The 71637-nt window shown below is 39.2% G+C and overlaps 6 protein-coding genes across 11 annotated transcripts; 2 read left to right on the top strand and 4 right to left on the bottom strand.

The window, feature by feature from the left end:
- Window positions 1-11271: 11271 nt before the first annotated feature.
- Window positions 11272-14920, bottom strand: LOC147864838 (uncharacterized). The gene is made up of 2 exons (XM_087319007.1): window positions 14791-14920; window positions 11272-13445 (listed from the first exon to the last, which is right to left on the bottom strand). Exon 2 carries the CDS (start codon window positions 13441-13443, stop codon window positions 11440-11442), a length of 2004 nt encoding a protein of 667 aa, XP_087175133.1. The 5' UTR covers window positions 13444-13445; window positions 14791-14920; the 3' UTR covers window positions 11272-11439.
- A 3249-nt stretch (window positions 14921-18169) lies between these two features.
- Window positions 18170-20984, bottom strand: LOC147864839 (NADH dehydrogenase [ubiquinone] 1 alpha subcomplex subunit 8-A-like). The gene is made up of 2 exons (XM_087319008.1): window positions 20745-20984; window positions 18170-18596 (listed from the first exon to the last, which is right to left on the bottom strand). Exons 1-2 carry the CDS (start codon window positions 20933-20935, stop codon window positions 18461-18463), a joined length of 327 nt encoding a protein of 108 aa, XP_087175134.1. The 5' UTR covers window positions 20936-20984; the 3' UTR covers window positions 18170-18460.
- Window positions 20985-22112: 1128 nt separating this feature from the next.
- Window positions 22113-28268, bottom strand: LOC147864840 (NAD(P)-binding Rossmann-fold superfamily protein). Of its 2 annotated transcripts, XM_087319009.1 has the most exons (14): window positions 28132-28268; window positions 26682-26753; window positions 26493-26606; window positions 26295-26423; window positions 25766-25834; window positions 25437-25592; window positions 24776-24812; window positions 24556-24638; window positions 24265-24339; window positions 23777-23851; window positions 23562-23648; window positions 23279-23400; window positions 22893-22954; window positions 22113-22593 (listed from the first exon to the last, which is right to left on the bottom strand). In XM_087319009.1, exons 1-14 carry the CDS (start codon window positions 28222-28224, stop codon window positions 22460-22462), a joined length of 1308 nt encoding a protein of 435 aa, XP_087175135.1. In that variant the 5' UTR covers window positions 28225-28268; the 3' UTR covers window positions 22113-22459. The 2 variants fall into 2 exon arrangements, 1 of the variants encoding a protein (XP_087175135.1); XR_015529731.1 differs by lacking the exon at window positions 22113-22593 and having other exon boundaries at window positions 22919-22954; window positions 23279-23446.
- A 1787-nt stretch (window positions 28269-30055) lies between these two features.
- LOC147864841 (uncharacterized) lies at window positions 30056-33997 on the bottom strand. Of its 3 annotated transcripts, none has more exons than XM_087319012.1 (4): window positions 32624-33997; window positions 32337-32497; window positions 31592-31815; window positions 30056-31043 (listed from the first exon to the last, which is right to left on the bottom strand). In XM_087319012.1, exons 1-4 carry the CDS (start codon window positions 33903-33905, stop codon window positions 30332-30334), a joined length of 2379 nt encoding a protein of 792 aa, XP_087175138.1. In that variant the 5' UTR covers window positions 33906-33997; the 3' UTR covers window positions 30056-30331. The 3 variants fall into 3 exon arrangements, with proteins under 3 accessions (XP_087175138.1, XP_087175137.1, XP_087175139.1); XM_087319011.1 differs by having other exon boundaries at window positions 32618-33997; XM_087319013.1 differs by having other exon boundaries at window positions 30932-31048; window positions 32618-33997.
- A 5820-nt stretch (window positions 33998-39817) lies between these two features.
- On the top strand, window positions 39818-43886 carry LOC147864842 (uncharacterized). 3 transcript variants are annotated; one of them, XM_087319017.1, is made up of 14 exons: window positions 39820-39996; window positions 41075-41165; window positions 41280-41364; window positions 41447-41531; window positions 41610-41679; window positions 41797-41866; window positions 41970-42015; window positions 42131-42374; window positions 42497-42708; window positions 42789-42863; window positions 43005-43074; window positions 43184-43264; window positions 43462-43541; window positions 43640-43886. In XM_087319017.1, exons 1-14 carry the CDS (start codon window positions 39863-39865, stop codon window positions 43716-43718), a joined length of 1422 nt encoding a protein of 473 aa, XP_087175143.1. In that variant the 5' UTR covers window positions 39820-39862; the 3' UTR covers window positions 43719-43886. The 3 variants fall into 3 exon arrangements, with proteins under 3 accessions (XP_087175141.1, XP_087175140.1, XP_087175143.1); XM_087319015.1 differs by having other exon boundaries at window positions 39818-39996; window positions 41075-41364; window positions 43184-43272; XM_087319014.1 differs by having other exon boundaries at window positions 39819-39996; window positions 41075-41364.
- Window positions 43887-53640: 9754 nt separating this feature from the next.
- Window positions 53641-56252, top strand: LOC147864843 (uncharacterized). The gene has a single exon (XM_087319018.1). The coding sequence runs from the start codon at window positions 53670-53672 to the stop codon at window positions 55917-55919; it is 2250 nt and encodes a 749-aa protein (XP_087175144.1). The 5' UTR covers window positions 53641-53669; the 3' UTR covers window positions 55920-56252.
- Window positions 56253-71637: the final 15385 nt, after the last annotated feature.

Consider the following 71637-nt stretch of genomic DNA (forward strand, 5'->3'; position numbering starts at 1 on the left):
GATAGGATATCCCGTCGAGCCTTTGAGGGGCCTTTGAGGCATCACGATCCCTACATGCATCTGGAGACACTAGCTCTTGGTATAGCATTGTGGTGAGTTGGTTACTTGCAAACGGCATAGACATTAATAACCTACCTCCCCTTAAGTACAACCATGGGATTGATCAAACTCTAATCTCTCATGAAGACCGTAATAAAGTGATACACCAAGAAATATTGCAAATTTACACTCGATATAAATGGATCACCCCACGAGAGCCAATCCCATCTAAAATGTTGTACTATAAGGAACACTTCTTGCACTTCTCTAAGTTAGGTTTTATTACACGACCAAGATATCTAGATACATTCTTATCAAATGCACTAAGGGTGGCCTTTGGACAACTTGAGATTGAGAATGGTCAGGCTAATAGAGTCCCTAGAGAGGAAAGGCTGTGTAGGTTATGCCACATAGAGATAGAGGATGAGTATCATTTCACATGCAAGTGCCCAACTTATGCCAAGATACAAGAGGAATACCAAGACATATTAGGACTCTCTCCCACCCTCTCCAAACTATTAGATACCCCGATGTCGTGAAGATTTTCGGCAACGGTGTGAAAATCGTGTGGAATCAAGAAGGTGTAATGTGCACACGAATGAAAGGGGTTAGACTCATACGTTAGCATGTTGTAAATATAAATGTATTGAGAAGACCTAAAGCCTATTTGCATTTTCAAGCATACAAATGGGTGCAAGTATTGAACCTTGCACCTCCAAGATAGAAGAGAACTTATGTTTTTTACATATGAATGCTCATACATGAGAGCTTGGATGAGGTACACGGGCATCATGCATCGCATGCATTTCATGCATTGTATGCATGTCTTACACCCTCACATGCACATATGCATGGGGGCATCTATATAAGTGGGAATCGATCGATGAATCAAGGGAACTATGTATCAAGCAAGCTATGGATTAAATCAAGATATTTTAATAAGAAAACCTAGTTATCTTATTGGTGATGTGTCTTGTTTCTCTAAAGAAAAATCAAGGGTGCAAACCTAGAATTGGAATTTCAATCCGTCTATCTATCTATCTTAAACACTTCCTCAATTTTCGTTTCTCTCTCACACACACTCTCAACCACATTAGTGCGTTACTTCAGCTACCTACATGTCAATCCACCCCACCGTTGAGTCGGGTTCGGGCGCGTCTTCGACAACAAAGGACGACTCGGCGATAAACCTAAACGGCCAATTCCTTACAGGCACAACTCACCTGATTCGTTCTCCCCGGTCAAAGACCTTGGTGGTCCCGTTCGATCGACCCGTAGGCGCGGAAATCCCATCGTCAATCCTCCATAACCACTAGCGGATAGAGGCACGGTGCTTGTCTGCGCTTGTGACACGCACATCCCGACGTGCCACGCGACACCGGATGTAAAGAGACTAGGTAGGTATATCTTAGAGCTAAAACAACATAGGGAGAATAAATTACAAAGTGTTAACCATAACCGTTTTACTATTCATCAACATGTAACTAGTGTAATTTTGCAGGAACAAGGGGAGACGATGAATGTGGATACACTTATGCCACTCAGCCTCTCTCTTGAGGAAGCAGAAATGCAAAGAACAACCAAACACCCTCGGATGTTGGGCTTCAAAACAAGTCGACACAGAGTAGAAAAGATTAACAAGATAAGGTAACGTGAGTTACGTCGACTAGAAGCTATGGTTGGGGTACCTTTTACATTGGGACCCCGGGCCACATCCACATCGAAACCCTTTGACATCCCGCTTCTCTTCGAGAGACTTGGATGGAAATGAAATTGCCCTAGTATAACATTATTTTCATTGTAGAACATGTTTTTTATATAGAACATGTTTGTTATTTTACTAGAACTATTTAGCTTAAAACTCAATTTTTATCTTATTTTTATTTTTATATTTTACTTTCGATGAATGGGTAAATATTCCATTTTTTGTTGTAAATCATTTGTCTCATGGGCCAATTTTGGTCTTAGAAGACGTTAATATATCTTTCTTTCTTTCTTTTCTCTCTCTTTGACTCCTAAGTCCAAAATCCCCACAGTCCCGTCCGATCTGACATGTACACGCGGTGTCGTGGAGGATTCCGGCAAAGGGGAGAGAGGCCACCGAATGCGTGTGAACAAGGGTGTGTAAGTATGCACATGATACGGTCTTTGTATAAAAACAAGGTAAATAGGTATAGTATTTAAAAGTTCAAGGTAGAAGTAGTTAGGTACTTTAATGTCCCACAAAAGGAGAGGGATAAAGCATCTAATTGGGAGGAAAACGAGGGGAGAATCACTAACAAAATATGTTGTCTTAAACGTTGATGTAACACCAACCCTCCTCTCCTTGGATCTATAAAATGGGAGGAGGAAGACTGTTGAGAGGGGATCAGTGGTTTTGAGAGAGGGAAGGTGTTGTCGAACTGTAGAGTGGATTAGATCAATTTGTTGTGTTCTACTACCTTGGTGGTGATGTGAGGCCTATGTTCGTGCAAGAAGCCCATGTGTTCCCGATCATAGGCTCACCCGTGTTTATGTGGATGGGTGAAGAGCACGAAGCTCCACTACCAGCCGAGTCGGGTTGTATTCCTTTCTGTTATTGATTAATCGACTAGCTTTGTTGTATCCATTGATTCTCTCTACGCCTCCTTGTGTTGTTCTCTCTGTTTTGGCATGCATTCCCATCTCCGCTTCCATCCAATTTGTGTGCTTATCTGGGTCTCCGAGCGCGTGTGCTCAACTTCCGGAATCCAACAACAAGTCCAGATTGGATTGTGTTTGTGTTTGTGGGCCCGTGCCCTTGTAAAGACATCTGGTAATCGAACCGGATAATCTCTCTCTCTCTCTCTCTCTCTCTCTCTCTCTCTCTCTCTCTCTCTAGCTCCTTGGTTCAAGGCCCCGGTGGTCCCATCCTAATGAACCACGTACCCTCGGAATATCGCGACATCTTTGGTGAACCCGACGTGAAAAGGGTGGCACAGGAGTCAAAATGAGGGGAGGTGAACTTGCAGAGGCAATGGCGGCCGTTGTGGACCGCTTCGTCAATGCCTAAGAGAGCTCGGCAAGCCTCGATAGGGTCGTAGAAACGATAGTCAGGACGACAGGCCGATTCAACAGAAGGGACGTAACAAACTATCTGGAGGCCTTCAAGGCCGAAATGTTGATGAGGGACATTCCGAAGGACAAACGGTTGTCTGCATTTCCACGGATAGTTACACCGAGCATCCACGCCGATGTGCTTGAGATGTAGGCCAATTGTCGTAGTTGGCCGGAGTTCGAGGAGCGACTCCTCGAGAGATACAGCTTCGACAACTCACTCCGGTTGACGAAGAGGGAGCTAATGGAGTGGGTCGAGCTTCCCAACAAAGGATAGAACACATCGGTGCTTCTCAAGGAATTCGAGAAGCGATTTACATGGTTGTCAGCGCTAGACCAGACTGGACCTTTATCAAATCGGTAGATCCGGTTGATCAGGAGAAGGTTGGTCTCCTCTTGGAGACGGACGAAGGGCTCACGACCGACTAGGCCGTCGTGAAGAGAGTCTGCAACCGTTTCGACAAATGGCATGAGTGGAACGATGAAGGGTCATCGTTGACCAGCTTGGCCACGTAAAGGATAGCAGAAGAGATTTTGACTCGGTCGAATGAGGCAAGAAGAAGGCTCGAGTCGGGCCCAACTACGGCCAACGTGGTTGACAATTTCATCGAGAGGAGAAACACTAGAGGAACTGACCAAGATGGTGCGCGACCTCTAGATCGCACAGGCGCGAAGGGAAGGCGGGGGTCAATTGCGTGATCGATGTTGGGTTCTCGGTCCCTCCGGATGGGATGTCCGGAGATGAATGACGGCAAGCCCGGTTGCGGTTACGGATCCGGATGACGAAGACCCCGGCTACGGAGCCGGATGCTGAAGACCCTAGCTACGGAGCCGGATGACGAATGTACCCGGAGAGAGATCCGGATGCGGGGACATATTTGTGAATATGTTTGCCAAGGGCCCTTGAGGCTATATTTGTAAATAGCCCGAAAGTCATATGTGTATAAATATGACTTAGGGCAAACAGTTTTATGTTGTTGCTCATTTTATGTTTTCAGCCGAGGGAGCGAAGTGAGAGCAGCCGAGAGAGAAAGAGAGAGAAAGGAAGAGGTCGACGCCTCTGTGTATTGCCGCCACCTGTGGCGAAGACAGTGAGCTCAAGGTTGTTGCCTTGTAGCTTCACCATTGTACATCTCTGTTTATAGTGATAGTTGGAGTTTGAGGACTCCCGTGGTTTTTTTTTATTTAGGGTTTTTCCACGTAAAACATCCTGTGTACCTTTCTCTCTGTTGTCTTCGTGTATTTTGTATTTCCTGTTTTCTGTGAGTTGATCCTATTCCTCGGTTGTGGCCGAGCACTGTTTGCAACAAAGTGGTATCAGAGCGACGGTAACACAGAAAATGGAAGGCGGTGGTAGTGGGCCTCCGGGCATGATGGTGTTGAACTCACAGAACTACGCCGACTGGAAGATAAAGATGGAAGACCTTCTCATCGTCCGAGATCTGTACGAACCGATCGACAATGCCGAGATACCCAAGGGAGTAATAGAGTCGGAGTGGAAGCTCCTGAACCGGAAAGCCGTAGCGACGATCCGGCAATATGTCGATGTAAGTGTCCTGCAACATGTGGCGAACGATACGAACGCCTATGAGATGTGGCAGAAGCTATCCGGACTGTATGAGAGGAAGAATGCTCTGACCCGGACCTCCCTGATGAGGAAGATAGTGAATCTTAAGTACCGGGACGGCGAGAATATGGTGGAACACGTGAGCACGTTCATGGGATTCGTGAACCAGCTTGCGGCGATCAAGTTCCCGTTGGAGGATGCAATGCAAGCCATCATTCTGATGTGTACATTGCCGGAAAGCTGGGAGAACTTGGTGGTGACTCTCAGCACCTCCTGCACCGAAGATAACTTGTCTCTACAAACGGTAAAGACAAGCATTTTGAACGAAGAAGCGCGTCGGAGAGATAAAGAACCGGTTTCCGATCCGAAGATGCTGCTTACCGAATCGGATCGGGGAAGACAATGGAACCGGAGTCCGCAAAGACGGGAGAAGTCGGGGACCCGGTCGCAGTCAAGAGGAAGACCCACATGCTTCCACTGTGGGAAGCCGGGGCACTTCCGGAAGAATTTTCGGCATTACCGAAAGGACAACGGAGCCGACGACACCGATTCGAAGAAGTCACCGGAGAGAAACGGTGCATACCGGGGAGCCACGGACCGGAGAGGTCCGGATCGGCGAGGGCAGGACCGGAAAGGAACGACGGCACTCGCGGCAAGTGAGGAAGAAATCATGCTCATCACCGAAGAAGGTGAACTAAACATTGCCGGCGATGAGACGACCTGGGTGGTCGATTCCGGAGCATCGTTCCACCTGACCCCGGAGAGAAGATACTTCTCATCCTACACAGCCGGTGAGCATGGCTGTGTTCGGATGGGAAATGAAGGTACGTGCCGGATTGCCGGCATAGGAGACGTGTGGTTGACAACCCCAACCGGATGCAAAATGCTGCTGAAGGATGTTCGACACGTTCCGGAGGTTCGATTGAACCTGATTTCGGCCGGGAGGCTAGACGATGAAGGCTACACAGGTAGCATCCGGAACGGTGTCATGAAGTTCAGCAAGGGGAGCCTGATAGTGGCTCGGGCCCGGAAGGTCAACACACTGTACCTGATGAATTCCCGGCTATGTCCGGAGGAGCTGAACGTGGCAGCCAACACTGCCGGTGAGCTGTGGCACAAGAGACTGTGCCACATGAGTGAGAAGGGGATGAAGAGGCTTGCAGAAGACAACCTTATTCCAGTGAAGCATGTGCACCTGGAGAAGTGCACCGACTGCCTGGCCGGTAAGCAAAACCGGACCTCCTTCCACTCAAGGCCACCGACGAGACGTAGCGCACCATTGGAGTTGGTGCACACTGATGTGTGTCAGGTAGAAACGAAGTCACATGGCGGAGCCCAATACTTCGTAACATTCATTGATGATCACAGCCGGAAGCTGTGGACGGCACCGTTAAAGACAAAGGACCAAGTGTTGTGCGTCTTCAAAGAACTCCACGCAAGAGTGGAAAGGGAATCCGGTAAGAAGCTGAAAGCGATACGAGCGGATAACGGAGGGGAATACCGGGGGCAGTTCCAGGAGTACTGTCGCACGAAGGGAATCCGGCTCGAGTTTACTGTGCCGAAGACGCCGGAACTGAACGGGCTGGCCGAGAGGATGAACCGGACCATAATGGAGAGGGTCCGGAGTATGCTGGCGCATGCTGAATTACCCAAGGGGTTTTGGGCTGAGGCGATGTCGACGGCGACATACGTGATAAACAGATCACCCTCAGTACCTTTGGACAGAGACACGCCGCAGAGAGTGTGGACCGGTAGGGAAGTATCCTACCGGCATCTGAAGGTGTTCGGGTGTCTCGCATACGTGCATGTGGCAAAGGACCGGAGAGGAAAGTTAGATCCAAAGACCCGGCCATGCATATTCCTCGGTTACGGCGACGACGAGTTCGGCTACCGAGTATGGGACCCGGTCGACAAGAAGATATTCAGGAGTCGAGATATCGTCTTCATGGAGGACAAGACACTCGCCGACTGGGAGTCGGAGAAGAAGATGAAGAGCTCCAAGTCGACCGGTGAGGATCAACTCTACGAGGAGCAGTCCCGACCGGCAAGGGACCGGTTAGCACTCGAAGATCCGGCCGAAGACGGTGAAGAAACAGAACCGGCCGAAGAAGATGAAAATGATACCGGAACCGGCCCCGATCCCGAAATGGATTCGGATGAAGAAGAATCGGAAGAACCGGTTACCGAAGCTCCGGAACGGAGATATCCTCTAAGAGAGAGAAGGGCCCCCCGGAGATTTCCGGAACCAGAGCACGTGCTGCTAACCGACGAGGGGGAGCCGGAGAGTTTTGAAGAAGCAAAGCTTGACACCCATAGCCGCAGGTGGTTAAGTTCCATGCAGGAGGAGATGGATTCCCTGCATGAGAACCACACATATGAACTTGTGGAGTTGCCGAAAGGAAAGCGGGCACTGCGAAACAAGTGGGTGTTCAAGCTGAAACCGGGAGATGCCGGAAACCCCCCGAGATACAAAGCCAGGATCGTGGTGAAGGGGTTCCAGCAGAAGAAGGGCGTCGACTTCGATGAGATATTTGCCCCGGTAGTGAAGATGACCTCCATCCGGACGGTGCTGAGCATAGCGGCAAGCATGGACCTTGAGGTAGAACAGATGGACGTGAAGACGGCATTCCTTCACGCTGACCTCGAAGAAGAGATCTACATGCAGCAACCGGAAGGATTCGAGAAGAAAGGGAAGGAGCACCTGGTATGCCGGTTGAAGAAGAGCCTTTACGGACTGAAGCAGGCTCCCCGGCAATGGTACCGGAAGTTCGACTCCTTCATGACCGACGAAGGGTACCACAAAACGCAGTCCGATCACTGCGTGTTTGTGAAGAAGTTCGAAGGAGGAGACTTTCTAATACTCCTCCTGTACGTGGACGACATGTTGATCGTCAGACGGGACCAGGTCAAGATACGGATGCTGAAGAAAGCACTTCACCGAACCTTCTCAATGAAGGACCTGGGTCCGGCGAGGCAAATACTAGGGATGCACATCATCCGGGACCGGAGCAAGAAGCAGTTGTGGCTGTCACAGGAGAAGTACGTGACAAAGGTGCTTAAACGGTTCAACATGTCGGAAGCAAGGCCGGTCGGATCGACCCTCCCGGCAAACTGCAAGCTGTCCAGCAAGCAAAGCCCCAAGACAAAGGCTGAAAAGGAGGATATGATGAAAGTGCCGTATGCCTCAGCCGTCGGGAGCTTGATGTACGCCATGGTGTGTACGAGACCGGACATAGGATATGCAGTCGGAGTGGTGAGCCGGTACATGAGCAATCCCGGCAAAGAGCATTGGAACGCGGCTAAGTGGATACTCCGATACCTGAAGGGCACGGCAAACGTGTGCCTCCGATTCGGCTCCAGTAAGCCCGAACTCGACGGTTTCACCGATTCGGATATGTCGGCTGATGCAGATACCAGCCGGTCCACATCAGGGTATGTGATGACGTATGCAGGGGGAGCTGTTTCATGGCAGTCGAGGCTGTAGAAGACGGTTGCGTTGTCAACCACGGAGGCGGAGTACATGGCGGCTGTTGAAGCCGGCAAGGAAATAATATGGATGAAGGACTTCATTAGAGAGCTCGGTATCCGGCAGGAGGAGTACCGGCTCTACTGCGATAGTCAGAGTGCCATCCACCTTGCGAAGAACGCGGCCTACCATTCCCGGACGAAACACATCCAGCGTAGATACCACTGGATCCGGGAAAGGATAGAAGACAAGGAGTTCGCACTGACGAAGATCCACACGGACGAGAACGGGTCGGATATGCTGACCAAAGTGCTCACACCCGACAAGCTGGAAGTATGCCGGAAGAGGATCGGATTGGAGAGACATCCCATGCCGAAGTGAAGGGGGAGTTTGTTGGGTTCTCGGTCCCTCCGGATGGGATGTCCGGAGATGAATGACGGCAAGCCCGGTTGCGGTTACGGATCCGGATGACGAAGACCCCGGCTACGGAGCCGGATGCTGAAGACCCCGGCTACGGAGCCGGATGCTGAAGACCCTGGCTACGGAGCCGGATGACGAATGTACCCGGAGAGAGATCCGGATGCGGGGACATATTTGTGAATATGTTTGCCAAGGGCCCTTGAGGCTATATTTGTAAATAGCCCGAAAGTCATATGTGTATAAATATGACTTAGGGCAAACAGTTTTATGTTGTTGCTCATTTTATGTTTTCAGCCGAGGGAGCGAAGTGAGAGCAGCCGAGAGAGAAAGAGAGAGAAAGGAAGAGGTCGACGCCTCTGTGTATTGCCGCCACCTGTGGCGAAGACAGTGAGCTCAAGGTTGTTGCCTTGTAGCTTCACCATTGTACATCTCTGTTTATAGTGATAGTTGGAGTTTGAGGACTCCCGTGGTTTTTTTTTATTTAGGGTTTTTCCACGTAAAACATCCTGTGTACCTTTCTCTCTGTTGTCTTCGTGTATTTTGTATTTCCTGTTTTCTGTGAGTTGATCCTATTCCTCGGTTGTGGATCAGTACGACACCCGAGGAGGGCCATGAAATCGGTTCGGCTGACCGATAGGAGAAAGAAAAGGGGAAGTTCTCAAGCTTCCGATTGAGCTCAAAAATAGAAAAGTCGGCGGACCTACGGAGGGTCACAGATGAACGAATCCTCGACAGTCATGTGAAACTCTCATTACGGGAGGTGTTGGGCATGGCGAAGAAAGAATTACACGATTCCATCATCGACCTCGTAAAAAGGAAGCGGTTCTTGACTGAACCTGAAAGAGGGGACCAGTCGAAGAAAAGGCGGCCCACATCAACAAGGTAGCGATGGAAGAAGAGCTTTCGGATAGCCATTATATGAAGCCACATTGGGCAAGGGCTACGATGGAGACCCCGGTCAGAATCGGGGATGTAAAGGAGTCGGCGGTGGAGTTGATCGACCATGGATCGAAGATTAATTTAATGTCCATGGACTTTACAAGAAAGGGAAGTGGCCAATCAACACGAAGCATGGGTGGAAGGTACATTGTTGTGAAGATTTCCGGCAACAATGAGAAAATCAAGTACAAGGGATATGCAAATGACTTGCACATGCACATGACAAAAGGTGTATAGAAATAAGAAAGAGGGCAAAATAAATTGTAAGGGAACCTCTACCCTTGGGCTATAAAAGGGGAGAGGTGCTCACACTAAAAGGGGTCGCCCATTTTGAGTTAGGAGGGTGTACCGTTAGATTTAGGGTTTGGTAGTTTTCTCTTATTCTTCTTTTTTACCTTAGGGTTTCCACTTTGGTCTTCTTCACCCTATTTTCGTTTTAGGGTTTCATTTAGGTCTTCTTCGTCGTCGTCTTGTGGGGTTTGGTTTCATTTAGAGACTAAGTCGTGGCCCCTCCAATATTTGGGCCATTATAGATTCAAGGGAGGATAGGCCTAAATATAAGAAAGTTCATCTTATAATTACGAATTAATAATAATAAGCCATATATGTAATTTGAGGGAATGAGTGGCTAAAATTGAACATGGCCATTATAATTAAGATACTAGAAACTTCTAGAGAAGCCTAAAAGCATCTCAACCATCCTAATGAGGGTGGTGAGTAGCCTATAAAAACCACTCAGTGTGGGAGGGGACAAATCAACAAATGGTGATGGGAATCAAGGAGTGAAGCGAAGAAGCGTAATGAATAGGTATATAATGTATCTGAGCGTGTGTGCATATCTAGTGTCTTCCCATGCTCTTATCTTGTACCCGAGTCTACTTTTCTAGCTCATGCAATAATTGTTATTGGAGTGTTTTCATTTGATATCACCACGTTAATATGCTTGAAAAGTTGGGAATTCTTGATTCCTTTCTTGAAAATGGAGACGATAATTTCTAACATTGAACCTCCTCGCAAAAAAGTTTTATTCTTTCATCAGAGGACATCTTGTAGCACCCACCATGAGAACCTACCATGAGAACGTACCTTGAGAAAAGGGTAGATAGCCAACTCCCAAGTTCCCAACCTTATGTTATTTCTCTAGAAGGATTCTTGATCCAACTTGCGAAAAGTAGAAATACACCATAGGCTCTACTGATCCTTATATTATGACATTAAGCCTCTTCGCTCAAATGCTTTTGTGATTGTCCCTAAGAGTTCAAGTTGAATATTGAGATGGTTGAATGAAAGCTTTTAAATTTTCCATGTCATCATTAGCATTGGCTCTGATCCAGAGGTGAAGACAATATAATAGGGGTGTATACAAAACTGTATTGATTACCATCAAGTTTCATGCATGACAATTACATTCCATTCTGTACTCAATATAAACTCGTGACTTACTATGAAACATTGTAGTAAAAACACCTTTCTATGAATGAACTTGGTTGTGACAACCATCCCAGGATGTTGTGCTCTATGATACAAAACACAGGCACACAATGCAAATCAAGGACCCAGAGAAAGATTTACGATTGTATCTAGAATATCACAACCTGCCAACAGCTATTAGATTAAATGTCCTAAGCACTGAGTCTACTCATTCAAATTAAAACCATCAATCCATGGTGATCCCGACTCCCCAGATCATTGTGCTCACATTACAACATCACACGGAACCACAAGCTTAAAATATTAAAGATAGTACACATTTTAAGGAGAAGCCAAAGAGAACACCCCTTTTATAAACATGTTATTAGAACAAGAGACAAGTTCATAAAGCAAAATGTTTATTTTATATAGCCCATCAGATGTGCAAGCATGGGAGGTGTACAATGCAGACTAATCCCACCATGGCAGCAAAAGTAGATAGATAGGTCGAAACAGCACATTGTCATAACAATGGTGATGGAATTGCCTGAGGGAGATTAAACAGATCCTTACCCGCAAATGGTGATGTCCACTCATGACCTGTATTTCCTGAGTTGTTGGATGCATTTTCTTGCAAAGAAGTTGGACCTACTTGCCGAACACCAGTCCGATCAGATGACTCTGACCAGAAGTTTCCCTCTCTCTGAATTCCTCTCTCTTCACTATTGTTCCAGAAATAACCTTCTCTCTCCTGTAATGTAAACAAATTCATTGAGCTTGAGAGATGTCTGATAGGACTGGTGGATGATGCATTCATACTCCAATCGATGCTTCTGTAATCCAAATTAGGCTTTGGCCCAGTACTCCAATCAACAGAAGAATGAGCACCCCAACCAGTGAAGAGTCCATAGGTTGTAGCTGATAAACTCCATGATTGTCTAGCAGCATTTTCATTTAAGGGACCATTCCCAATCCAATTTCCCCACTGAAAAGCTGAGGGATCTGGCTGTCTTAATCTGACTGAATTGTAATGGCTTTTTGTATCTGCCATTCCAGACCCAAGACTGTCCGTAGCCTTCTTCTCTATGTTCGTCATTGCCTGTGAGCTTACATCACCATGAGTAGCATTAACGTAAAGCACACTTGGTGGCGACCCCACATCTGCCAAGTTGTGAGCCCAGGTGGATGGAGAAAACGGGGGTGAAGAAGTGGCATCATAATTATTCGAGGACAATGTCATTGTCTGCACATGCGGCCGAGTTTGAACTGAGTCCTTTGTTACTGTGCCCATGACAGACTCTCTATCAGGAAGAATAGTCAGCTTTGGATCCCCAAATATAAGGCCAGTATCTGTTTTCGGAATAGGTGGAAAATGGGATGCATATGGTGGCGAAACCTTTGTAGGAAGTGATGAAAACCTTGCACCATCGCGATCGTATGTCTTCCTTTCTAAAGGTAACGAACCCTGACAATCAATTAAGGGGTTGGAGAGTTTTTGCATCGGAGAAGACTTTTTCGGCAATCCTTCCAGCAATGTATAACTGATTACAGAATTAGGTTGTGCTGTTCCTTTAGTCGATTGTGAGGAAACCCTCTCATCCCTTCTGATTTGATAAGTTGGCTGCAATAGTACATTGTTTTTTGGTTGATTCACTCCTTGTACATGCAATGCAGCTGGTGCTGGTGTATGTTGTTCCAGTGGTTTTATGATCACAGGTGAGTCTTTTGTACTACTTTTATGAGGGTTTCCTTTATCGCAAGTTGGAGAACTACTTCGACTATGCCTCGGCAAACTTTTCAATGCTTTTTCTAAATCCCCTTCACAAGAAACAATGACCCTTTCAATGTCAGCCCTCGGTAATTTGTACTTCTTTTCTATTTCAAGGATACGCCCAAGTTCCTCGGATATATCTATCTTTGGATTGCTACCTGCATTCCAGTCTTCTTGCACTTGGTTTTCACCTCCCTCTAAAAGCCAAGCTACAGACTGCTCAACATGACCATCATTAAAAATGAGGGCCATTGTAGCACGCTCTTGAGAAAATCCCATTGCCACTAGCTGTTGTGAAAGAGCTTCAAGTTTCCGAGACATCAAATAACCAGTACATTTATCTCTCAGCTCTTGTGCTCTCTTCTCCTTTTGTCGCTGATGTTTGCGCTCATTCTTCCCCCGTATCTTTTCTCCTTTATCACCTGGCATTCCACCTTGATTCCCTGATTTTCCTGTTGTATGCTTCTCCTTCAGATCTTCAGATTCTCCCGAACAGCTACCATTGTTTGACATGCATTCCAACTCAGTTGTGCCACCGTTAGAGCTGGTGTTATCATCATCGTCTATTGTTTTGAACCTTCCATTGAGATATCCAGCTCCAGCATCTGTGGGGACAGACTCAAGAGTATGAAATGTTCCAGACAAAGGATTATAAGCACTTGCGCCAGTGCCATTACTACTCGTTGTCTGTCGACCTGAAGCTTTCTGATCCCATGCAGCTTGCCTGTCCTTTGACTTTTGCTTTGCTGGAGACATTGCTGCAGATCAAACCTCAAGTTTAAGATTTTAATGGACAATAATGATTTGTCCTAGAAACAGTTGAAACAAATATCAAAATAGATAAAAACGTATCACACCAGAAGCATTTGTTCTTGAAATAATAAAGAAAAATCAAAGACACCTATAAGAAGAAAAGGTACGAAGCCCTTCTCATAAACGCATAAAACCAGTAAACAAATGTATAGTAGCCCGATGATACAATATTGCATCATCTACAAAACAGAATTCAAATGCACCGGTCGAAGAGAAAGGCAACAAAATTCATCTCAAATATGGTTCCATAACACAATATAAGGAGTAAACAAAATGCTCCTGCAAAATAATCATTAGACCATGAAATTATTCATGATATGCAGACAAAAATCAAATACTCAAACAAAGAAAGGCAATAAATCATTATCAAACACAAAACAATGATGGCAATCCGTACCACAACATAAAATGCTAACAGTAAACATAAGATTTCCTCAAACACACATAAGTTTATACTTATCATAATGTTTACACAAACGGATATAATCAGCAAATCAAGCAAAAAATAAAGAATTTGGACTAAGCATAAACTCGTGTTAACTCATGTAATCTGCAAACCAAACCGATTTCTAAAACACCTATACCAAACATAATGCTCCTGCAACCAAGCATAATGTTCCCAATACATATAAAATTAGCAGAATATACCGAAATTACATCCTTTAGAGGAAACATAAACCCCGAAAATGATATACTAAGCAGATCATACAAAAATTAAAACGTATAGTCTAAACCTAACTGTCCCACAAATAAACAAACTCATCAGATCGTACTAAAAATATAACTCTCCAGAAAAAATGCATATCAGCATGAATGCTTGACATAAAGCATACAGCTGCAGATCCTACCAAAATACAATTTTACGACTAAACAATATACATATTCAGAAGAACACAATATGCAGCATGATTCCGAATCTGAATTCCAACGGGACCCAAAAATACCCTTCCGCGGAATTATTCGAGTATGCCAGAACCAGTAGCACGAAAGAAGTAGATCGATAGACTCGGACAAGGTTGATAAAAAGAAGGTTCATATCATAGATCCAGGTAAAAACAAAAAAACGAAGTAAGGAGAAGGGTTCTGAAATATGGATCAGAGATCCGGGTGAAAGGTGTAAACGAAGAAAATCGTACATGAATGCCAGAAAGAAAACGTAGAAGAAGAAGAAGAAGAAGAAGAAGAAACAGGAAGAGCGCCAAAACGAGAAGTATACAGTCAAAACAGACGGGGAAGGAGTGAAGAAGAGAGAGAGAGAGAGAGAGAGAGAGAGAGAGAGAGAATCGATACCTGGTGAGATTCCACAGGTCGGCAGGCGATGGAGGAAGAGGAACAGAAAAAAAGGTCCTGCGCAGACGGTGGCGATGGAGATAAGCAGAAGCAGAAGCACCGGATGGGGGGGGATTAGGGCAAAGGGATCTTCTTCTTCTCCTTCTCCTTCTCCTTCTTCTTCTTCGTCGTCGTCCGTCTCTCTCTCTCTCTCTCTCTCTCTCTTTTCTCTCTCTCTCTCTTCTCTCTCTCTTCCAGCAGCTAAAAACACACACACTTACAGCCTGTGTGTGTGTGTGTGTGTGTGTGTGTGTGTGTGTGTGGGCTTGGCTTGGTTTGGCTTGGCTTGGCTTGGCTTGGCTTAACACTACCCTTAGTAGTATTATAGTATACTTCTAGTAGTAGTAGAAGTGTACTATCAATAACACAGACAGAGACAAAGAGATCTTTTTAATGCCAATGACAGATAGATAGATATATGTACCTATGAGGCCAAAAATATTGCACTTCACGTAATACATGTGAAAGTGAATAGCGAGTCTCGATGTTCAAGAACTTTACCGACAAATGTTTGCGATCGAGAGGTCACATTGTGATTGCGAGAGAAATTCGTGCGAGGATTGGGTTTGGTGTTCGAAGATGCGCGGAACGCATCTAGTCAGATGTATATGATCAAAGGCAGCGCATTGTATCAAAGTGTGATACTCAAACTCCTGAGCTTGTTTCGGGCAAGGTGTACATAGTTGACCACATCTCATCACTTGTGCCCCCCAATGCCCTAGCTCACATCGTAATGTGTATGGAACTAAGTCACATGGAAGCAATGGTTCGAATGGTAGACAATAGGATGGGCTCTAACACGTATTGATGTATACAGTTTTCCTAAGTGTCCATAGTCAACCACTCTCACACTTGTGCCCCAATGCCCCGTCTCACATCACAATGTGTATGGAGCTAAGTCACATGGAAGCAATGGTTCGGATGGTAGACAACAGGATGGGCTCTAACATGTATTGATGTATACGGTTTTCTTGGTCGGAGAATAATATGGTATTGTAGTTAAGTGCAACATGTGTAATATATCCCTCCACATTTTTCCCATGTCATGATGCATTGGCATTGCAAAAAGGCCTCATTTACAAAGGTATCTAGTGATGTGAAGCAATTGTGTTGCGTCCCATCTACCAAACCATTTTTCCATATCTTGCATTCAATCGAAACACAAAAAATTTCTTTTATGCATCTTTTGGATCTTTTTGCTTAGTTCCCCTGTGATTCTAAAATCAACGTGGAGGACTTTTTTGAACCTTAAGCATGTATTCAACAACCCTTTTCATGCCCATGAACTCTGAACTCAATGGAAAGCAATCTTGTCTCATGTAGGAGGGTGCATGGATTTTGTTTCTTAACTTGTAAAAACTTCGTAAGAAAGTGCTTTGAACATTTTCAAACTCTTTCCAAGTAGAATTAGGGATGCTATCACCCCATACTTCCAACTCATAGAGAAGCACTGATGTCACCAAATTGTCGAAAAGGTATTTTTTGAGGACCCAATTACATTCATTCCATCTATGATTTGAAGAAACTTCAATGCCAAGATATTTAAAGCTTTCCATGCATTCAAGTGACTCATCATTGTACATAATCCATGGTTTATCTTTTTTTGGCTCTTCACAAGCATAATCTTTGTTTTAGAGTTGTTGGCACTTAATCTAGTATGCAAGCAAAAAAAAGTTGTGTGCATACTACATTGTCTAATGGAGACCAAGATGTCTTGCATTCAATCCTTACATTCTACAATGGCTCCTAGAAAAACTAGGAAAAAAGAAGAGGCATGATAATCCAAGCCTTGAACCCAAGGCCTTAAAGTTGGTAATCTAAGAGCTTGGCACTAGGATATATTACAAAAGAAAAAAGAAACTTGACCTAGAATGATTGGGTATCAATGTTTCTCTCATACAAAGAAATTACAATGTATATAAACATTCCCTAGAATTACTTTAATGTTGGGGCATGCTTTGTATAGACCTTTAGTTGCTTTTGTTGCCACCCGAATGTTCATCCATGGTTTATCTTGATAGGCCACTTCCCACGATTGTAGAAGTCGAGCAACACGATATTAATTTCAGAACCATGGGTGCTACATGATTCCACCTCTTCCCCAATATTGATTAGGCCTCTAATATGTCCCAAGCCCAATGAGCACAAGTGTAGTACCTTTTATCTTCATCTTGATTGAAATCATTATTTGCACCCCTTACTCCAACCATTGATATCTTCTTCATCCACATCTTCCTAGATTTTAACTGCATTATCCATCACTTGCCTCTTTCTTTAGATCGTGTCCTTTATAACCTCATGAAATTCTTCCTTATCAATTCCATTCAAGTGGAGATAGTGGTTAGGGGAGTGAGGGAGGTATTATACATAATAGATGCCAAAGAGAATGAAGTGAAAATTGAATTAATATGTCAAATTACACCAATGTGGTAACAACTTAATTGACTCGAGCATGTAATATAACTTAACTTACACCTCTCATATACATGTAGGGAGGGAGATTCAAACTCTTGATCATCACTTGATGGGTGAAAGCTCCTACGATAGGCTATATATTTTATAAAAACGTTTTAGTCCAAGATGTTTTCCATTCTGTAGTTGAAAAACAAGTTTAAGCTAATCCAAACAAAAACAATTATTGTAATATTCATTTTGCTTAAGTGGCTTTGAATCGTATCCATCCAATGCATATTCATTGACTTGAAGAGCCTAAACAAATACCTTTTCGAGCTTCACAAAAGTGCAATTAACCAGTTTATTCCTTGTCTCCCCTAAATTTGATTTCTCATCTTCTATAAATTTTAGTGTGGCCCTGTCCAATTAATGTTTTGTATAATCAAATTATTCCATGTAAAGAAGCCTTTCAAATCAATAAGGAGATCTCGTATCATCAAATTGAGATTTATTAAACCAAAACAAACATTTATGTTTCCACAACCAGGATAGTTATATAAATGACTGTTACAGGGTAACAATTGTTCAGAGACTATCCCAAGTTTGAGATTAAAAAAATATTTACCTAACAGCAATGCCACAACAATTATAATCATGTCAAAAGATGCATGTGGAAGTCAATCCCACAACCAGCATAATTACGAAAATGAATGTTACAGGGGAACAAATTTTCAAAGACAATCCCAAGTTTGCGATTAAAAAGATTTACCTAACAGCAATGCCACAACATTATAGTCATGCCAAAAGATGCATGTAAAAGAACAGGCTATTTGCTATCTTATCTTGTTTAATTCAACTCGCATTTATATGCAGTTCAGTTAGAGTACAGTTTTCACACACTCCCAATGCCTGAAAAGCTAATGATAAAATGGTAAGCAAACTAATAATCAAATTACATATTTTATTTGGAAAACCAACTTTATTCACCTATTTGTGTCCAGAGCTGTTGAGTAGACATGAGCACACAGTCTTGAAGTCAATAGATGATACTCAACTAGTAAAAGATTCAACATTAAAATAATCATGGCTTAACCACATAACTGTAAAACAAAATTGTTCGCCCAGCTTTGTTCCCAAAGTAGAGAGAAACAAATTTTGATGGAGTAAATCAGCATTATGCTTTTAACTTTAAACACCGAGATTATTAGCGCAATTCAAAGTGTACCAATGAGGTCAGTCAGACCTTCAATGGGCATGCACTCTCAAATTCCTGTTGTTGCTTCCTGCACAGCTTGAACTCGTTGCCATAATAATCCATGCATTTTGCAAAAGCATCCATCTCCTTTGGGCACTTATCATGAAGTTCTTTAAGTCTGCATATGAAGAAAATGTCATATCATATCCTTTCATTTACATATGCTATTCAAGACTCAAAACATTAAGCTACAGTCAATCACATGCCAAGAACACCAAACTAAGATACACAAATGACTCCCACAATTTACAGGCCTGAAAATTTCCCACTAAAGAACATCTCAAGACTTCCAACTGCCAATGTTAATGCATACATAGCCATCAATCAATATTATCCGAAGTTCGTGTTCGTTTTTATGCATCTCATCTTAACTGAAAAGCAATAATAGAAATCTATGTGATTCTCTTATACAAACACAGATGTTCTAATATCAAGAAAGAAACTTACATAGGAAAAAAGAGATGGCAGCAAAGGCATTAAGAAAGAGAAAAGTCGCAGATAAGAGGCTTCTTAAACACTTATTTGATTCCTACCAAGCCTTGCCTGTTGCAGCCCCTGCGGTCGACCTTGACACCAACCATAATGGCACATTTCCTTATTCCTAAACTGAGGAAACAGCATTTTGGCTCTTTCTTTTTCATGGATGTGCAGGTATCACAAGAAACATTTTCCATGGTTTTGTGGTTCCGTTTTGTTCAGATACATGTGAAACATGTCTTCATCTTTGATGAGGACACTTGGGATTGTTCCAGAGATGGAGATAGTGTTCTCCTTGACAAATTTAGTGCATGGCACACTGTATCATATTTAAGACTTAATGAAAGAGGAACCCGCCAAGTAGAAAACATGCATAACGCTGAGGACACAAGTGGATGCATGCTACCATTGACCAAGATAACTGCCCTCTTCCTCAGATGAGAGAAAATTAGGGAATTTCGCAACAGTGTCCATAAATTTGAATTAATAATAGAAAAAGAGGCTTGATAAAACATCGGTTCATTCTCTAGGGTTGCAGCGAATTCTGGCCTGACGCTGTCCTTGAGAACATGATGGTGACTTGGATGGTGCCTTTTTGTGGATTGCTCATGGTCAGTAGTCTTCATCTTGAGAAAATAATGACAGCTATTGACCATGAATAATCCACACAAGATGATTGTCGATAATTTTGGCATTGCCTTTTACTATTGATAAGAACGATTCATTGAACCCTAAGTACAAATCATCACTTCCACATGCGGTAACATGCACATAAAACAGAAAAATCCTATGGAGAGACCATTTCTCACATGTAGATCCAATACCTATGAAGAACAGATTTGTATAAACTTAAGAGCCTAATTGACATTCAAAAACTCACACTTGAAGAAACATCTAATGTGGCGTATTGATGGATGGCTAGAAACACTCACCTAGATACATCCCTGTGATTTCAATCTCCATTAAATCCATTCATATGATTTTCATCTTCTCTCAAAATCCATTCCACGAATTTCACATGAATTTTCTCTCTCGAACTCAAATTCAACGTTAAGTTCAAATGTTTTCTTACTGTCACTAAAAAATCATCCTTAATCTTTGACTTTGAAAAAACACATTGAGTGTCCCTTCATCTCGACTATATGATTGATATTCAGAAGTACATAATCCTATTTTAGGAGTTCCATATCTTAAGTTATGGCAAAAATAAACCAGTCAGAACCTAAAAATCTCCATAAAAATGAAAAATGGAAACGTCTCATCTTCTCTCAAATCCATTCCGGGAATTTCACTTGAATGTTCTCTCTCAAATTCAAATACAGCGTTAAGTTTCCATGTTTTCTTACTGTCACTCAAAATCCATCCTTATCTTTGACCTTGGAAAACCACATTGTATGTCCCTTCATCTTGACTATATGATTGATACTCAGGAGTACACCGTCCTATTTTAGGATTACCATATCGTAAATTATGGCAAAAATAAACCATCAGAACCTAAAAATCTCCATAAAAATGGAAAATGAGTGCATGAAAGCAAAAGGCATTCAAGAAAGGAACCTATCCTCCTCTTAAGGATGAGAACCAGCAGTAGGATTTCCATGGGTCATGGAAGCCACAGATATCCAAGAAAATTCTAGAGCTTATCCTGCTCTGAGGGGTCGAAACAGCAATATCAGGGTTTCTTTTTATGACGCATCAAGCAGAGCGGAGAAGGAGAAGGAGACGGAGGAACAAACTGAGCGGGAAGAAGGAAGAATCCTTAGCAAGAGAAAGGAGGAGGGTAGCTTACATGGATAGAGTGCAGCGAGTAACATCGAGACCTCTGTGGAGGCACTTCTCAGGGTTGGGATCAGAACGTTTGCAGTCAAAGAAAGCCTTGTTCTCTGCGCGGCAGCTTTCAGAGAGGTGCTTGGAGGCAGTGATGAGGACAGAGGAAGTGGTGATGGGGACATAAGCAGGCTGAGGGTCCTTGTTAGCCATAGCTCCTTCTCCGTCTCAGATCACAACTGTCGTTATAACGAGAGAAGAAGAAAAATTTCTTTTACTGTTGTTTCCTTCTGCAATATGTATATCTCCCCTGCAGGCTGCAACACAAACAACCCCACACACACTCTTTTAAAAGCCTTTTCTGTTTTATTTGCCCAGACAGACAGACAGACAGAGAGCTCTCTTCAGGAAAAGCTCTGTCCCCTGCCTCTGCCTGCCCTTCCATTTCTCACCATGTATTTGGCCCCACCATTATAGCCTCGGCTTCCTATCACACACCCACCCACCGACCCGCCTTTCCGAGCATCTATATGTAAGTAAGCATGTATATGTATGCTTACCTTTCAATCGCCCACCCATATCCCATTTTGGTCTGTCATCTTAAGTGCTATTCAAATATACCCCCATCAATCCATTGCATACTTCGTCCATAAGCACCTTTGTCTCTCTCTCTCTCTCTCTCTACCTTACTGAGTCACATACATCATTATTCCGACCTTTTGCTACTACACCTTTTGCTCGATCTTAACAATAACCACATTCAATCAAAGATGGGGCACCCATCCCAGCGATTTGATCACTTAACAAAATCGTGAAGTCCGATCCTCTCTGGGAATAAATATACCGACATCAATTCTCAACCAGATTAAAGGGTGTCGCTTAAAAACAAGTTATCCACAAAAAATAGACCTGCAATTCGATTCAATCCGTTCTCATGCAAGGTAGTGCCAAAGATGTACTTAAAAAGTGTATGTGCATTACATGGATGGTTGGAAGTTGAAACTGGATAGGACAGAGTGAGTCGTCGTCGAGAAAGTGGTTGAAAAGAGTGAATCATACATTAATCAAAACATCAAATGAGCTTTGGATCATGTGCATATGTGGTATTTCACCATGCACATTATTAGGCAATCCTTCTACTTTGATTATTCATCCAATCATAATATTAAAATTTGCGTACAGGTATAGCATTTGACTCTGAAGTCCACTAAGTGGTAGAGACTATGAAAAAACAGAAGACACAACAAGACATAACCTGCTAATTCTTGTCGTGCAAGCATTGCCTTTAAAATCACAGACGGGACTTATAATGTACCGACAAATGATAGCTTACAGATTCAAAGCTTATCTCATTAAAAGATTAAAGTATAAAGTCATGGTTTAAGGGAGCTTCTCGATGTTTGAATGTCGTGTTTATTCCACAGCTGTTGATATTAAGGATAATCGTATTTAATATATGGACCTGCACAGCATATGCATATGAAGACAAGGTTCTGCCTTGCCTTCAAGTTTGTCCTAAGCTTCTCATATCAAATAATAAAAAATAGTTTATAGTTTCATGACAAGAACCTAACTACTTCAAGCATATGACTATACTTCTGGCACTGGTCACCTTCAAACCAGTGAATGGAAGCTGTGTCTCAATAGCATTTAGTTTTCATTTGCGTAACATTTCTTACTCAAAAGATCTCTCTTACAATCACACAATCCGAGGAAAATTCCTTTTTCATTCAGAATTTAAATAGCATTTAAGGCCTCCAATTGCCTCTGCAAATCATCCAAGTCTCCATTTTCAGTAATTACTTGATCCTCGTTTGGCACCGAGTTGTCAGCATTTGGCAATTCCCATACCAATCCCTCAGGTAAGCCCTCTGCAGAACAAGAGTTTCTTGAAATAATGTTCCAATAAAAGTGCTCTATAAACTATTAAATACTGAGCAACCAATAATATGTTTACATCCCATAGGAACTATATTAATGATTTGTGTGCACATAGTCTCCACGGAACAGAGAAAAAAACTACATGTGAATACGAAAAAGACCGACGATTAAATTGATTGTACCTAATAGGAACTATATTATTGCTTGGGACATAAACATATGCATACTTTTCTTATTCACTTGTTAAATCTACATTTGTGCTCATGCACACATACATCCATATGCATACCTGGTTGGTGGATTTTTGAAGTCGCATCAGACACAAGAATCTCATCGTCATCTTCAACCACACTATAATATTAGATCTAGCCACATTAGTACATCAAAATGATACCATGATGTAGTTTACATCTTATAAAAAACATGTACATGATAATCTCAAATCTATGATATCAAAATGATCACATAATGTAGTTTACATCATAGAACACTAAAATACACTAAGTTTCTAAAAGTTACCAGAATACCACTGTGGTATAAAACTTACTACAGATGGGTAAATTTTGAAAACATACGGGTGACATAAAAAAAGTCGGGTATTTTGGCCTTTTGCCTGAGCAACCCGGAAAAAATATTTCTTTATTTAGGTTGTCAAAAAACTAGGAATTTGCTTACCTTATATTCCATACATTCTCAGAATGTATTGGGACGATAGACGATGCTTCTGTTTCTGCTCTTGCAGCCTCAGCTGCAGCTAAAGCTGCATCTCTTGCAGGTTTGTTTTCATTGTATTCCCTCTGTCATCTTTGGTGGATCAGATATATATAACATGTATACATTATTCTGACATTTATTAAAATTGTTTTTAGCTGGCTGATGCAAGGCAACAACCTTCTCTCAAAAAATTGGCTTCAACGCAATTCTAGAAAATTGATCATAATGGTCATTCTGATTTTACCTGACGATCTAGGCAAGCTCGATTAGAACACTGAGGATTTGGACGCATTTCCATAGTAGGGAAATAATCCTTCAGCGCACCATAGCCCTGTAGAGTTGAACTCTTATCAGCCACAAAGCTCAAAGGAAAACACGAGATAGGCGATGAATGGAGCTATTCAGGAGCCGTAAAAGTTTATGTTCTAGAAACCACGCAGCTTAAAAGATGAAAATTACCAAATACTTGGAGACATGACCAAATTTCAATAAGTATTTCAGAGTATTCTGCACTAGAAGCCCAGCAACAATCCCCTGCATACACACCAAAAAAGATTTTCTAACCATAGCAGTACACCAACACTATTTTCAAGAAAAAGAAATAACTCAAATGTATAAATAGATAGTAGATTCCATGTTCAGGACAAGACCTGAACATTTAAAATTTAATTTAGAAGTTGGGTCCTTTATCTAATGATTTTCACACACAGCTTGAACCCTAGATGTGATAAATCCATCCGAAACATTGACCCACAATATTCAAGCACTAACAGGTCAAAAACTCAAACATGCATTTTTATGGATATAATTAGTACACATTCAAATCCTTCAAGACCAAACGGTTCATTAACAATTATTCTACAAAAAGCTACAACAAATCATATTATTTTTAAATTCTTTATTACAGTTATTCACAGCTAAATCATTAAGATTTGGCATTAAGTTACCATTGTTGTGGGAAGTGATGCAGCACAAACACCCTCCCGTTTCAGAGTTCGCTCGTCAATTCCAGATGCCACAATCTGCCATATGGATTGTGCAACCAGTGAACAACCATCCAAAATAAAAATGAATGTGCATAAATTGTAACACATGAGTTTAAACCGTAGCAGTCATGAATTATGAGTTTTTCATATTCTAGACATAGTCATAAATAGACATAAATCAAAGCCATACATCACAAGAGACACCCAGTTTTGGACAGAACAAACTATAAAGAGAGTCATAATGATATATACCAATGGCGGAGCACAAGCAAAACATGCAGTCTCCCCTGGAATAAGTAGCTGTATGTGCCCTGAGACAGCATCTTCTGAAACTCCTGGAATTTACAAAGAACAATATTCAGATTTTATTTTTAAAAATTCTTTCAATGTTTCAAGAGAAACAAATTTATCAGAGGGTTTTTTGTTGAATCATGCGTCCACTTGACGCACATAGCACAAGACTTTATCATACCTGACTCCATCCATGTCTGTCCAAGTTCATTGCATGCCTGCATAAATTAAAAATAAAAAGTCAACGATAATGAAAAGACATTTGCTGTAAGTCTACATTTTTTAATAGAAGCCACAGAAATGGTACAGTAAAGCTGATTTTATAAACTGATGGTTTCAAGCACAAGGCAAGGTTGATGCAACATAGAAGAGATATATGTGTTATCATGAATGCTTAGAACTAGAAGACCAGAACAGGATTAAATTATGTTATTCTTTCTATAATCTTTCATTTATAAAACGTAACATAACAAACTGTGCCTTGGTGCCAATCAATGTATCCAATTATTAGCTTGCAAATATTATCTTAAGATGTCTATTTGTTTCATAGCTATGGAGAGGATAGTATGCTACCTTTGGGCAGCATTCAGGTAAGTATATCTGATCTTATATATGCTTAATTATATGTTTTCCAATACTGTTCAAGTTGATCAACCAAATAGTAAGCAGCATATAGCTAAAATCTATTAAATGATCTAATGACAAAACTCTCATTTACACAATATTTATGGCTTCTACAGTCCATAAAACCAGAACAACCAAATGTGGAGATTTCCCATTTTCGATTATATGCGGCAGAAGCAAGAGATACCATGTTATACTGCTGAGATGTGACAGTGTACCTGATTCACAACCATGCGAGCTTCATAGTTGTCAACACAACTTAGAACAAGGTCCACCCCTGTTGCCTGACCTTGTGTATTACTCATGACTTGACATGTCAAGCTCTTCATAAAATTTTTGAAGCCATCCATTGTTGTAATATTGCTTGTGTAACTCTGTTTTCATGAAACATATGTTTCTTGAAATCTTCATAGACTAAATGATAAGCATCCATATAGCAACTATTATTCAAAACATAAAAAGACATTATTCAATTTAAACAATGTCACATATTTCACAGCTCATTTTACAATTTCTTCCTTCTCTTGGAAAACCATCAGTGGACTACCTCAAGAATCACATCTGGATTTATGTCAGCTAAAGTTTGCACAGCTGCATCTGTCTTGGTCATACCAGCCTGCAATGTTGTGTTACATCGTTAAGGTGGGTTTATAATAAACAGAGAGGAAAAGATTTCAACAACTAGAACAAGACAAATTTCTGTCATTTGGATGCATTCACAATATGGAAGTAAGAAGTAGAGAGGGTCTTCAAGTTAACCCATATGTATGGGCATGGATTCCTTCTGGTTCCCCATGATAACTTTAGGATTCAGACCCCATAATGGATGAGCATTTGAAACCAGCTATTGAAGATTTCAGAATTGAGGAGAATTCATACGCATGTGCCAAGCACAGGTAGGATAATCAAATGAATAGTTCTCTAGGATAGCGATGCATTATATGTGTATTAACCATTCGACATGACATGCATCCAAAGCTATTATTTCTAATACAATATGAAAGCTACCCAATTAACTCTTGTTTTTGTTTAGACACATATTATGACCAACTTACAAACACGAATGAATGTGCTACCTGTTCAGGGCGGAAAAACAGCCTATTCATGTTTGCTAATTCAACAGTGTCATAGTCATAAAGCAGCAAACGACCAATCCCACATCTAGTGAGCATTTCTGCAGCCACGCTCCCTACTCCACCAATGCCCTTAAGTCAAAACCACAATAAATGTGAGGGTTTGGATCAAGTGTAAAACAGTTCATTTATATCTCTTACCACAATAGCAACAGAGAAGCTCCGAATCTGTTCATAGTTATCCACTATACCCATACGCTTAAGAGCCATCAGTCTACTGTAAGGATTACTATCAACCACCTCAGAGCTCATCTCCTGAAGGGATAACAAACAATATTCTTGTTATTTAACCAGATAAACACTTACGTGATTTCAAAGAAAGAACGCAACCTTGATTTTCTCTCGTCTTTGTTGTGGGAGGGATTTTGAAATAGAAAGAATCCTGTCTGCATGATATTGCAGCTGTAAACAAATGCATCTAAGTAAGATTACACCAAATTATCATTCAATTTTGTGGATGTAATTTTATCTACAAATTAACATTGAAATTGTGTAAATCGATCAACTTGTTTTATCAACTAGAGAATGGTAGCTCCATCATATTAGAATAAGCAAAGCCAAATTTTAATAGCATAGTTCTAAGGAGTCTTAATTTCCTCAAATTTCGCACTTTAATAATGTGAAATAATCCATCTAGTTCCATTTATAATGAAAGGCCTTGTTTCAAAAATATTGTAGAACGAAAGAGCAAAAGAAAAGAATATTACTGCGGCAGCATACCTTACATAAATAGCATGTGTCCTTGCGACCATGTATCACATTTAAAACTAGGGGTAGAAACATGCAAATGTAAACTAGAAAATAAGTTATATGAAGCTAATTTTGGTACATTATACACACAAAAGCATGTTTAAATGTCACGTGCATGTTGATTTTGCCCAAATTTGGTAGCTCTCAATGGAAATTTTAGTTTTTCACTGAATTTTTTGTGCATCAAGTTGGTGATACATGTGTTTCTTATTACCCCAAAATCTTAAAAGGACAGCCTATATAATCAAATTAGGGTAATAGTAATAGCCTTTGGGCTTGAGTCACATGGAAAGCTCTAGGAAATCATAACTATTTTCGACATTTATTTCATATGGGATTGATTTTTTCTGGTGACCATATCATAGTGGTAAGCCTTTTTTTTACTAATCCATACACTTGATCAAATCCCACCAATTTCCTCAATGACCATACAAAATGTAGGAGTTGAAGACATCACCTTCTCTTAGCCCCACAACCTTACCAATCAATCAACAACTGTTGATCAAACATTTTGCACCATTCTTGATTTCTCTACATAGCCTTAGTCACATCGTCTAGCCATTAGTACATCATCCATATTTCTAAATATCTACAAATGTCAAAACTTTCCAGGTCTTTCCTATAATATTGAAAGGATGATAATAAAGCACCATGACATACTCCATTCTTGTAAGATTATTAAGAATGGGGGATATCATTCCAATGAGTTATGCTATACAAAGTGCGAGACTCAAATCACTTTACCTTGTTTCAGAAATTTCTTATTTTGAGTATACTGCTTTTATTCAGTGGAATCGTGCATAATTCTATGGTATGGACCATGAAGATTTAAACTTTTCATATTTTTGGTTTTCTTTTTCCTCATTAAGGCTAAGATCTCCAGATCATGCAATATGTATATAATGCACAGATCGATCATTTTATATAGAAATCTCAGATACATGAGAAATTCATGGAATTCCCAGAGTGTTTTGCATTTCGTTTCTGTTTTTCTTGGGCTTTTTTCTTATATAAGGAGACAACATACTACCTGTGAGAGATGCGAATGATGGGAAGGATCGTGCGAGAGAGAATGGCGGAGAAGATCTAATGTGGAGAGGAGCGCTTCCACTTCCTTCTCCATAATTACTTACTCCAGCAGCAGCAGCAGCAAAACAGAGCACACAACAGAAGTCAGCTTTATTTGCGTTAAAAACACACATATTATTATTAGAGAAAACACCTGAGTTTTTTTATTTCCCAAAATGCCCCTCCTTCTTGACCTTTCTATTTGTTCCCTATTTACATTTGAGACTTGGTTAATCCAACCAACATTATGCGTGCTCTTTGTGGGTTACATAGTGTATTAAGTTGCATTTCCATTAGAATCAATTTTTACATAGAGGTGTTGGGTGGGAATGACTTTTTCGTAAGCATGGCAACTTAATTCCATTTCTTCTCTGACTATTTGTGGCTATTTAAAGGTTGGGAGATTTATGAAAAAAATATTGCTAGACAAAGTTTATGTAACGAACACAATATGTGTTCGAGTTTAATTTCCATACGGGGTCATTATGACCCTTCGTGACAGTGAAAAGCTAAAATCGTTTGTTATTCTAATAATATCAATGTGAGATGCATTGGTACCTTCTTTCCTTGATGGATAACCCATTCATTTGAGCAATCCTAAGGTTTGTTATTTGTCAATAGTAATATGTGGAACCTATTGGGATGGAAACCTTCAACAAATGAAACAATTGTTATGTAGGGTGTCCCTAACATATTATGAATTGTGCGAATAATTGATCGTTAATGTTAGAATATGTAACCTTACCTAAAAGCTTGCATGGTCGTCTTGTTGGATAAAAAAGGTATGATGTTGAGGAATGTCTTTGAAAACGAAGATTTGAATCCTAATAATTCAAGAACCACTCGGACTTTAATGAGAATTCTATATACTAGAAGTTGCATGCAACGTTTGAGATAGATGATTATAAAGGTTCTAGAATATCTATGGACCAAGCAAATGATCATTATGCAATAAGTAGATAGAGATTAAGGAAATAGCTAGTGGAAATGAGATGTCACAAAGGTAAGCATTTCCTTAAAAATCATAGTATCCAATTTCATTGTTGCGGAAGACTATCAAGGAATGTTTAATAAGTGACACATGCAGTAGAATTTATGTGATAAAACTAGTATTTGGGTACATTGATAAAGAAGTATGTTAGGGTTATATTTGTGTTAAACTTGAAAAGGACTTTGGACGCTCAAAGCATATTTTCCAATAAATATTGAGGATATAGCTAGTGAGTAAATGGTTGTACTTGACACAACCAAAGATTATGTGTGTCATGTTCTTAGCTCGATTGTGGTAATGTTAAATTTGACCATTGATGAAGTCTATATGCTTTGAAAACCTTGATGAAAGCTCATGATTTCAATGAGAATGATATATATTACATTTTTTGTGATACATATTTATTTCTCCTAGATATGAGATTGTGCCGCAAAATTCAGGTAGCAATTACATTAGGTTTGACATAAGACCAAAATGCTTAGGCATAAAATTACAAACATTGTTTTCCCAATGCAAATTTTGGAGTAAAAATAATAATATTGGCAATTGATCATCCTTCATTACATCATCAACATGATCTATATTCCACTTGTGAGGAAGTTGTTGGAAATGTAAACTTACAAAATATGATATTAATCGTTCGAATAATTCTTCTTATGAGTTTCGTATAGATTTAATTGATTAATTGCACACAATTTTGAAAATTCAGTATATTGCCAAAGGATTGTACATTTGCATGGTTAATCAACATATCATGACACAAGGATGGTTGTAGCCTACACTCAAGATCTAATTTTGCATGTATCACAATTGATGACCAAACAAGGCATTACATTCTAGACAAAAATGTGACAACATTATCTTATTCATCAAACAAGAGACATTGGATATCCTTTGAAATTTTATGGTTATAGAGTCACAAGATTTGCCTTATTAAAATCCTTATAGTTTGAATACATCAATAAAGCACTAGCTTTGCATTATGACCTCAAGATTGTTGGTTTGATTTTTGAGCCAACTAATTCCATCATGTTGCTTTGAAAAAATCAATTCTTTACATATTCATGTTCTACCACCCAAGGGTTGAAAAATGGTAGTGTCAAATGATAGGATTTATACACACATATACTTATGCATCTTGCACAAATGGATCAAACTATTCCACTACTTATTAGACACATTGTGCTTGGGCTTGTTGTTGTATCTTTTCATATGCTCTCCAAGAAACCTCAGCAAATGAAGCCATGGACTTGAAGATCTTTGGAAGATGTTGTTTAAGAACCTCGAGAGTACTAATTTTATGGTCTCCTATTATACCACTCCTTTCCTCCCACCATCTACTACTACCATTACTACTACTAACACTACTTATATCCAATTTTCTGAATGAGAATGTGTGCTTATGATTCAACTTCTTAGCATGTTTTTCTTCCCGTCTTTTCAATTTTAAGTCACGAGATTGAATCTTATATAGTAAATGAACGTCACTAGCAAACCTATTGATATTGTCCATGGATTCCTTGTGGTAGGGGTCTAGGCTCAAAAGAGACTCTCTCCATTCTTTAAGTAACCAAAAGACATGCGCCCTACTCCAATCACACATATCTTCTTTTCCTTTTTTTACTCCATCTTTATTTTCATCATTTACTTGACAATGCATTTGTGACCATGTGTATAGATCACTTATGTACTTTTTATGGTATTGAAGCCAATTGTTTAGGTGGTCATTCCATTCCAAAAGCTCGAATTCGAGCTTCAATGTAGCATCTTTTTGTGCTTTACTTGGCTCCTCTATACTAACCTCAAAAGCGTCATCAATCTCTAATGTGGTTTCCTCTTGAGCTTGGTGGCATTCTGACATTATCTTCCACATATCCACTAACCTGTACTAAAGTCAACCAAAATTAGACAAACACAAAACGTAGTCGCAATATGCATATGCATCACAAGCATCCTCATTATAAATGGCTAGCTTAGCTTTGGTGAACAAAGGAGGCATGGAATGCTTGAGAGGTTCACAATGAAATATGTCAACTCGATCATATGAATACAAAAGACAACATTCCTTTCGAATTCCCTTTTACACAAATAAAAAGGTGATATATGTGAGCAAAATTCACGTATTGAATAAGAAAAATGCCAAGCTCATTTTATGGAAATTTTATAGAGATTTAACTAGGCTCTAAATATGCATGACATAGAGGGTGTTCATATAGCAAAGCCCTCAAGTGTAAGAGTGGGATGCGATGCACAACATGCCCTATGCAATGTCGGAAATGTGAGACCCACATAGGATAAGGAAACTTGTTAATGAATGAAGAACAATGCATAGAGGATATATATAAAGCACATAAAAGCAATAAAAATGATATATATAGACACACACACACACACACATATATATACATAAGGGGAATCTAAAGAAGCTCACCCTTCCAACAATCGACATAATTGTGGGTATAATTCTTCATTTGTGAGATCCTCGATTTTCTTTGAAGTTGCTTGCATTGCCATAAGAGCCACCAACAATTGTGCATCTAATTCTTTAAGGGTAACCTTGATTCTATCGAGCACCACGCAATTGGCATCCTTTGCTGTGAGGTCATGTAAGAGCCTACATGTGTGATCAAACATCGTCCTAATAAGTTCACCTTCCTGTAAACCAAGATTTTTTAAAATCTTCAAAACATCCCAATCGATGCCAATATTACAAAAAAGAGTTCTAATCACGAATGAACCGGTTTTCCATTCTAAAAAAACTCAATGAGAAGATACATACATATATCGGGTGGGTGATCACATAAAAATAACAAATCAATGGACAAATGAACCAAGGAACCCAGAGTGGAGGCCATGTCACTTGGTTTCTATTGTACATTGACATGAGGCTAACATATGTAACAACATTTTTCATGTCTATGTATGTAACCATAGCCTTTTAATGGATGAATGTTCATGCCTCACATTCAATTGTGGATGGGGAATACACAGGACAGATTACCTTCACTTCATCTATTGTACATAGGCCATGTCACTTGGTTTCTATTGTACATTGACATGAGGCTAACATATGTAACAACATTTTTCATGTCTATGTATGTAACCATAGCCTTTTAATGGATGAATGTTCATGCCTCACATTCAATTGTGGATGGGGAATACACAGGACAGATTACCTTCACTTCATCATAGAGTTTTCTTTCCCAAGCATACAACTTTTGTAATGTTTTGATATGATTCCCAGCAGTGTCACATTCGGGCAATGTCTTATCATCTTCTTCATATGCTGTCTGAGAATGATGTGCCGACGCGATCACATCAGAAGCCAGGGACGAGCCTGGAGGCGCCGATAACTAGTTAGGATTGAATTTTATGTCATTGATCAGATTGTGTTTAAAACAATGACCATTCAACATACTAATGATGATATATATACACACAAAGAGAAAGAGATTACTTGTACCCATTTGATGCTGATAATAGAAGACCTTAGGTATCAAAACTCCTGAAACACACTCTCCACTCTTGTATGCTCTTTCAAATTGCTCATGGATGAACCTTACCATTTCATTATTCAATCTCTTTTGTGATGGACTCAAAGGAGCAAATGCATATTTCTCTTCATCCATGGCAGCTTCTTCCATCGCTGGAATCACAGCTTTATTAGTCATTCCAATTCGATTCTTTTCAAACCCATGTCCATCATTTGATTCTACAGTGTCTTCCTTTGATACCATTGCCACTATTCTATTCTTTTCATCAAGTCCTTGTAATGTGTCGTTCTTTGATTCATCTTGCATTTGATCGTGTAATCTCTTTACTTCTTCAATCTCCACATTCGTTTTCCGACATATCTCCTCTTCAACAACATAGTGTGGTTCCATATCTTCCATGTCTTCGATCTCTTCTAATTCAGGCATCCCTTCATCATCATCATCATCATCATTGTACCTTTGTATTTCCATGAATTCTTCTTCTTCTTCTTCTGAACAATCATCCATTCCAACTTCATCTTCATAGTTCTTAGCATACATTTTCCTTTCTTGTACCATTCCGACAACCCACTTCATCGTTCGCTCCTTCTCCCTCATATGATAGGGAACATGTGAAGGAGTGAAGATATCGAGCGACAACCATGAAGAGTCCGCAGAGCCATATGGCTCTAAACCATCTTGTAAAGGAGAATAAAAATTTGGAGAAGAATTCTCCTCTTTATCAAGAGACAATGCATCATGGAAGCTATTAGACATAGGAGTACCAAAGATGTCCATTGTAGAGCCTCCACCATAATGCATCGAGAAGGGAGTGGAAAACTCCGGGGGGCTGGAGCTCCCTGGAACCGACACTGACTGGTTTACCGTGACAAATTCACTAGTAATCCGCTCATCTGAATCATATTCCCTCGGATTTTCATGTTCTGTGGGGTGGGTAGTTGGAGGAGAGTATTGAAATGTTGGACATGGAAAATTTGTCCGAGCCGAGTCTGAAATACAACCATTGTTACTATAAGACTTAGGTGAAGAATGATGGGCATCGATTGTTGTTACTCGCTCCGAGAATTCCTCGAGGGACATGCCTATATTCTTAAGGCATCGAAGATACGAGCTCTGAGAGGTCGAGAATTTCCGTCTATGTTTCATGGCATTGTGTATCAATGATGTGTGATGTTTGCACTTCCTAACCACATCAGCCTCTGAGGTGGTCACTGATGAAGAAGAAGAAGGCAAAGATGTGGTACAACCCATTACCTCTCCTACTCCTTCTGTCTGTCTCTCAATAATCCAGCATAATCACAGTAAAAATCATGTATTTCATATGAATATCCATATGTGTGTGTACAATATATACACTACAATTGCCAATAGTCGTGGTGATGCATGCTACTTATAGTACCATCTTGCTTCTGGAATTTAAAAGAAACTTGTGAAGGTTTGGAAATGATTTAACCCAATAAAATGAGCCGATTTACTTGAGATTCTGAACTAGACGAATATATCAGAAGAAAGGGAAGAAGTTTGTGATCATCCAGTGAGCACAATACAATGATGTTCTGTTTCTTTCTTTCTTTCTTTCTTTCTTTCTTTCTTTCTTTCTTTCTAGATTTGTGAAGGACCCAAAACAGGGGAAGTAGCATATCCAGCAAAGAGTAATGGAACAAGCATGGCTGCATCAAAAAATGGTCAAAATAAAATAAAATGAGATTATATATGAGAATTTAAAGAAGAAGATGTAAAGAAGAGGATGGAGATGCAAGTTGCCATCTTTTTAAGCTAAACTCTCTCTCTCTCTCTCTCTCTCTCTCTCTCTCTCTCTCTCTCATGAGTCATAACTCCTTTTCTTGTTGCCATTGGTTCTTTTGGAGGCAATCCAAAAGAGGTAATCCATGGTGACCAAATCATGTGCCCAAACACACACACACACACTCTCTCTCTCTCTCTCTCTCTCTCTCTCTCTCTCTCTCTCTCTCTCTCTCTCTCTCTCTCTCTCTCTCTCTCTCTCTCTCTCTCTCTCTCTCTCTCTCTCTCTCTCTCTCTCTCTCTCTCTCTCTCTCTCTCTCTCTCTCTCTCCAATTCAAAGTTTTCTCATTACATGTTGGGCGATCGATCCTCGGTTACACTCTCCCAGAGTGAAGAAATTATAATACGTAGTGCATGTGCGAGCGCGCGCGCGCGTGTGTGTGTTTCGAGTGTTCGTCTTCAATTGGTGCTTGCACGCAAACTCGACCATGCAAGTGTAGTGCATTGTTTTTGTGAAAGGTATTTCAAATGTGTAGTTTGAATCACATGTACATGACCATGTGTAAAAATTCTAGAGATCGCAAGAACTGCTTTTGTACCGCCCGAGAAACTAAACCTCAAAAGCACATTGGCAGGAATGAGATATCATGATGATACTCCAACCACGATGGGTCGATTTTACTTATATGTATTTATACACTTGATCTCAAGAAATCTTGTTGTTATTGTATCGAGATAAGTATAGTGGGTCATATCGGCTTTTATGCAACATATACATATGATGGGAACATAAGTATTGACAAATTTTGATCTTTAAAGTGTCCAACACCTACTTTAACCAGGACCATATTCTTCCGTGACACTAAAGGCTTGTGTCGATGCATAACTTTAGCCATACCTTTACGGCCTCAACCTCGATTGATTCCTCAATTACACCATGAACGTTTCTAGTCACTTTTAGACCCACTGAATTATTCAAAGTCTTATATATGCCTTCCTTGTAATAACATCCTTGCTAAATGAGAATGAGATATGAATCCTCTTGTTTCATTGTTTTTATCACCTTGTTGCAATTCTTCAATAAAGTTCCGTTTCATTACGTAAAGGGAAAGTTATATGTTGTAAGTAACTAAGAGATTCTTGTATATCAATCTCAAGTTTACTAAATTTGGCAAATTCTAATTATCACTTTTGACAAATACTAGGAGTCTAATGTTTTATAATTCGGAAGCGTGATTAAAATCTCTCTTGCTATTGTTAGAAATGTTACTATCACATTAAAGCTAACATGTTCCCCAACCACACATACTTTGGTGTCAAACATTTTTCCTATATCATTACTAAGAAATAACCCCCAATCCATGATTATAGTTCATAACCCCCCTCCCCCCCCCCCCCAAAAAAAAATAAAAATAAAAAAATCCTCTCTACAATAAGAGGTTAGGTTGCGAAAAAGAAAAAGGGGAGTGATGAAACATGTTATCTTTCATTTTCATTAAACCATCCCCTCATTCTCACACACCAACACATGTTCATTCATGTCAAGTCATTATGCCTTTGTTAGCACAACGATTTACTAACGATGCTACCATTTTCATAACTTATGTTAATGGAATCTCAAAAATCAAGCCAAGTTGGGCAGTACATCATTTGTGTTCAATATCTCAAATGGATATATTGTCTAATGAGTACAACATCTAACTCAATATTGGAGACACATGCCCTTAACCTTGAAGGTCTCAAAGCACGAGCTTTACCTACACACCATCGTTATATATATATATATATATATATATACACACACACACACACATGTTGCAAGAATATCCATATACTTGCAACATGTAATTTTCACTTCTAAAATGGTTTACCCACATTTTGTCATTTGTTTGCACTACACGAATCTCTGCTTCTAGTTGCATGCCACACAATATGTTTACTAAAGGTTTCCCATAAAAGAATTTATGACGTGTTACAAAAACATGCATTTAGTTTGGTTAATTTTTAGTCTGTTTGCTCCCTCTTTTAAACACGATGAAAGTGTGTCTTGTTGTCTTTAGGAAAATAAACAAAACAAGGATGTTACACTTTTCAAGTAACATTATCATGTCTTACTTGGGACAATTCACACCATACCACGAATCTCATGTTTTTTGTAAACATTTTGTGATCAAAGATGGTGCACATCCACATGTTTTGATCAATAAACATATGGTATGTTTTCTTTACATCTTCAATAATGGATAGTCAACAATAGGCATAATTTTGTCAACCATAATTTGTATAATACAATATGGTATGATGATTGAGTAAGACAATTATGTTGACAGACCATGATATTGAGCAACGCACATGTTTAAATGGAAAATATTGTTGAGCATCAGTTGTTGTATTTAAATTGCTTGATTAATCACGTTTGTACGTGTTCAAACAATTATGGGTAAACTCATCCATACCTACTTTTTTAATAGTATGTGAAATAGGGGAATGTAATCATCTACAATGCATGTATGTAGAGCTCAAAGGTGAGGGAGGTTTATCACAAATGGAAGTTTAACAACTATTATACAATGTGCGAAATGAATGAATAAGCCTTGTCATATGTCATTATACATTTGTTGTTTTTCATATAATTCACAAGAATCTTCGATGGAGTCCAATTGTGGTCTTTATCAATGGGTACATATTATTAGTAGTGTTTGTAATATCAACTTTATTCCAGATTTTGATGCATAGATCACATTTAGTTTTATGAAAATCGTCTCTCTCAATAAAGTTGGTTTTAACATACATAAGTACTTCAAAAAAATTATTGCAATTGTATTTGTTGATCACACATTGGAGTGTTGTTACTAACCATTCACAAAAGCAAAAAGTTATGTTTAATGCTTGTACCACAATAAAGACCTTGAGACGTTATCCTTCTTCATCTTCCTTAACACCATGTTAACATAATGCAACCAACTTGTCATGCAAAAGGTTATTTAGAAAGAGCGAACAATGTCATGACTTCTTGTATCTCTATGTTTGTTACGGGCATGACCATTTAATATCCCGTGGTGAGAATTTACCGTAGTATTCTATACACGTGGATAAGTGTGAGGGTTAAACGAGAGTGTAAAGAAGGGGAGGATTACTTTTAATCCTCGGGATTGAGACAACCCATTAGGTCAAGTGTGAACTTGCTTGGGGGCCTTGGGTATCGCTATAAATAAGAGGCCTAGCTACCCTCATTTGATCATCTTTGGACTACATCGAGACTCTGCTCTTGTGGTGGGTCAACTCTTGTAGCGAGCGCGCCAGCACCAGGTACGACTCGACGCCACGACGGTGGTATGGGACGCCGATCGAGGCTCGAGTCCGTCTCGATCCCTTCGCTCGGGGGTGGTCGGGTGGATCGACACCCTTCATTCTCTTTCTCCTTTCTATCTATCATTAGTTTATCCTTATCTTAAGCTTACTTTAGTACCTAGATCTCTAATAATGTTGGTGTGCACCTCCACCCACATACATGCATAATGTTTGTGTGTGCATACATGGCCCACTCCACACTCTCTATAATTAGGTAACCCCATAAATAACAAAGCAATGATTGCCCAATTTGTTACAAGGTCTAATGGGATGTGTTAATAATTTGAAATGTGGAACAACTCAAACAAATCTTGGAAGTCCATCACCAATTATCACTTCTGAAAGAGGGGGTGCGAATTAGTCGAATACACACACACACACACACACACACACACACATCAACAAGATTTCAATCTTGACCCTCCAAGGCCACACCACACAAGAGAGGAGAGAGAGAGAGAGGGAGATGATAAGCTAGCTTGTTTCAACGAGAGTCTTGGACATGTAGTACCGTTTCTTATAACACACATGAGCCTTGGAGGTTCGAGATTTTCGAAGCAATTCTTACCAGTTGGATAGTTGACATCAAAAAATGGTTCAAAAGATGGGATGCGGAAGATCTCTTAGAGCTTTCAAGTGATGTTATGAAGTATGTAGTTATTGAGGAATGATTAATGGACCCACTAAGGAAGAAGCAGAAATATGCTTAAAGGACAAAATTAGAATATTACATTGCAAACATCAATCTTGAATGTTGGGTTCTATATAAGGCAAGAAGGCCTATTGATTGTATTTAACCTTAACCTCATTACTAACATGAGTATTCACTCTCGTAGGGCCCTAACACTCCTTTGCACTCGATCACACAACCTAGGTATTGAAGTTGCATTATGAAATCAAAATCAGCCAAATATAGAGACACGTAAGATATGCAAGGAAGGGTTATGTGGAGGATGAATATCACTTGCTTTTTACATGCTCTGCACATAGTGCAATTTGCGAAAGCTATGATAATATATTAAGAGGGGCTAATGACTTGAGTATCACACTAAAGGGAACACCCATAAGGTTGAGCTCATATATGTATGCCTTATTCGCATATCGAGACTTGGTGCTTCAAAGTATGAATATTCCTTCTTAGGGAAGGAAACACACATCAAGATAACCTTTGTACTCACGTCTTATGGCTCAATATCGGCCTCTTTATGGACGCCAAAAATATCGATCTATCTATCTATCTATCTACCCCTCACAGAAGATCTTCCGACTATTGGGGGGACACAATATTGCTCTATTGTCTCTCTCTTTCATCTTCTTTTTGTTTGTGGGCATAACTTATAAGAGTAGCAAAAGCTCTCTCTCTCTCTCTCTCTCTCATAATTAGCGTAACTTAGTGGAAAGTTGATACACTACTAGCATTATGTCTTGGATTCAAAACCCAAAATTTGCACCTCTCTATTGCTCTATAAATATCAGACTAACTAACAATCGGCAAATTTAGAAACCTGAACCGAACCGAACCACGAAACCGTTTAACCAAACCAGTAAAAAAACTTCAAACCGTTAAGCCATTAAATTGGTAAAACCGCGGTTTCGGTTTTTAGCTTAGGTCAAAATTAAAAATATTTCATTATTTAAATTTTCAAAATTTTAAAGATTTTCCTAAAATGTGAGAATAAGGCATGAAAATGAAAAAGATTGTTTTGAAACAATTTTTTAAAATTTATAAATAAAAAAATAAAGAAATTTCGTTAAAACATTTAAACCGTGGTTTCTAACTGTTGAAACCGAACTGAACCATTAAAAAAAAAAACCCGAACCCGAACCCGAACCCGAACTGTTTAAACCGTTAAGCTGTGGTAGTTGCCGATTGTTAAGAGTAAAACCCAGCAAGGCTTATCAAACAAATATCCCCCCTTTCTTATCTATGTATTACTCGATAATAGATAGATATCATAGTTATAGACTTTATAACTTATTATGTAGTAACCCACCAAAGCTTTCTCAAAGAAAGACCTTCCTTCCTTCTTTTTCCCCTGTTTTCCTTTATGTAAAGGATTTTAGCTTCATCCTCTTCTCTGGAAAAGAATCAGCTCTGAACACCAGGATCGGAGATGCAAAGCCAGAGTTTTGTTGGCAGGTTTCGCCTAAGGAGATCTTTTCAGGCTCTATTCGCCCACTCTTCTCTCATCTGCTTCACTGCCCTATTGGTCGCAAAGATTACCTCTCAGATCGCACTCTCTTGGTGGTATGCTCTTTAAAGTCCCCTTTTTTAACTTCTCTCTTCTTTCAATGGCTCAATATTTCATAACTTGGGGAAATTTTGCTGCACTGGCAATCAAGGGTATGAACATTTTATATATGCATTGTACATATACATACTTGAACATATACGTGTATTTTTTTTACCTGAGAAAATTTGCACCATTATCAACATAGGAACAGTACCTTTACCTTGATCACACACACACACACACACACACACACACACACACACACACACACACACACACACACACACACACACACACATATCTGTGATATTCACGTAAGGGCCCATTTTGCCATGTTCTAAAAATAATGTGAGGGCACCTACAATATTGAGAATGCCTGATATCCTACTTATTGGTCTCCATTGATATTGGTGCTTGAAAATTCCTTCATAACAATCTACTTTGTTCCGAGATAACCAAAATAATGATGCATATCTCGAATTCCACTGATGAATTTTGGTTCATTAATGGCTAAATTTGTCCCCAGATTGGGATGTTTCATGAATAAGTTTGACTCCTTGTCCTTTCCTATAATCATGTTTGAAGTGATTGTTATCTCCATTCATATTAATTTCAGAAATTTCATCCAACACAAATAACCAAATCATAGATGAAATATCACCAATGTGTTTAGTGTATGGCAATAATATGTAAGATACTTGGTATATGGAGCCTTTGTGCCCTTTAAAATATAGTCTCATTGAGCTCAAAGTTCATGGTAAGATACTGAAGCATGGTATATTTGGCATGAGAACCCAAAACATCTTTATTTGATTTGTTGAAATACTTTTTTAAAGTGTAGAATTCAGTAGCTTTGTACTCTGTTAGTGCATATCAAGAATTTTATTGCACACTGAACTCCCTTATTCATGTTAGTGTTCTAAAATGCTTTAATCAAGAAAAAAGTGAAATTTCTAAACTGCATCATGTTTCATTATCATGTCACTGTGACCCAGGGATATAGAAATCCTGATGGGTTCAAGAATTTTAACAAATGAAATCTCGATTCATTTTAAAGATGGTTGACAACATAGGATATTTCTTTCTTTACAGGTGGATATTTGTGCCACTATGGGTTTTCCATGCGATTGTCGCTCGAGGACGATTTTCTTTACCCGCACCTTGTGCTCCCCATGACCGTCATGTGAATCCTTCTAGCATTGTTTTCTATAAGCATGATGAAATTTGCAATCTTTTTCCTTTGTACGTGTGGAAGACGCCAAAATGTGTTTTTTTGACATGCAGTTTTATGCCACAGTGGGCCCCTTGCCATGCAGTTGTTGCTATCCCTCTTCTTTTGGCATTTGAAGTGTTGGTTTGTACTTATCTTGACACCCACAATGGTGAGTTCCTCTTGTGATGGAATAAGCAAGCAATATACTTTTTGATGGGATAACTGGAGTGAAAGAGAGAAGTTGATGGCAGGTGATGCTAATTCTACATTCAGTCTTAAAATAGTTTTTCTTCCTATTTTGATTCTGGAAAGCATTATTCTGATCGATAATTTCAGGTAAAATTCCTTTCAAATTTTGGAAGATGTTAAAACTTCTGGCAATACATTGACAATAATTATGTTTTTCTTGACCAGGATGTGTAAGGCATTGATGCCAGGAGATGAAGAGAGCATGACTGATGAGGCGATATGGGAGACTCTCCCAGTAAGTAGTTTTGATTCTATATTTGCACTTTGTTGTCATTATTATAGAGATATAGTATCGTAAGCTTTAAACCTCTTTTCATATATACATACTCTAATGGTTTATGCTATGCCACAGCATTTCTGGGTTGCAGTATCAATGGTATTCTTCATAGCTGCCACAGTATTTACCCTTCTAAAGCTTGGTGGTATGATAAAACTCTCAGGGTAGATAATATCTTTAAAAGAGGAAATCATATGATTACAAACTATGATGAGTACTTGATAAAACCTACTAAATGCTTTTTCCAGGGGATATACAAGCTCTCGGATGGTGGGACTTATTTATTAATTTTTGGTAAATCTTCTTAATATTTTTGTTTTTTCCAACTTGTAAATCTGAAAGAAGTGCTTGTAATAAATTGTGAAGTTTGTTTATTGCATTCATATGTGGAATATTTGATGAATATCAGGGTTGCCGAAGGCTTTGCGTTCCTGGTGTGTACAAAGTGGTCAAATCCTTTGATTCAAGAGGAAGGATTACCATTACGTAGGTCAGAAAGGGCGTATATAATGCAAGGTTCAGCAAGCACATCTTCGGAAGGTGAAGCTAACGAAGAAGTTGACGAAGGTTTGTGTGGCTTGGAGAACATAGGAGGTCATTTCATGAAAGTACCAGTGATCTTATTCCAGATTTTACTTTGCATGAAGTTAGAGGTGGTGTTTTATGTCTGAAAGAATTGTCTTTTTTTTATCTTTCCGAGTTCATTCTCTTTTTCTCCCCCTTGCAAGTCATTCATTGTTTTGTTTGGTTTTTATCTTTTTCCTTCTCTTCTTAGGGGACTCCGAAGCAAGTAAAAAATATCCCTGTAGTGGTTGTGTTCGTACCGATTTTCGTCTTTCAAGGAGTAGTTATATGCTTCTATTTTGTGAAAATGGTTGAGAATTTCATGTTGCTGGTAAAATCAAATCATGATGGAATCAGGGAGGAGGTCTTTCCACATTTCAGTCATGTGAAGGAATTTTGTGGTTTTCTTGACCATGGGTCTAGGTGGGGGAAAAAGTAACTTTTTAAATTTCTGTGAACTCCTAAAGACTTGAGAAATCTTAATTATCAGCATTTGTTTTCAGATTGTTTGGTTGGTGGTCAATCGATGGATGTAGCTCTGAGGAGCGAGCCTGTCTTGGGGACACCAACACATTAGAGTGAGTAAATAAATAAATAAATAAATGTTATATTTTTATATATGTATATTATAAATGATTAAATATACCATGAAAATCTGTAGTTTTTCAAGTTCTTATTGTCTTATTCTTATGTATCTACACATCTGTTCTTTTCATCAGGTATAATACCTTTGCTGGGTTTCCTCCACAAGTAGTGAAGAAACTGCCTAGAAAGCATTTAGCGGAGGAGGTGAAAAATTAATCATAATAGATTATTACCATTGAGAGTATTGTATTGATTGATGCCCTGATGCTTTGGCTTAGATGATCACAAGTTTTTACTTTTGGCTATTTTTAAGGTGTGGAGATTACAAGGTGCATTAGAGGAGCAGTTCGAAAGAACAAAAGTTCAGCAGGAAGCATTCCATCGTCTCCAAAATGTAAATATGTGTGTGTACAGATTTGCCTAACAAGTAATTTTTATCCAACTAGTTTTGTCATGGTGATTCAAGTAGTTTTCCATCCAAGTATTTACACAATTATTTAAAGTAGTTCTGCATCAGAAGGGGGTTTTGACATGATGATTCAAGTAGTATTTTTCTTACTTGAGAGAGGAAATGTTTGGCTTCCATCACAGGAGAAGGTGTTGTGCAGAGTATGCTTTGAGAGGGATATTACAATTGTCCTTCTACCTTGCAAGCATCGAGTACTATGCACGTAAGCATTACCATAGGAACAGATTCTTAATCAATGTACATATCATTTACCCATATTATATAAAATTCATATTTGTATTTTTTATTTTTGTTATCCAGTCTTTGCTCAGAGAGGTGTAAAAGCTGCCCTGTCTGCCGTGTACACATAGTGGAGCGAATGCAAGTGTATGACGTGTAAATTGTGTACATAATTTATTTTCCACCATATATTGAACCCTTCAAAATTTTGAGAATCAATAAATATATATGTATATTGTCTTTAAAAGAGGGGTACCTAAATCTTTAGAGAAACTCCGAGAGCTTTGTACACATCATTGCTAATTCGTGCTTGTTTTTTTATTTTCTATTTGGAAAATCTCAAGTTGTCGGTTTAAGGTATTTGTCTGATTTACTTATTGGAAAAATATATGGCAGTTTGATTGCTCTGTTATATATGATCCGGTTTCATGTATGTGGTTCTAATCATGATATTGGATTCATAAATATCCATGTCTAGTCAATGAATCAGGAACCAAAATAAATTCTTAAAGACCTACTTAAAAAATGAACCTAAGGGATGATGAATTTTAAGGGCTTACAAGTATGTCTCATCACTTTGTACTCACGGTTCTAAATGATCTGGTTTTGCTTAATGGTCTCCTGTTTTATTGAGTGATTTTGTGATCAAGTCGGTGCAGCAGACATCATGACTCAAATAATAGCTTAGTGGAACATCATGACCAAAGTAAGGCAAGTATATTATAACCGTGATTTTGTGAATGTTGCCATTGGAAGTACCAGCTTTTCATTTATGTGAGGGTTTGGTATCCTCTCATATTATGAGTGTTACGCGAGCTGTTATTTGAGCTTTCCATTTGTAGAAGGGTTTTAAATGCTATCATTATATAATCTTCTTTCTGCATTCTAATAAAGAAACTAGATTGAGTGGTGCCAAGTATAATGATGGAATTGTGACCACCGAAATGCTTTTGATAGTGATTATGATTTCTCTCGTCACCGACTAGAACAAATCTCTAGAGTGTGGTACCAAACATTGTGCACTTGATGTGATATCCTATGGTTTTGAAGATTTTGAATCCAATTTTGCTTTCTAGGTCTTCAAAGTGAGTTTTTAACATATGTGAGTGACATATCATCGTCTTAGGTATTCCATTGTATATCTCATCAAGGCACTCTTGTTGTTAAATACTTGTCTTTTTGGATTTGGGTATACTCGCCTCGCCCTACAGGGTGGTTTAGGCTCCAGCTTATAATATGTAGTGCAGTGGGAGAATATGCATTGTTTTGTTAATATCTAGGAACCCGACATTAATAGGGATTCCATAGGCGAAACTTTGAGGAGCTTCCCTTTTATTTAGATTCTCTCACCCCACATTTATTTCAGCCTTTTCATGGTAAGGAAATGGATTTTGCTACTGGTCATGTCACATTGGACACACATATTTAATAAAATATTCTATGCGAGCAATTGCTTTCCTCTTAATGATGTAATTATATTCTTCTGATTGATACGGATTTACAAGTTATAGAAAAGCCACAATCTTTCCTTGATAGGGTGTTCCAAAGTTTGCATCTACTTACTTTACTCGTTACTTTTTTTACAGGAGTTATTTTTTCTGTAACGTACATTTCTAACATTCCAATTGTATATTATATGCACGCTAGAATGTGCTTTTATCTTTGTAAAACCAGTAGGGTATATCCCACTTCGTCAGCCGAAACATGAGAAATATATTTGCGTGGATTTTAGTTTATTGTAGAGTATATAGCTCAACATTTGGCTAATCAAGCCATTATGATCCCTTTTGCTCATCTTAGGAGTTCATCAGTCACAACCAATGGTAAGAGTTGACGTTTACCCACCCATTCAGTATCTTTGAAAATGCCATGCAATAAGTAATAACATTTTGAAAGTGTTATAAGGGCTCAAATGAAAACCTTTTACTTCTCAATGTGGATAGGGGGGGAATATGTCTATTGTCCATGAAGTTGTTTTATATAGTGCCCGTTGAAAATATACCATAACATGCACCATAATTGATATGGTATATACATAATTATATAATGAGTGTACAATGTAGGTTAGGTTCCTAGCTTGTAGTAAATACTAATGCAAATAATTCTCATGATCCACAATTTCATAGCACATAAAAAGTATATGCATTATGTACCTACATTTTATTCTTTCATGCTAAGCGTGGCAATTAAAATCAATTTTTACTTGAAATATCTGGAACTTAAAACTTTTTAATTGATTAGAAGGCGCAAATTTTGTTGTGTTTTTTTTTTGCTTAGAGAGCTTAGAGAGCTATTTTGCCAAAGTGCCATCATAGAGATTTGGATGAATTAGATGAAATTTGGGAAGGATTAATGTACATTAATTAACCTAGAAGAAAGAATGTGAAGGAAAAAAAGATATTTTATTGTGAGGAAGAGAAGTTTTGCTATATCATCAGTCGCACATGAAAGAGGGGTTTCTTAGATGAAAACAAATAAAAACTTTGGGATTCTTATTGCTTGGGAGGTTCAAAATATGCGTGTTCTTGTAAGACATCACATTTTATGGGTTGTGTTGGCCATTACACAATATGGTTTCATAGGTCGAAGGGGTATTGTCTTTGATAATGCATTGATGATTAACACAACAATGCACTGTCAAAGACAAATAGAATAAGTTACTTCCTGCTACCTATGATGAGGGGAAAAGGGAAGTGCTAGGGCAAATGACAAAAATATTTTTCATACCTGAAAATGCATTCGTCAAGAAGGGGGGACACCCTAAACTACAAGGGACGCATTGAATGTGGTGCAAATGCATCTATACTACAAAAATTCGGCAAATTTGCCAAAGCAATAATATATGGTATGCATATTGACAAGTGGTATTACTTATCGATTATAGCCTCGCTTGACCAATGGGACATGGGCGGTTAGGAGTGAAGGTCTATAACACAAACGATCTTATCTCTCATGTATATCACCGAATCCAATACAATGGTTAAAATTTCGTTGGGAGACAAGTTGGAAAACATTGTTAAGATGATCAAACTAGCATGAATTGAGCACAAGTGGTAGGTTGATCAAGAACATCTTGAAATTCATCCCGATGCCAAAAGTATGGTTTCAATAGTACACATTGTTTTCCTTGAAGAAAGAAATGACTTTCTCCCACCCCAAGAACCTATGACTAAGAGATAGATGATGTGACATAAGATAGATGAGAGCCTACAACGAGAGCACACAATTTATTAAATCAAGGGAAGTATAAGAGAAAGGGTGGTGTGATAGCAACATATTTGTAACTACCTTTTTTATCATATATTGTATTTAAAATATGTGCTTGAGATTACCATGAGGATTCATGAGTGTTGTCGTGATTATCTCTCCCAAGGGGGGCCCGTAGGGCCGTACCACAAGCTTCACGACCTTGATTAGATCCCCATGTTCTTCTTAACTTGTAAATTGTCTCTCACTGGTTGTAGTATTGATAGAGCTAAACTAAAGAAATTAAACTTCATTCTTTGTAGAATTGGTCTTAACAAGTTAATTTATTAAATTTAATTGATGAGTTATGACAAGAACATCCAACGTTTTTTAAGAGCGTAAGATTACAAGCTCTACAAAATGTAACCGTTGAACTCACGGTTAGATACATTATAGATAAGGCCATTAGTTTAATGGTCACAATGCATTATGAAGAGCATGACCACCAAGTTCTTATGATTTCTAGTTCGAATTTAACTGTTTGCGTGTTGGGAAGAAGCCCTACAACTTAACGGTTAAGCTCTATTAAAATAATTACATTTACAGATTTTGGGCGCATTATAAGCAATTGCATACATTCATACAATGCATTTGTTTATATGTTGGACTTCATTGGATGCATTGCAATGGATACAAGTGATGGTGAGGGGGAACCTTAGGATTCAACCTCTTCATAAATTATAGGATATACTTGCAAAGCACTTCATAACTTGTAAGCTAAAAACTGGTTGTTTTTCAATTGAGCTTATAGACATTTTCCTTATTCACATAGATCTCCACACATAGGCATGCACAATTATAGTTCTAATAAGCTATCTCCTCAAGTCTTAATGTGTAATAATCATAATTTTCAAGTTGCCTAATTGGTTGTTAGGTCATATTCCTAAGAGTGTGCGAGGACATACTTTTAAAACACTAATCATTAGGTTATTTGTTAAATAATAAATGTAAGTTAAAGGTTTAAAGCTAAGAGCGACATGTCCTAACTCCTGAGTAAAAGGGCATGTAATAATCCACAGTTTTTTGAGAAACCAACAAAAAATGTACAAATAAGAATACTAGTATATTTCCAAGCATTGTGACGCATGAGGTTTTGCACAAATGCTTTCTCTTTCCACACCCATCCATAATGGCCAAATGGAATAAATTGGTTCTTTCTTTTTGTCACATCAAAATGGAACAAAATATGACCCTCTTGCTTTATGATTCCACTTATAAATGGCCATATCAACAATATGCAAGTTTTTATCCCAATCTTCATGAGATTACAAAGAATAGCAAACTTAAATATTGTCAATAGAACATGTTGTTGGTTAATAAGGTTGATCCTTTTAGTTAGGGAACATTATGGTTAAGGTGGCCACTTTGCTAGTGCCCCAAAAGATGATGCTTTCTCAATTGAATCTTAAATTCTTCTTTCATTTAGGTTCACTATTTAGGAAGACCACCTAATATTCCAAAAACTTATCTTTCTAATGGTGGACCCATTTAATCCTTCTAAAACTCTATACCACTATGCCTCATTATATACTTAAGTCTTACATCATACATTAACCTTTGACAATTTCCAAATAGGGAAGGCATGGCTTAGAATTTCCAACCATTAACTATAATGTAGTTCTTTTATTTATTTATTAGTACATTGCACTTCTTCCAAGGTAAAAGATTGTCCCTTTATGAGATAATAGGTAAACTTATTATAAATAACTTAGGGTATAGTGGTGATTATCTAGGTGGACGCACATGCATGACACATAACAATGCATTGGAGAAAGACGCATAATGACTAGACCCAATATTTCTATCACACTTGAAATGATAAGAAAAAGTAGGATGGACAAACATTGGAATTTTGTTTTCAGAATTAAGAATCTTATTGAAATTTCCTATTGGGAAGTTCAAAATTTTAACTTGGTTTTGATGAATGAGGGACTTACTTAGTTGAATACACAATGATATCTACATCAACTAATGAGGAGAATTTGTTGATAAAAGTGGAAATTGTGAAAATGTGGCTTTTTGACATCGTGATGTCACTTTGCTCAAATCTGAACCCTATTTCATGGAATTCAAGCATGAAATTGACCAAAGAAACACATTGAGAAAACCCTTCTTTGTGGAATTCAAGCATGAAATGGATGGATGAAACACATTGAAAAGCCCTATTTCATGGAATTCAAGCATGAAAATGGGCAGATGAAACACGTTGAAAAAACTCGAATAAATGTTATCGGCAAGGCGAAGCACTCATGCAAAGAAAGTGGGTCCATGTTACATGTACAAGGTCAAGACTTAAGTGGCCAACAAGTGTGAACCATGCCCATGGTAGGAGCAAAAACACCACTACTTACATTGAACAATGACTTAACCATTACCATTGGCGTACTCCAATGTTGAAATAAAGGGACTTAGATGAAAATTAAGGCTTTGGAAGGAGCAAAATTATCACAATCTTCAAAAGGAAGGTTTTTACAAGCCATTTGGTATCCAACTAGTTCACGCAAGAGAAAGTTGTAGTTATGGTTGACTTGGTAATGGGGTAAGGTAAGAATGAGATAGAGGTTAATTTAGCTCTTAAGAGGGCCACGACTCAATTAGAAGCCTTAAATGCAATTCAATCTTTTTCTTACCACCATCCATTGTGTTTGATAAACTAGTTCATCATGTTGTCTAAAATACTTATAAGCTAAACCAATTCATCATGTTGTCTAAAATACTTATACGCTAAACCAGTTCAACATGCTGTCTAAAATACTCATAAATTGGTTCCTTGGGAAAGGTGTGGTTGGCTTCAAACTTGTAAGAAAAAGAGCCATGTTTGAGTTCAAAGATTATAACTTTAAAGTAGAAAGCATTGTTTTATCAAAATGATTTATTGCTATTTCTATTCTTGCCCTTGCCCCCGAGGCTATCTTGCAAATAAATTTCGTTAAAAACGACTTTGGCAAAGAACATTAGTGGCTTTGATTTAGAAAGGTATGACACTTTTCTGAGCTTTGTGTATTGTTCCTTTGAGCATTAGTGGGCTTTGGTGGATCATATCTTTATGTGTAGAACGATTCATCTTTTACAGAAAATAAACAATAAGCTCAAAAAGGGGTTTTAAGAGATGATTTAAAAATGGAATGGATAATGAACCTACAACATCACTTTCCCTCATAACAACGTGAAGGTCTCGATGAGATGGGTCGTGCAAAGTGGTTCAAGGTTACCGAAGAAAGGCAATTCGGGATAGAGTAATGAAGAACTGTTTTTGCATCCACATATGAGTTGAGGAGAGGTGGAAGGGCAATGCGCACTGTCAAACAAATTTTTGCATTTAAATAAAGTTATTCCAATCAAACGAAAAGAAATCTTGATGTCCGATTCCGAAAGGCGGTCGAGGAGAGGGCACTTTTTGAGCTTACCCCAATCTTTTTTGTCGCCAACGAGGTACATGTAATAGAGTTCCGAGACATTCGCACAAACTCTTTAAATTTTCGTCATATCAAACTCTTCAAGAAGTTGTATTATTTATTCCAAAACACCTAACCAATGCTATACATGATATGCGAGGACATCCTATGGTGCAAAGGAGAGGTACGAGTTAGGTGCGGAAGGGTTCATTGAAGGGAGCCTTGGATATAGGAGAGACATATATATATATATATATATATATTATGTTAGTGTCCAACGGAGATCGATAGTGATCTACGGGACGGGGCATAGCCCATGTTGAGGGTTGATCGAACTTGGGTTATCTCAATTTTATAGCATCTCAATAGAAATGGACTGGACTGGCCATGTGAACACGGCCCTTATTTGAGAGGGTACAAGCTCTTCACAAAGGGGGGGGGGGGGCTTTGTGTACACGCGTCAAGATAATCGTGGGCTTTGTAAAATCTCCCTAAAATCAGCTAAAATTAAAAGAAGTAAAATCAAAAACAAAAACAAAAACATTTTAAATTTATCTCTCTTCAAAAAGGACAATTCGATTCTTTACGGAAATAATAAATAATAATTCTCGAATTATATTATTATGTATGTGTGTGTGTGTGTGTTTTTTTTTTCTTTCTCCCGGGAGATAATTTAAAAAAAATTCGACACCATTAACGCATTCTTTTCTTTTCTTTTTAATAATATATATACTAATATTTAAATGGAATACTATTTTTATATTTCTGGTAATTTTATTTCTTTTACGTTTTCTCTGACACGTGCCAGCATTGAAAGGCTCTTGCTTCCTGCCGCTCTCCTTACGTGGCAATTGACGGGGCCATTGACGTGGCAATTGACGTGGCGGTTGCACGAATTCAAGCACATGCGCCTTTCGTGTTTGTCGTTTCTCTCCTTCAAGTCGATGGGCGCCTTTTCCAGCTGACGTGACAAGTCCTACGTGGCAACTGGACCCTATAAATACGAATACGTACATGTGTCTTGAGCCTTTTTCGTTGCTTTCCTTTCCGCTGACGTGTCAGACGACAGCTACTGTCGACATTACGTGGCGGGCGGACATAAATATAATCCTTCGTATTACTATTATTATTTCCGATTGGACGGCTGGTCATTTGTGGTGAGCACACGTGGCCCCTTCTTCAAAAAATAAAAGGACTCGCTCCCCCCCCCCCAAATGCAACCAAATAAGCACTTGTCGCTCTTCCTTTTCTCTTTCCTTTTAACTTTATTCACATAATTTACTTTATTGGCCTTCACCTTTTCCCTTTTGCCTTTTATGACATCCATACATAGAAGTCACTTCTATCCCCGACTCCTCATGCATATATATATATATATATAGCTTATAATGGCCCCGCTGTCATGATCGTCATTGTCATCAGCTACCCATAGCCCTCATTTCACACCAGACAAGCTCTGCAAGTTGCACGCTACCAACAACACACTAGGACCCCACCCCAACTTTCATATGGGTGGATGGTGGGGCTCCCTTCCATTCACCTCAAAACATGGGAGAGACATAACCAACCTGGCCTTTCTAGCGTTTTGAGACACTTTTTCCCTGTTTCGCCGACCTCCAAATGGATGAGATTCCACATGAATTTGATTATGGTTCCTTGAATCACCAAATGGGAGAGGTCTTGGACAAACATAATGACATTCTCATGTCTACAACCTACGGCTTTGTAATTTGTTATATCTTGAACTTTTTGATGATTCCAACCCAAATATGACAACTTATAAGCTACTAGTTCTTCTCTTTTATTGTCCATTAATTTATTAGTCTTGACTCTTCACCCATTGGTTTGAGATTTTTATGAAAAAGTTCAATGACAAATTCAATGCATTGGTGAAACCATAAATTTTTTTTTCATCAAGTAACCATCATAGTCTTTTTATTCATTTATTCAAATTGTTTTTAGTCTCTCTTCTCCATGCTTCAATTTGTATTGGAAGAAAAGGCATCATTAGTATACATGGATTTGGAGTTTAAACCCCACTTGTGTTTTAGAGCATCTAATTAGTCTAGAACATGGAGAAAAAATGCTCCAAGATTCTATTTAGTTGAAAATTGAAATTGCCCTTGCATTACGCATGTTCAAAATAGAACTTAGAACATAACGACGTGATCACAAGAGTGAGGTGAGCCTACCTTCAAGTTGACAAGGGATCGGTCATGAACCTAACAAAGTAGTTACCATCACTCTGTTTGATCAAAGAAAAAAGATTGTGGTCAAAGTTAACCCTCCCCCAAAACACACGGAGAAGATTGTCGCGATACAGATTCCAAAACTTTGTGAGAGATTCCAAGTTTGGTGTCAATATCAAGGATTTCAAAGGTAAACAAATTTAGTTGGACATGTGAAGGAAAAGTTTCCAAATGTTAAGTTTTGGGCTAAGTTAGAATTAGCTACAAACCCTGCTAACTTCTGTCTATGCCACCCACCCACCCACCCACACACACAAATAGATACATATCATATCATATCATATATATATATATAGTACATATCAGACTTCTCTTTTGACTAATTTAAGTTTAAAAAAAAACAGAAGAAAGAGCTCCATCATTTTGCGAAAACATAAGGGGGAACGAACATATGAGCAGAAGTCCCAGATCGGGGGGGTGTGCGGGGTATATACGAGATGAAGTCCCCCGGATGGGGTTTTGGTCGCGTGTGCGTGCACACACTCTCCCGCATCTTATGTAGTGTGTAATGAATTAAATTACAATAACAAAAAAACAAAGGGAAGATGCTGGGCAAAAAACGTGTAGCTTTTTTGGACCTCCCAAAGAAAAGGGGCGAAAACCCAAAAGGCCAAACCAAAAGAGAGAGAGAGAGAGATAAAAAAATCAAGTTGCCAAGTTGTGTCCAATGAGGAACGCACACATCGGCTAATTTGACTTTTAATGAATATATTTATTTCTCGGGAGGGGAATTTTCTCGGGATAAAAATAAAAGAATTAAACTAAAAAATAAAAAAAATAATTGTTTTTATAGAAAAACAAATTAAAAGCAGCCCGCTTTTTCGGTTGACACGTGAACGAATGGTGTTTCGCGGGGGAGGGCGCTGAAGACGTGGCTAAATGATTGGGGAACACGTGGCGGGGCGGAAAGCGACCTCCGCGCCCGACACGTGGAGGTCATGGACGCCGGGCCCTTTCTCTCTCTCCTCCGCCCTTCTTTTCTGGCACCGTCTCTCTCTCTCTCTCTCTCTCTACAGTTTCTTCTTCGTCTTCTTCTTCTTCTTCTTCTTCTTCTTCTTTCTTTCTTTCTTTCTTTCTCTGGCCTTCTCTGTTTCCTTCGCTTCTCTTCAGTATGACCTCCTTTTCGCCATAGCTGCGCCTCCTCTTTTTCCTTCCTTTCTTTTCTTCTGCTTCCCGCCCCCCCCCCCTCTCTCTCTCTTTCTCTCTGTGGTTCCCTCTTCCATGGCGGCTGAATGCCATAACTTCTTCCACACCTCTGCACCCTCCTCTTCCCCTGCTAGGGTTTCTGCTCTGCACACCCGCGATGGCCATCCTTCTCCTCCTCCTCCTCCTCCCCCTCCCCATGATGGTCTCGAGCTCAGCCTAACCCTCTCTTTGTCGACATCAACACCATGCTCATCCTCATCCTCTTCTTCCTCTTCTTCATCCTCTGCCCTAGCAGAGCGATCCAACTCCTCCGAGAGGCCCTCCTCCACCATGGTAGGGTTTTTGATGCCCTCCCGGGACCAGGTTTGGCAGAACTTGCAGCGGAACGGTGCGGTCTGCGGCGGAGATGATGAATTAGGTCAAATCGACAACGACAAGAACCCGAACATGAGAGACATAAGATCCAACAGCTCTGTATCCGGTGCTTCTGCGCTCAAGCCCACGGCATGGCCGGCACGCAGATCGGCCTCTGTACAGGTCATAATGCCCGTCAGCAGTGATGGCGGCGGTGCCGCCCCTACCCCATCGAGTAGCCAGCCAATGAGAAGTCTTTCCTGCAGCAATGGCGGATCTCCTCTTCTTCACCATAACTGGCACCATAACCAACCTCCTCCTCCTGCACCTCCTTCTCATCATAATAATAATAATCAGCATCATCAGCATCTTAATCATCATCATCAGCATCATCATCATCATCTTAATCTTCATCATCAGCAGAGGAGCATGCCTTGCTTGAACAGTCCTTTCGCAGACCTTGGATCTCTGCTCTTACGGAGCGCTTCCTCATCCGTGCAGACCTCGCGGCCGGAGAGCGGCGGCAACCCGCAGAGGCAGCAGCAGCTGGAGGATGAAGAGGTCCGGAGGAGGAAAGAGATAGCAACCCAGAGGAGGCAGGAGGCGAGGAAGAGGAGGAGATCCCTAATGGAAGAGAAGCAGATGAAGAAAGCCAGGCTCCAGAGCTGCGGCGGCAGCAGCGGGGGGTCAGGGGCAGGGGCAGGGGCAGGGGCAGCAGGAAGCTTGAAGCGGGCCAGTAGTAGCAAGCAAGGCGCAGCAGCAATCCCTGAGGAGAAAGAAAGAGACAGAGAATCCGCAGAGAAGGAGAGATCTCTTCCATGTCCTGCAGGAGCAGCAGCAGCAACACCACCACCACCATCCATGGCGGCGGATTCCTCTCCCGAATCATCATCGAATCCATCTTCTGTCAATCCATCTTCTGTCAAACATGACTATGAAGAATCCAATCATGGGGGCTTTACGGATCATCAGCAACAGAAGGCATCAGAGCCATCATCCCTAAAGCTCCCATTAGATGTCTCTGCGCAAGAAGCAGGTAAAGGCGAAGTGGAGCACCATGGCCATGATGAGCATCATCGCGAAGAGGCGGCGGCGGAAGAGACAAAGAAAGAGAATAAGCCAGCATTCTTATTGCCGCCCTTACATCGGTCCGGCTCCGGCTCCGGCTCCGGGGCCGCAACTATGAACCAGCAACTCCTCTTACCGAGTGTAGTCCCGGACGGCCCTCCTTCGGCCGTGGGCTCGTCTTATAGCTTCTTGGGCGGCGCCACGAGGCCGCCACATCCGCACGAAAGCTCTTCCTCCATGTCTACCACCACAACTTTGGATGTAATGAACCCGCCTCCGAGCAACATAATCAAGAGGCAACGGAGCTGGCCTGGCCCGATGATGCCCGCCCATGCCCATGCCTCGACCCCGACCCCGGCCCCGACCCCGGCCCCTACTACTTCTAGCCGATTACCCCCTCGCCACTCATGTCAGCAGCATCCCGATCAAAGCATCGCATCCTCCTTAGGCCCGCATCTTGGAGACCCTAGCTGTAAAGCTCAAGCCAAAACGGGAGGCCCCAACCAAGTAGTGCAAGGAGGGAATCCGAATGGGCCGCACCAGCAGCAGCACGAGAGGGCGGTTGTCCGCCACGAGCTCTCGCCCACCTTGTCCCTCCCGGCCAAAGCGGTTGGCGAAAACGGGAGACCGAAGAATGGTGAGTCGTCTTCGTCGTCGTCGTGGCGAAGGGTGACCACGACCGGTCGAGGGCCCAACGGGAAGACCATTTTCGGATTTATGTACATAACCACGTCCCAGCAACAAGTGCCGCAGGTATGGCTCGTGTGCAACTGCCATGGCAAGCATATGTCACCTCTCGAGTTTGTCGAGCACTCGGGGAGTAGCGATCTCTCCCATCCCGAGCGGAACATTGTCGTGAACTCGCTTCCTTTTTTCCCTCAAGTAGCCACGACCCCCGTGTGATGAGATGCCATGGACCCCCCCCCCCCCCAACCGGATTTGTACCCATTCGAAGCTCGAATCACAACATTCCGACCCGAAAGATCGACAAAGGGGTCGAAGTCCCCCCGGAAAGTTCGACAAAGGGGAATCGACTGAGGAGGTTTCAAGATTGTTGCTTCTTTTTTCCTTTCTTTCTTTTTGGCTCCCTTTTCTTCTTCTTTCATCTTTTCTTTTTGGTTGTAAAAGTTTGTGTTATCATATGATAACACTTATATATATATATATGCAATTCAACACTCCCATGTATCACAAGCAATATAGAGGAAATATTTATGGATGGATTGATTAGTTTTACACTATTGCTTTTTTGTGGGTGCTGTTTTCTTGTCTTATGTTTTTGAACGCTTTCATTAGTGAAGGTGAATGTGGAAGGTTTCTTGTTATATGGGTATTTTCTTATAGGTTTTCAGAAAGGCCAAATCGTAGTGTGAAAGCAGAAACAGATGGCCTTCATTTGTTCAGGATAATATCCACAATCATATAGAAAATATCCCATGTCTTCTTAGAAGGGTTTTAGTGGAGTATATTTGATGGACTATGTCAATACAATTCATGAGGTGTGAATGCCATGATTCTATCCACTTTTATTATGCATTACTAAGTACTTTAAGAGATCAAAATTCATATGTGATTCATGTGCACATTCATGTATGTCCCACGAACGAAATGATAGATCTTTTTTTTTATGTCTACCCTTGCACTTGATGCGAAGCTTTGAACATTTTATAAGGAGGATGGTACACACATTCACGACGATTCAAATGATCATTTGCAAACATGATGTATCTATAACATGGAGAAGCAAGAGAAAGACTCATTGAAGTAATCACTAATTCATAAAGAATTAGTGGCATCTCAAGGACATTTCAAGAATTAGAGGACATTACATCAAGACTTAAAATGGAGCAAATCTTTTGGTGGTAAGAAAAGAAGAAGATGGCCCAAGAGCATTGATGACATGAAACTTCCATGTGGTAAGGATACAATGCAAGATGTGTGTGCTATATACCCCATTGGCTTGGTTCCATGTGTTATGATGTCCTAGACACCTTTATTGACAAATTTGAGAAGTGATTTTATTGTTCATCAAACCTCTCTAGCCATTGGATGACCAACATGTACTTTTGTTATGTGGGTAGGATTTAGTTAATTATGTTATACCCTTTGTATTTATGGATGTATATGTAGGTAAAAGGGTAGTATGGATCCATTAGTATTTCTCCACAATGTAGATGTGTGGCTACGGCTTGAACTTGGCTTATGTGTGGTTGAAAGGGTTCTATATGTTTTGAGGTTCTCCCCATGCAAGAGTAGTTGGGTAGTGTAAATGTGTAATATAGGATTGCCACATCCTATGCATGTGGCATATTCCCTTGTATTGACAATGGCATTATTATGTTGGTTTTGACGTGCTTGCATTTTGTGTCTCGTAGTTATGATCCCTAAAATGGGTTTTGATACATATAATCCTTTGGAGTCAAAGTTGAATGTACCTTTGAGTCCCCTCGAAATAGTACATCCAAATGCCATGCAAATATGTTTACTTGAGCTATGTATTTTGTACGATATTGTGCATGACCTCTTTTGATGGTAAGCCCTTTCATGTTTTCTGGAACTTGACACTTCCTTTATGGAGTAAGAACTTCATGCCCTCATGTTTTCTATCATAGGCCCACACTATTGATTCGAAGGAAGGTTTTTTTGGCATCTATCCCACATGGGATCTCTCATTCAGGGTTCTTGTCTCCGTCCATGTGTATTGAAAGTACATTATATCCTTCATCATCATTGATAGTAAAATCTCATGTGTAACTTCACATATGACTCAACATTATGTTTTTATGTTAATTTTTCAAAGCAATAGTGATGATCAACCTAATGTAATTTCAATATTATGCGAGAGGTACTGTGTATCTAAGATGGCTTATCTCTATTTGATACTTGCCTTTCACCTTAAAGATTTCAAACGGTGGTTTTGTATTGGGAGTCAAATTTTGTGACATTTGTAATTGCCGAAGTCATAGACGTATGAATTTATTATTTCAGAAATTGTAAGTTATATGGCCAAGTTGTTGATAAATTAATCCATATATATGAAGTAAAATGGCATCTTTTTATGCCACCTAGTTTGAGCTATGAAACTTTTATATGAACAATGGACATCATCAAAATAGTTATTCATCATGGTGATACTAATAAATAATAGGGACATGACTTTCTAAGGCAAATATTCTTGGTTGGGCCATTACTTATTCTATATTGATCATATATCTATGAAAAAGCACTACAATACACATGTAAATTGTAGGAGATCACAAAAAATGCAAGATAGCTTTGGAACAACACAAACCTTTTTCATGTAAAAAGAGAGAGTGAAGAAGTATAGATCTTATTTTCCATGGTCCTAATACTTACCACCATGGGAGAAAACTAAAAAGCTAATATTTTTATTTGATTTAAGCTGGTGCCACTTTTGAAGACATTGGTTGGATTACAAACATGCGTGCACACATCAAGACTAGGAAAAAGCGAGATAGATTCGTTCACACTTGTATCAAACTCGACCCAATAACACCAAATGTTATTAATGTACAATACATATACCATGTATTTTTGCATTCGGATAAGATGTCTACACTTTTGGCGTGCTATGCGTTTATACTTTAGAGTTCATTGGAATGTATTTTAGAAGGCATATGATTTATAGGGGCAATAATTTGAGGTCTCTTACATTCATCATTTTTTTCTCGTAGTCATCATTACTACGAATAGTACATGTGATTGGTTTTGCTAATGTACTCTTCTCGAACTTTGTTTGTATTCTTGGTTATGCTGGGTAACATTATGTTATGTATGCAGCTCATAAGGTCTTGACGCGTGCATACCTTCACAAACATTCGTCTTGTTACAATATTGTTATAAGGTTAGTTCCTCAATGAATATTTCAATGGCAAATTAAATATTGTTTTATATGGTTAAAAGTAGAATGCATAAGTATTTTTTGCAAGTATAAGAAGCGTACGTGCAAAGGAAGATGGCTCTTTCTTTGGCTCTCGATATAATTGATTGAGTCTTGAATGATCACATTGACATTGGTGGAAATAATTGAATAGATTTTTGTCATGTTTATTAATTGTTTTGGATTGTCATTCTGCATAGCATTATAATAGGTGTAATGATTGATTCAAGAAAATATAATACAGAAATTTACCAACATACTCTTAAGTTCTGTGAACTCTCGAGATACCTCATATTTTTCAAAACTCCATAATTACCCCTCCCCTCCCCTCCCCTCCCCTCTCCCCTTTGCAATTCCTATTTCTTTAGAAATTGTATAGTATGTATATGTGTATATATATATATATATATATGGAGAGAGAGAGAGAGATTCACGCACATGATATTTGAAGAATTTAAAAGAAGGTTTTGTCAAGTTATAAATAAAGATGTTACATGTTAAAATACATCATATAACACATCGTAGACAATGTCCGGCACCAATTCGGTTGAACAAATTTTACTTTATAGATCTACAAGGTCGCCCCCTATAATTTATATATATATTTTAAGAAGATGCGTGACTGTGTTATGATAGCACTTGCACTTTTGCAACCTTAAGATTGTTAGTTCAAGTATCTAGCAATTTGTTAGGCTCGTTATAACAACTCTTTATCTTTTGAATGCATCTAATAAGCCTAAAGTAAAGGTTTACCAATCAGTTTCAACTTTCTACAACTCAAGGGTTGAAAACAATAATATTTCCTTTAGGCAATGCCAACAAATTAGATGCACATTTAAAGATTACAGAGACAATTAAGAAAATATATTATCGCCACTGAAAGGTGTTGACCATTAGCCAACATTGATTGCAAGATTCAATGCTCCACCTTATAATCAACTAGGCAATCAACACTTATCCATCAATTTTGTTGATGAAATGTTTGTGTGTGAGAAATATCTTAAAGGGGAATTTCTTTCGGTGATTATAGAAATTTATTTGGTCGGTCACATACAAAGACAATATAAAGAGTTGAAATCCTTCAATGGTTTGCTCTTTATTTTATTCTTGAATCATTTAGTTAATTGTTGTATAGCAATCATCATTACAAACAACTAAGTCCCCCAAATAGTATTGTTGAACATGGAATGTGAAGGTTATAAACTTATATGTTTTCATGGGTATGTCATGGATGGCTCATGAATGTGTCATGGACAAAGGAAAAAATCAAGCTTTTAGAAACTTGGCCATCTCAGTCAAAAGCTCACTTCTGAAATAAAGAAGCTCGCATATCTTGGACCCTAAAATAAGAAGGGGGTTTGTCTTGCATCAGATAGATGCATGTAAGAACCTCTCACCATTTTTTATTTTTATTTTTATTTGAAGAGAGGACATGGCTTGAATTGGGGACGAGGCTGCACATTGACGACCATACTTGCCCGTCATATGCCTTTTTCATGACGGCTTTCAACTTCAAATGCGATGCATCTATTTTATGTTTAAGTATGAAAACGTGCCCTTCATTGTCAAGTTCTTATACTAGAAGCACCCTCCATTTGAAAAAGATAAGAATGATAAAGTTATACAAAAACGAAGCATCATATGAAAATATGTGTCATAGCATGTAGGATGGCCTAAGGAGATGATAATTGTTTTTTTTCTTCTTCAACAAAACTACTAAGAATCAAAATGAAACATAAGCCTATCTCTTTTCTTAAATGCAATCTATTTAGGTATTGTTATTTATTACACGTCCTCTAAAACAGATTTTAATTTGATTTAGTTTATTATTGTTATGCTACTGATTATTAGTTTATGTCAATGGTACGCTCAACGAAGAACCTTTGTGCGAAAGATTCTTTAAACAATGGAAATGAAATACAAAAGGTATATAGAGATGCTCATGGGTATGTCATGGATATGATGTATATGATTGATCTCCCATAAAAATTGGTACATTTAAAAGAATTCATGGTTGCATATAGAATGTAAAGAATATCATTGTTGTGAAAACAATCTCTCACGATATTTGTATGATTAGGAGAATTCATGGGTACACACTAAATGGGATAGTTTATATATGGTCCCAAATGTTCCATGAGTGATTTTGATGGGCCATGTATGGGTCATGGAGAGAAAACGGAATGAACTTAGAGAAGCTCACCAATCTTGGTTACTTACCAACATAATAAATTGTTCCCTTCCTGAATTAATAAGTTTCACCAACTATTTGCTTACCAAATGAACATACACATTTTTAAGCCTCACAAGAAAAGAAAGATGACAACAATATGGTGAATCATCTTACAAAAGTACAAGACCCATAGGACAAGTTATTCAATAATGGCGAATTGCGCTCAAATACTTGCGGGTCTTTGCCAACATCATTATGTAGTTTGTTTACTCTATTGATATTTGGGTAGTGAACTATGGTACTCTAATTAGCTTTAAATAATTGGCGGCTTTTGGTTGGGTACAACGTCATTGAATAAGTTGATAGATTTTCTTTTATCTTTAGATGAATCAACAAGAGTTTACTAAAAAACCATGATTCATATATTGTGAGCTTTGTAGTTTGACGAGCACGTAATCTCTTCATTATCTTTGTTACATCCATATATGACTAATTTGTTCTTGTGCATCAATTAAAGAAAGAGCTCCATTTCTATTCTATGAGGCATTTTTTAAAAGTTGACAAAGAGATAATTTCATCCTTATATAGTATATGTTAAAAAACATTTGAGGTAATAATTATATGAGATAGGTCTGTATCAACACACTCTCTTTCTGTGTATTTTGGAACAACATTGAGTTGCACAAAGGAATCATCATCTCTTTGATGGATTGGCTAAATTTCGAAGCAATGGACACATGTAATAAACAAGAGCACAACTAATGTAATGCAAATTGTTGTGCCTTTTTAAAACTAATGGAAGGGTATGTTGTTTAAAGAAAAGAAGAAGTAATGCAAATTATTATCTCATATGACTCAATGTTGAGAAAAATGTGAAGTATATCATATGGATGGGTTTGGATCATTAACTTATGTACATGTACCTCAATAGTTATGCAATTTGTATATAACGTGGGTTGTAATTACCACCAAAATGGGATTTTACAAATTTCAAACCGTTTCTAACCCAAATTCTTATCAAGAGCACATGCATATCTTATTGAAACTTCACTTAGGCTTCAACATAATTTATGATGACATTTAGAATCTTTGAGAGGATTCCAACTTTGAGTTTTCATGTTGATTTAGGGTCATGTAAGCCCCCCAAAAATCAACATCAGTGAAACAAAGGAGCGTGGGTTAGTAACGAATGTTCAACTTACGCCTTTTGCTAGATCAAGAACCCATCCAAGGATAAGTGCTTTCTAGAGCAACATGGGGTGCACAATCACATTCTAAATGAAGGATTTCTATTTTTATCTAGCAAAAGAGCTCATGGATGCTATAAATTGAGGAAGGTAGCCCGTGCTTTAGCAATAAATTGAACATCATGAGGTCGTGAATCACAACGCTGTGTGGTAGCTTATGACAACCAAGGCACCAATATTGTTGATCATAAACTTACCACACTAATAAAGGAAATCATCCTTGTTTCTTTTCTCTAAATCAAACTCCCTATAAGACTGGGATCATATGTCATCAAATTAAACAAGCTTGCAATCATGGATTTTTGACCATTTTTTCCAAATCAATTTAATTAGTCTATGGTAATTATGCCAAAATTATAACTTGTAATTGGTTGAGTGGGAAATCATGCTTAAAACGTGAACGAAAATTGTTCCATGTGACTTCATTGTTAATGTATTTGCTAACTACTTTGAAAATTTGGAATACCCTACACATTTCATGGTCAACCTTGGCTCTTAAAGCTCACCATAACTTGAAGTTATGAAAAGAAAGTATTGGGGTTCAACATTTATTTGGCAAGTGACAATATTCAAACGTGCACCTTTGAATATTGTGACTCTATACTCCTCCTTTGAGCCACACTCACTACATTGTTGAAGGGAATCATCCCATGTCCTCTATAGAAGTCCAACGATTATTGGTGTAAATTTGCACAAGTTTGGGAAGGACACAATCTCTCATGTCAGATTCTACATGAGAACTTAGTCTCTCATGGGGACAATAAAAAAGAAAATAAGTTTCCTTGTGGAGAGTCAACATGACGGAAGTCAATAAATTCTCGCATGGTTAGTTGATGTTGGGAAACAGGTCCCTCCGGATGGGAAGAGCACGAACCGGATTGGATTGGAGTTAGACCGAGGAGCTAGATGATAGTCGGCTTGTCCAAATTGAAATTCTGATATTGCACAAGGAGTCGAATTAGTCGATAGCTAACTCGACCAAGCCCGAAAAATCGACTGACGGATAATTGATCGATAACCAAATTAGTCGAATCGGCCAAATCCGACTAGGCTATGTTTGTAAATAGCCTATATGTGCCTATTATGGCTATATTTGTAAATAGTCATATATGTATATGAGTATAAATAGTTAGGGCAAGTAGTTATGAGGTAGTGTGACAATCATTGTAATTAAGAACGAGAGAGAGAGAGAGAGAGAGGCAACAGAGAGTGACTTCTCTGCAACTGTTGGTCTGACGAAGAAGAACTCAAGGTCGTTGCCTTGTAGATTCTTATTGTATACCTTACTCATATAGTGATTTCGTTGGAGTTTGTGGACTCCCGTGGTTTTTCCCTCTCAGGGTTTTCCACGTTAAAATATTGTGTCTCTGTACTTTCAGTTTCTAACACCGGGTCATTAGAAACAGGTAATATGTTGCATTTTAAGAACTGTCCATAAAAAAAGGCATAAAATAGGTCGTAAAATAAAAAGGGGTGCCGCATGCGTAAAGCTTTTTTAAAAATGACCCAAAATATTTTGATTTTTAGCATGTCCAAAATTTTAGGGCTTCCAAAAATTGCTTAAATAATTGACACGAGAAAGTTACAAAAGAATGTACTAATTTTACAAAAGGTCTACCACCTATATTTATACATATTCGAGAATTAACATTTTGATGTAAAATACAATATTTACAAATAATGTATGAGAACTATCACTTCCCAAAGCTATGCCTTCCTCTTCAGACCCATCCGATGAACTAGGAGAGCTTTGTGAGGTCTCATCCTCATCATCACTAGCAACTAACACATTGTCTTCATCCAGTTGCAATCCAACGTCACCATGATTTTGAGACATACTCCTTGTTCGTCTGTGGGTTGCATCGGGATGCACATATGGGATCTTCTCTTTTATTAACTTGATTGTGGTCTGTCTTAGATGTCCTATTTTGGTCAAGGTGAAGTCATACACTAGTATGTCTACATTATTGACAAGTGTTGGAGTAGATGCGCTTGGTAGATTTTTTCTTTTCCGCTTTCTACTTGTGCCTTCGACATCCTTAACCATCTCTAAAGAGTACTTCCCAGTAAATGCATTTGGGGAAGAGGTATGATACCAATGAACCCCAATGGAGATAACTTGATGGCCTTGTTCATCCTTTATAATTTTGGTGATTTTACCAATCCAAAAGGGATGGCCCAACTCACCACCCCCAGCTAATGTTGCAACCAACATACCAACTAAGTGTAGCTCATGCAAATTGCGCTGCCATCTTGTCTCTGCAACACTCGATATTCTTGGTCCCATGTAAATATCTCTTTGTCGTGGACGAACTAGATTATTCAGGTTAGGATTATCTAGTAATTGCACATTAGTCGTGGTCACCATTGATTGGCTACCGATATTCCATTTGAATTGATTTTGGAGTGGCCAGTAACCAGCAAAGTGGTTAACTAAAATTGTATGTTGATGGTTAAAGAAGCTACCCCACCATTCAACATCCTGATCACCATCATACTTCTTGGTGAACTCAATATTTTTCTGTTTCTCTTCAAGGCACCGCATCTAATGTATCTTATTCTCTTCAATTGAACTACCAGGAGCCAATCTTTTATGGTCGTCATAGGACATTTGTTCTGCACCATGGATTACCGCATCTAGAAAACGTAATATTGTGAACTAGATGAGTATTGTTTGGAATACAACGTCTGGTTGTGGTTTATAGAACTTCTTTTCATGAGAAAGACATGGTTAAACCTTATATTATTAAGCGGGGCAAGAACCCTACATAGAGTCCCATCACCATCTACGTAGAAGTATTTAAAATCATAAACTTCATCCAAATGAAGCGTTTAAAATCATTGTACTTCTGACTTTGGGGTATAGGCTTCAATGATCAACTTTGACAACGTAGGAAGCGTGAAAGCATCAGATCTCGCTCATTTCTTCGAGAACCTACTAAACATTTGATCTATATGATCATGTGTGTGACCAATTAGTAAGGAGTTGACCTTAATCTTTTTGAATATACCCCTGTCTACTAGCATGCTTAAATAACCGAACACAATCGAGTTTTTGTTTTCTCTTGTTGTGTTGTCTAGTTGCACATATAGTAATGGTGGGAGAATACCTTGCCAAGACAATAAAACTCTTTGCATGACTGTTACTGTAAGATTAGGGTCGTTGTGGATATTAGGATAAGTTAGGAGCACTTGAGGCCTTATTGTCTGACAATACGACAGAGAACCTACTAAGTGCATCTACACTAGGCATTCATCTCCAATATCCTTCGACAACCTTCGAAAGTGTGGCAAACAAGTTTTCTTCTGATCCATGTCATCTATAATCAAGCACATGTACCTTTCCGGTGATTGAAGCGCTTTCCAATGCTTGACTTTTGCAATGTTCTTTTAATAAATTCTTATAATTCTTTATTTCTTCATCTGTTCTCTCACTCTTTGCTATGCTTTTTCAACTTGCACATACAGAACAAACACCCATTCAGACCTTACGCGGTATGACCACATTGTCAAACTGCAACCTCCATAATTGATTAAAATGCTAATATTGTATATAAGGTACACTTTCTAATAGCATATCATCCTTATATGCTTGGTAAACCTCACGACGAGTGAAGTTATCTGACAAATGTAATCTTCCAGTTGTGGGCATTGTCAGGAATAGTACCGAGACAACGAGGAAATTAGTACTACGAGATGAGGATTAGTGCTAAGAGGAGAAGAGGGTGTAGAACACTCGAGAGAAGGGGAGAGAGAGAGAGAGAGAGAGAGAGAGAGAGAGAGAGAGAGAGAGAGAGAGAGAGAGAGAATGATGATAACAAAAGATATATTATATGAAAAGAATATACAAGGATAGCTAGGAGGCTTTAAGACTGGCGTTGAACTGAATTGGTTCTCAATAATGCCATGTGCCTCTTTTTATAGTATGCTTAGGAGTACTCTTGATATTTCTAGAATGTTCCAGAGAAATCTAGAATATACATGGATTTGCTAAGTGAAATAATAAATGGAAATAATGTTTTTCATATTACAATGTATAACTTAATGGTAAGGTTTCAACCCATGGGACTTAAGGTCATGGGTTCGAATCCTATTGAAGCCATACCATGTTATATCATGACTCTACCCCCCCTTTAAGACGACCAGTGTTACGAGTCGTCTTAGATGGAGGACTTGGCTTGTCCTCAATAAGAGCATGATGATTTGCCACATTCTCGACTGGTTCCCAAGTATGCTCGCTTGGACTATAGCCTAGCCAATCAACCAAATAGTAGAGCTTGTTGTGAATGATCTTGGAATCGAGGATGGCAGCAACTTTGTACTCCGGTCTGACTTCGAGCTCGATTGGGGGTGGAGGTGGTGTAATACGATTCGGGATAGCGTTCGAGAAGAGAACTATGAAAAACCGGATGTATCCGTAGTTGCAGAGGTACATCAAGACGAAAAGTGACATCATTAAATTTTCCAACAATAAGGAAAGGACCTAATCGTCGATAATCCAATTTATCGCATGGTCGAGTAGTCCTCATCTGTTGTCGTAATAGCCATACCTGATTTCCAACGTCAAAACAGGATGGAAGCCGATGACGATCTGCATAATCCTTCTATGTTTGTTGAGCTTGATGTAAATGGGTGGATAGATCTGCATGTATCTTGGGTAGCCGCTCCAAATGATCTTCTGCATGAGGATTTGTGGGTAACTCTGGAGTTTCGAGCACACACCATCGAGGATGATAGCCTGTATAAATAGGTATGTCTATAGGTGTTGCTACAAGATTGAAATCAAATAATCCATTTATGACTTCATTACATTGTTGTGCACATTGAACAAACTTGTGTGTGCAAGAGGCTTCAAAGAACATGTTCCAGTAAATTTGGTATTGCGCTATTTTATTTTTTTGATTTGGTACGCGGCCAAAAAAAATCTCAACATGTTCCGGTTGACAATGTCGCTGGTAGGAACGTGGCCGACTGAAATTTTAAAATTCTGCTTAGGTTCATGAGAAGCAGGAAAATTTCCGGTAGGGGCTAGAGACTTTGCCCAACATTGGTTGCAAGTGTCTTCAATCATTGTAGTCTACAACATCCAATGCGAGGAATAAGCATCCTAGGTTATCCAATCGATGTAAAAGTGAACCTCGTCTTTGAAGTACTCCAACTTGAAAGATTAATATTTTTTGTTCCTAACTTATGGATTTCTCAAACTCTTTGAGAAACTTCCTTGTATTTGTCACTTGGCCCGACTAACCAATGTTTCTCTTCGTGTTCAATTGTTGGCAAGATCGGGCAAATATACACCCTTTTACGAATGAGGCGAGAGAAAAGTAGGTATAAATACACCTTGGAGTGTATAACAAATCACCTAGTTTTGCTAGCAAACTCTCTAAATGGCTCTTAATCTTAAACTTAAATACCCATACTTAATGTAGAAGTACATGCAAAAACTTAACTTAACTTACTCTAAAATCAAGAGTATACAAACAACATCAAGCAATCACGAAAGAGGCAATTACCAATCAAATCATTGCATCTCTTGACCATTAGAAGTAGGATTCCATTTGTCATTTTGTGGACCCTTAGCATGGCTTCTTCCTCTAAAGGAGTTGGTTTCTATGACTAAGGCTTTTTGGTCAAAGTTGGACTCATGCTCCTTTCGTCGTGCTTCTTCATGTAGAAGACTCGACTTAAGCATGCCCAATGTTAGCTCCTTTTGTTGTGTTGCAATCCCAAGCATCACAACAAGGGTATCCCAACTATCTGGGAGAGAGCCTAACAATAACAAAGTCAACGCCTCATTTGCTAGAGGTATATCTAGAGAGATTGTTTGATTTATAAGTCCTTGAAATGTGTTTAGATGCTCTGCCATACTAGAGCCATCTTGGTATCTAAGTCTTACAAATTTCTTAAACATAGAGACTCTATTTAAGGCGTTTTTGGTCTAAAACATGGTTTCAATTATCCCCCATAATTCGCGTGCTTTGGTTTCATCACCGAAATTGTTATATAGACTCATGTCTATAAAAGAACGTATGTATGATGTTGTTTTTAGATGCATTGCTTCCCAAGTTCATGCATCTATGTTCTCAGGTTTGCTTGTACCATGTTGTACGAGCAACCACATGTCCTTACACACCAACATGTCTCTCAATTTGGATTTCTAAATGGAGTAGTTGGGTCCGGTCAACTTAATCATCCCGCCTAACGATTCATCCATATTCCAAATCTTTGCGGAGGGTATGAACCTCGCTCTAATGATGATTTGCACTACCAACACAAGATTCCAAATAGACGAAACCACAAGACAAAAATGAGAGTACACCGAGATTTAACGTGGAAAACCCAAAAATGGGAAAAATGGGAAAAACCACTCCATGTCGTGGGCTCCACTTGAGTGGATAGACCCAATAGACTCTTCCGCCTTTGCCTCTTGCTCCATCTCCTCTAGGTTGGTTCTTCCTTTGTTTCAATCTCGATCTTGCCCTCCATCATGGTCTTGATCTCCATCTCAATCATCAGTAGAGCATCAACATTTGTCAAGTAATTCATTAGATTTTTATATTTAGAAATCTAAAGCTCTAATTTCCCAATCAATTGAGGACCAATTTCGTGCCCTTCCCAATGGGCTTGAATGACTTGAACAAGGAGAATGGTCGAAAAATGAAGTATCTAGAATCAAATGGCGGCACCAATTACTTGGTGTATTGACTTTTGCAATGTTCCCCTCCGCACTCATTTAGACGCCTTCCACCCCAAGATTGCATTTGAACAACATATGGCTCTTTGCTTTTCTTCCTTAATATACACACTAAGGATGTAGTCCACCTCCTTCCTAATCTACTCTCAAGGTTGGTTTTCTAACATGTCAAATCCTTCATCAAACCTCTTGGTATCCAATCTTATTGACACACCTACATTTTGTGAGGATCCAAGCACCGATCCCCCCAATTTAGAACGTAATCAACAAGCCATATTCGCACAGACTTTGACTTCCACCAGTTCCTAGACATTGACCATGACCAATTTACTTCATTGCCAAGAGGATTTGGCCTACCCTCCTCTTAACTTTCCTTCCTTTCCTTCACCCTCACAACCAATAAAAGCCAGGATGCTCCAAGTCATGAAGGTATTAGTTGATAAATATCGACACATTCCTAACCAAGACATCCAAACCACTGATTTGCATTTTGACGTCACTATGGTTTCTCCCAACAATTACTTCTCCTCCCTTTTGACATTTTGATGTGTTAACGGGTTTTGTGATCGGAACCACCACACACCACTTCGACGAATTGAGGTGAGGGCCTTCTCAACAGTTAGAGAAGGCGCCCATGACTCATTGTGTGAGTTGTGGGTTTATGAGTCTTCTCGACAGATGGGAAGACACCCATGACTCAAGGTGTGAGTCATGGGCTTGTGGCGTTGTTGTGAAGCAATTGTGTCATGATATAAAAACAAACTCATATATTATATCAAGTAAAATTTGTGACCCTTGAACTTATAACCTACAAAGTACAAATGCCATTAGAATAAGCTATTTTGTATAATTATATTCTCATAATCATACTTATGTCTTATGTATATTTTTATACATGAAAACTTAGATGAGCAGGATGCCTATCATGCATCATATGTAACGCACATGCACCGAATGGCAATCATGCATCCTCACATACATTATATGCATGTGAGTACCTATAAAAAGAAAGGGAAGGGATGCATGTAGGGGGCAATCGATTGATCATATAAGAAAACACATACAATTAATCGATCAAATAAGTTAATTCATCTCCAAAGTGTCTCTCATCTTTCAAAATTGAAGTCAAAGGTCTAATAGCTCCAAATTCTTCACCAAATAATCATTCACAAAGTCAAGCAACATGGTCACGTGAGTTCGAGTCCAATTGGAGATCCACCCTAATCACAAAAAAAATTATCTAGTGGTGTAATAGTTGGGGCTTTGTCTTTGAATTTAATAAACGGGTTAAGGCTTAACTCATTTGGGTCAAACCAATTTGTGATACTCGTAGGTGTATCTAAGAAACCGGTTTGTGGTGCTCGTAGGTTGCAGCTTAGGATTCAACAGAAAGAGAAAAACGACGTGATCAGGCTAAGGATGTGTGCTTGATAGGAGTCAATAGGAAACAAAGAAAGAGGTGCTCGACCTCAAAAAAAAAAGAGGTGCTTGCTAGAAGGAGTGCTCGAACTCAATGGAGATGTTATTAGCCCTCACTCACGCTTAGTTTCTTTTTTTTGTGGGGGCTCTTATGCTCTACAACAATGTGCACTAGCATAAGAATTTGCTTCTTTTGCAAGTGTTGGAGTCTGAGATCGTTAGTGCAAAAACAAGAACAACATCTATGCTTAGAAAATCACCAAGTTAGCATGGTAGAGAAAGATCAAGGAGACAAAGTGAGAGTGAGAGAAGAAACAAAAATAACACACAATATGTAACTGTATTATTTGAACTCAGAGTTACAATAGAATGGAAACAACAACCTTAACACTAGGTTACAAGAGTCAGTTTAAATACTAACTAACTTAGGGCAACTACCCTTTCCACTATTTACAAAAATAGCTTAAACCTAGTGTGTCCAATGGGACAATGTGAATACGGTCATTATATACCCGTATTCGACACTCCCCTGTAATGGGCGTATACACTATGGAGAAACCTATAATATAAATCAAGATGTACAAGTTATGTCAAGAGAAGTTTGAGTTGATCGGCCTGTAGCCGAATCAATGACGACCGAGAGGAAACAAAGGCCGAATCGGTTGGTTTGAGTGTCAAGGCCAAGTGCTCGAAGCTATCTCTGTTCTCTAACTCAATTGGACTGAACACTCCTTAAGCCCATTTGCTGCTGAAGTGACTGAAATCGGTCAGCTGCGAGACACTTGGTCATCCCGTTTGATATGTTGTCGGTCGTGGAGATCTTCTCGAGGTCGAGCTTCCCTGAGGTTACACAGTCTTGAACAAAGTGATACCAAACTTCGATATGCTTGGAGGTGTTGTGATGAACTAGCTTTTTCATAGAGCAACAACATCCTGACTGTCATTGTAGAAAGCTTGAGCCAAATTGGGTTCAGCTTGTCGAAATGTACACGCCAATTGACCGAGACATAGACCCTCTTTTCTCGCGTCAGACGCGGCTACGTATTCAACCTCGGTCGCTGAAGTGGCTGTGCACTCCTGAAGTTTCGATTTCCATGAAATTGCTCCATTTCCGAATTTGAAGCAGTATTCGGTTGTTGACTTTTGATTATCCACACAGTCGACAAAGTTTGAGTCAGTGTAACCGA

This window comes from Azolla caroliniana, unplaced genomic scaffold (assembly GCF_043228905.1).
Source record: "Azolla caroliniana isolate FFs.n. ecotype wild unplaced genomic scaffold, voAzoCaro1.0.p SCAF_4, whole genome shotgun sequence".
Classification (NCBI taxonomy): Eukaryota; Viridiplantae; Streptophyta; class Polypodiopsida; order Salviniales; family Salviniaceae; genus Azolla; species Azolla caroliniana.

What these genes read in the sequence shown, in the direction of transcription:
- LOC147864842 (XM_087319014.1), top strand. Translation starts at nt 39,863, where the DNA reads ATGCAAAGCCAGAGTTTTGTTGGCAGGTTTCGCCTAAGGAGATCTTTT. An exon ending in CGATATGGGAGACTCTCCCA is followed by an intron (nt 41,680 to 41,796) that starts GTAAGTAGTTTT and finishes GCTATGCCACAG; the next exon opens with CATTTCTGGGTTGCAGTATC. An exon ending in CATTCCATCGTCTCCAAAAT is followed by an intron (nt 43,265 to 43,461) that starts GTAAATATGTGT and finishes CTTCCATCACAG; the next exon opens with GAGAAGGTGTTGTGCAGAGT.
- LOC147864839 (XM_087319008.1), bottom strand. Translation starts at nt 20,935, where the DNA reads ATGGCTAACAAGGACCCTCAGCCTGCTTATGTCCCCATCACCACTTCC. An exon ending in ACTCGCTGCACTCTATCCAT is followed by an intron (nt 18,597 to 20,744) that starts GTAAGCTACCCT and finishes CTTCATATGCAG; the next exon opens with ACTTAAAGAACTTCATGATA.
- LOC147864838 (XM_087319007.1), bottom strand. Translation starts at nt 13,443, where the DNA reads ATGTCTCCAGCAAAGCAAAAGTCAAAGGACAGGCAAGCTGCATGGGAT.
- LOC147864841 (XM_087319011.1), bottom strand. Translation starts at nt 33,905, where the DNA reads ATGGGTTGTACCACATCTTTGCCTTCTTCTTCTTCATCAGTGACCACC. An exon ending in AACTCTATGATGAAGTGAAG is followed by an intron (nt 31,816 to 32,336) that starts GTAATCTGTCCT and finishes CTTGGTTTACAG; the next exon opens with GAAGGTGAACTTATTAGGAC. An exon ending in TTATGTCGATTGTTGGAAGG is followed by an intron (nt 31,044 to 31,591) that starts GTGAGCTTCTTT and finishes ACTTTAGTACAG; the next exon opens with GTTAGTGGATATGTGGAAGA.
- LOC147864840 (XM_087319009.1), bottom strand. Translation starts at nt 28,224, where the DNA reads ATGGAGAAGGAAGTGGAAGCGCTCCTCTCCACATTAGATCTTCTCCGC. An exon ending in CTCGCATGGTTGTGAATCAG is followed by an intron (nt 24,813 to 25,436) that starts GTACACTGTCAC and finishes TAATTTATGCAG; the next exon opens with GCATGCAATGAACTTGGACA. An exon ending in TTCAAAAATCCACCAACCAG is followed by an intron (nt 22,594 to 22,892) that starts GTATGCATATGG and finishes CTTGTTCTGCAG; the next exon opens with AGGGCTTACCTGAGGGATTG.
- LOC147864843 (XM_087319018.1), top strand. Translation starts at nt 53,670, where the DNA reads ATGGCGGCTGAATGCCATAACTTCTTCCACACCTCTGCACCCTCCTCT.